The sequence below is a fragment of the Dermacentor albipictus genome, chromosome 4 (genome assembly GCF_038994185.2).
Source record: "Dermacentor albipictus isolate Rhodes 1998 colony chromosome 4, USDA_Dalb.pri_finalv2, whole genome shotgun sequence".
Classification (NCBI taxonomy): Eukaryota; Metazoa; Arthropoda; class Arachnida; order Ixodida; family Ixodidae; genus Dermacentor; species Dermacentor albipictus.
Genome location: NC_091824.1, coordinates 59,929,768 through 60,001,856, shown reverse-complemented (window position 1 = coordinate 60,001,856; position 72,089 = coordinate 59,929,768). Strand labels below are relative to the sequence as shown.

General features: G+C 46.8%; 1 non-coding gene across 1 annotated transcript; it reads left to right on the top strand.

Annotated features, from left to right (window-relative positions):
• Nucleotides 1-44,745: 44,745 nt before the first annotated feature.
• Nucleotides 44,746-44,818, top strand: TRNAT-CGU (transfer RNA threonine (anticodon CGU)). The gene has a single exon. It is a non-coding gene; the product is annotated as a tRNA-Thr (tRNA).
• The last annotated feature ends 27,271 nt before the right edge of the window (nt 44,819-72,089 follow it).

The window sequence follows — 72,089 nt, the reverse complement described above, 5'->3', positions numbered from 1 at the left end:
TAAGTGGACGTGAGTGCCAGTGAGCGTGAGCGGAGGTGAGTGCGATCGAGGGCAGGTGCAGGCGAGTGTGATTGAGTGCCAGTGAACGTGAGTGGAGGTGTGTGCGAGTGGGAGTGAGTGGCAGTGAGTTGAGGGGAGCTGAGTTCGAGTGCGAGTGAGTACCAATGAGTGTGTGTGGAGGAGAGTCCGAGTGCGAGTGAGTGCCAGTGAGTGTGAGTGGAGGTGAGTGCGAGTGCGAGTGAGTGCCACTGAGTGTGAGTGGAGGTGAGTGAGAGTGCGAGTGGGGGCCAGCGAGTTTGAGTGTAGGTGAGTGCGAGTGCGTGCCAGCGAGTGTGAACGGATGTTAGTACGAGTGCGAGTGAGTGCCAGTGAGTCCGAGTGGAGGTGAGTGCGAACGTGAGTGAGTGCTAGTGAGTGTGAGTGGAGGTGAGCGTGAATGAGAATGAGTGCAGAGCCCAGAAAAATTATGGTGAGTGAGTGTCAATGAGTATTCTCCCACACTTCGACCGGTTTCCTGTACCTTGGTGTCTGTGTATGCATGTCTTCTTTACGGAATCACACGTCAACTACACTGAACGATAAGTTTTAGCAAAGATGTTTTCTGTCAATAGCTCATGATGACGTGAGCGCATTTGATAGCGCGAACCGGCTGCATGTAGCGTAGGTGACTCGGGCGTAGTGTTGGTTTGTCGTTTACATAATTTGATAACGTGCTCTTGTTCTCGCTTCTACTATATGGATTGTTGATTACGTTCATAGTGAGCAGCCACTACGCGGATTATGTTTGTTGAGTAGCCAGTGTCGGTAGATCTCATTTCGTGGCGCTCGGTCGGGCTGCCATGAACACTTCGCCGCATGTGTAGTGAAATTCTCGTGACCCGCTTTACGTATATACCTTGAATTTGTGTTATGGTGAAGAATTTCAGAGTCGTATAATTGAATAAATGCTACCGTGCTCGGATGAACGGTCATGTTTGCGGGGCATGCATCAGCAGTGAGTGCGCTGCCGTTTTCGCATACAGTAAAAGTAATAGTATGTGTAGGCTTTCTGGCAACCAATCTAAATATATGCAGCCGCAAAAGCTTTCGAACCCCGAAACCTGCGATAAGCTCAGTCACTTGCAGCTTCGCAATTTAGACGAAACAATTATAACAATTAGAACAATAGATTAGTCACTCGGGGAAGCACCTTTACACGTTTCAAACTGAAGGCATTGGGTTTGACGATATTTGGAAGATTTCCTTTATTTTTCGGGTCCCTTTTGTGAATAGTTTAGCAGCAGGAGTTATTTCCGGGCTATTTGAAAGGCGTTAAGCGTCTTTCGATACTTCGGCGTTATGCAGTTTACGTGCTATTATTCTAGGCAGCTCCTAGCACAGATTCACACTTTAACGATCGTGCATGGTATGAAGCCCTTGTTGTGTGTAATAAGTGTTCCGGTTTTCTTTACTGTTGCATTTAGCGTCGTCATCTCGGACAGACTGTATACTACATGCGCTGTAAAAAAGAAAAAAAAAGCCAGATTATCTATTTGGTCTTCTTTTCCTAGTAGATAACGCATATACTATTCTAATAGTTTAGTGGGCTTTGCACTTATTCTACCTATATCAACACACCTAAGAGGTCGTAAAATGTTTTAGCTGATCATCATCATCATCATCAGCCTAGTTACGCCCACTGCAGGGCAAAGGCCTCTCCCATACTTCTCCAACTACCCCGGTCATGTACTAATTGTGGCCATGTTGTCCCTGCAAACGTCTTAATGTCATCCGCCCACCTAACTTTCTGCCGCCCCCTGCTACGCTTCCCTTCCCTTGGAATCCAGTCCGTAACCCTTAATGACCATCGGTTATCTTCCCTCCTCATTACATGTCCGGCCCATGCCCATTTCTTTTTCTTGATTTCAACTAAGATGTCATTTACCCGTGTTTGTTGCCTCACCCAATCTGCTCTTTTCTTATCCCTTAACGTTACACCGATCATTCTTCTTTCCATAGCTCGTTGCGTCGTCCTCAATTTGAGCAGAACCCTTTTCGTAAGCCTCCAGGTTTCTGTCCCATATGTGAGTACTGGTAACACACAGCTGTTATACACTTTCCTTTTGAGGGATAGTGGCAACCTGCTGTTCATGATTTGAGAATGCCTGCCAAACGCACCCCATCCCATTCTTATTCTTCTGGTTATTTCAGTCTCATGATCCGGATCCGTGGTCACTACCTGCCCTAAGTAGATGTATTCCCTTACCACTTCCAGTGCCTCGCTACCTATCGTAAACTGCTGTTCTCTTCCGAGACTGTTAAACATTAGTTTCCTGCAGATTAATTTTCAGACCCACCCTTCTGCTTTGCCTCTCCAGGTCAGTGAGCATGCATTGCAATTGGTCTCCTGAGTTACTAAGCAAGGCAATATCATCAGCGAATCGCAAGTTGCTAAGGTATTCTCCATCAACTTTCATCCCCCATTCTTCCCACTCCAGGTCTCTGAATACCTCCTGTAAACATGCGGTGAATAGCATTGGAGAGATCGTATCTCCCTGTCTGACGCCTGTCTTTATTGGGATTTTGTTGCTTTCTTTGTGGAGGACTACGGTGGCTGTCGAGCCGCTATATATATCTTCCAGTATTTTTACATATGGCTCATCTACACCCTGATTCCGTAATGCCTCCATGACTGCTGAGGTTTCGACTGAATCAAACGCTTTCTCGTAATCAATGAAAGCTATATATAAGGGTTGGTTATATTCTGCACATTTTTCTATCACCTGATTGATAGTGTGAATATGGTCTATTGTTGAGTAGCCTTTACGGAATCCTGCCTGGTCCTTTGGTTGACAGAAGTCTAAGACAGATTCTATTTGCGATTACCTTAGTAAATACTTTGTAGGCAACGGACAGTAAGCTGATCGGTCTATAATTTTTCAACTCTTTGGCGTTCCCTTTCTTATGGATTAGGATTACGTTAGCGTTCTTCCAAGATTCCGGTACGCTCAATGTTATGAGGCATTGCGTATACAGGGTGGCCAGTTTCTCTAGAACAATCTGACCACCATCCTTCAACAAATCTGCTGTTACCTGATCCTCCCCAGCTGCCTTCCCCCTTTGCATAGCTCCTAAGGCTTTCTTTACCTCTTCTGGCGTTACCTGCGGGATTTCGAATTCCTCTAGGCTATTCTCTCTTCCACAATCATCGTGGGTGCCACTGGTACTATATAAATCTCTGTAGAACTCCTCAGCCACTTGAACTATCTCATCCATATTAGTAACGATATTGCCGGCTTTGTCTCTCAACGCACACATCTGATTCTTGCCTATTCCTAGTTTCTTCTTCACTGTTTTTAGGCCTCCTCCGTTCTTGAGAGCCTGTTCAATTCTATCCATATTATAGTTCCTGATGTCCACTGTCTTGCGCTTGTTGATTAACTTAGAAAGTTCTGCCAGTTCTATTCTAGCTGTAGGGTTAGAGGCTTTCATACATTGGCGTTTCTTGATCAGATCTTTTGTCTCCTGCGATAGCTTACTGGTTTCCTGTCTAACGGCGTTACCACCGACTTCTATTGCGCACTCCTTAATGATGCCCATGAGATTGTCGTTCATTGCTTCAACACTAAGGTCCTCCTCTTGAGTTAAAGCCGAATACCTGTTCTGTAGCTTGATCCGGAATTCCTCTAGTTTCCCTCTTACCGCTAACTCATTTATTGACTTCTTGTGTACCAGTTTCTTCCGTTCCCTCCTCAAGTCTAGGCTAATTCAAGTTCTTACCATCCTATGGTCACTGCAGCGTACCTTGCCGAGCACGTCTACATCTTGTATGATGCCAGGGTTCGCGCAGAGTATGAAGTCGATTTCATTTCTGGTCTCACCATTCGGGCTCCTCCACGTCCACTTTCGACTAACCCGCTTGCGGAAAAAGGTATTCATTATCCGCATATTATTCTGTTCTGCAAACTCTACTAATAACTCTCCTCTGCTATTCCTAGAGCCTATGCCATAATCCCCCACTGACTTGTCTCCAGCCTGCTTCTTGCCTACCCTGGCATTGAAGTCGCCCATCAGTATAGTGTATTTTGTTTTGACTTTACCCATCGCCGATTCCACGTCTTCATAAAAGCTTTCGACTTCCTGGTCATCATGACTGCATGTAGGGGCATAGACTTGTACCACCTTCAATTTGTACCTCTTATTAAGTTTCACAACAAGACCTGCCACCCTCTCGTTAATGCTATAGAATTCCTGTATGTTACCAGCTATTTCCTTATTAATCAGGAATCCGACTCCTAGTTCTCGTCTCTCCGCTAAGCCCCGGTAACACAATACATGCCCGCTTTTTAGCACTGTATATGCTTCTTTTGTCCTCCTAACCTCACTGAGCCCTATTATATCCCATTTACTACCCTCTAATTCCTCCAATAACACTGCTAGACTCGCCTCACTAGATAACGTTCTAACGATAAACGTTGCCAGGTTCAGATTCTAATGACGGCCTGTCCGGAGCCAGGTATTCTTAGAACCCTCTGCAGCATCACAGATCTGACCGCCGCCGTGGTCAGCTGCTTCGCGGCTGCTGGGGACTGAGGGCCGGGGTTTGATTGTTGTATTCATATGGGAGGTTGTGGCCAAGTACTGCACCAGGGTGGCCAATCCTGCGCTGGTTAGAGAGTGCGTTACCGGTTCTGGTCGCCGGGATCAGGCCGCACTCCAGGCCTGTTTGTGCCATTTTCTCAACACATGGTTTTTTTTTTGTATTTTCCGGTGGAGAATTGCGCGGCACCGGGATTTGAACCATGGTCCTCTTGCACGGGAGACGTATACTCTACCGTCCCCTCAGTAGTTAAATTAAAAAATTAAATTATGGGGTTTTACGTGACAAAACCACTTTCTGATTATGAGGCACGCCTTAGTGGGGGACTCCGGAAATTTCGACCACCTGGGGTTCTTTAACGTGCACCTAATTCTAAGTACACGGGTGTTTTGGCATTTCGCCCCCATCGAAATGCGGCCGCCGTGGCCGGGATCCGATCCCGCGCCCTCGTGCTCAGCAGTCTAACACCATAGCCACTGAGCAACCACGGCGGGTCCCGCAGGAGTTGTACGCCTCATTTAACCTACAGTGGTGCCCTATTTGATCAGTCAAGGTTGACCAATCTGAGCTCGGTTATACCGCACGGATGGCACTCGGCTAGAGAACCTGGTATTTATGACTTGCACATGTTTCGCCATACCTAATTGAGGATGTATATACATTTTTGTTCTTTAGGAGGGTTCCCGTACTGTCATAAAGTAAAGTAAACGACATTAAAAAGAAAGAAAAAAAAGAAAAAAAGGGGGAAAAAAAACGAACATGACAGGTGGTTTGAACTCATGACCCTTGGATGTTGCCCGGAAAGATAGCTCAGTCGGTTGGTTCGTCAGGCCCCAGGTTACTTTCAAGCGCCATAGCTCCTGCTCCGAGCCTCATACTTACGTGGAAAGGGACTGCTGTTGTCCGCGACAGTAGCCTTTAATACACCCCGTTAATGTGCGTTGTATGGAAAGTGGGGCCAATAATGTATTCATCTTGGAGTATGAGAAAAGAGACATTGCAGACTGTTCTAAGCTGAAATAAATTGCTATTCTTACGTGATTGTTCAAAACTGCAGTCACTATTGTGAGCATGTTTGTATGGCACACGCATATCGTATTAACATCCGAAAAATGTGCACAGTCCAGCCGGTTATCTTTATTTCAGCAATTATTATTATAGGAAACATTTGGAATTCTCGCATTTGTTTCTTATTTTGATAAGTACAATACGTGCCATATGAACTTGTCTTGAAACGTAACGTACCGTTGCTGTCACCAGCGACCATTGAGATTGTCTAACTGCTCATAATATTGCAACATGATGAAACATTATAATGGTTCTGATTCGTTTTGGTATCTAGTATTTAATCAGAGGTAAACCAAGTTAACTAGAGACATAAGTGATGATAGCAAATTATGTATAAAGCCGCTAATTAACCGTAGAAATAACTCATTGACTAGTATTCCCTCATATTGCATCTGCTTTACGTGTTTGACTCGGTGTACTTGTCTTACGTGCTGTGCTTGTGTTGCCATGAATTACGGACTTGCCCAAGCCCTTGTCAGCTTTATTAAAAAAGGAATTCAATTCAGTTCAATGTAATACTGCATGTCCATTGAGTGACATGTTATTCGTTTTATCTAAAAATTGTTGGCTGTCAGTACATGGCCAGCATTAAACCACAGTATTTTTTTTTATTGCCAGTGCCAGTGCCTATTGCCTATTTTTTTTATAGACTGCCAGTGAATTTTCGTGAAAACAGCCAGGGAAGACTTAGAAAAATATCGCGGAACTTGAAAATGTCAACACAGGTATGCTGTCTTGCTACACGCCACACGAAGTTTTCAGAGAATCTGTCTATTAAACATAATTTTAAAACGTTTGACCTCACAGAAATTTCAGACAAATTGGTTCCCTATATTGAAAAAAATAAGTGAAAGTGAAGCATACTGAGATGGCATTTGTTCTTAAATATTTTTTTCCGTTAACTAAAGGTCCTGAATTTCGAAACCCTAGAAAAAATACTCATGTTTCCGAGCACCTTAAATAATTTATTGTGATAGCATTCATTCGAACTATAGTTTCAGTTTTGTTTTCCAAGAGGTGCATATCTGTCGTGCCATGACACAGAAAGTGCTCGCGTGGTATTTCTGGCGATCATGGCGTAAGACCTGCATTTTAGGAAAATTAATATATCGAGCAATAAAAAGAGTTAATTCAATATCGGTGCACTTGTTCTCTTTTTTGCACTGCATTATTCAGCACTAGTGGAAATGCTTCAGTTTTTGTCTGTTTATGCAACATATAAGAGCGCAGCTGGTTCAGGAGCATTATTAAGCTATTGACATTAATGCATAAGTTCAAATGAGAAGCAACACCTGAACATACATAATAAACATTCAATTTTTTTTTTTGCCGCCATATGTAAGCAAAAATTTTAACAAACTCCTAGATAGCAGATAGCTCGCAGATTTCATTCAAACGGATCCATTGTATGCAGCTGTAATATTTCTTAAACGTGAACGTGCACGAATGCTCATGCAGTCTAACATAAAGATTCACCGGTGCATGCATTCAAGATTTTTCGACTGCTTCTATTCGCATGCATGCTTTTCTATGTGCAGTTCCTTAGGGACGTTCCCATATACGTGTTGAATGCAGTACCTTTGTATAGACATTTCCAATAGACTCCTTATTAACAACCCCAGCAGCAAGTATGTATATGTGATCGAAACATATTTGTCAAAATGTGGTATATATAGCTAGTATATAGGGTGGCGATACTGGCTATTTTAGCCAATGTGGTGAATGAAAATAGAACATCTAAAAAAACACGATACAAGATATATTATGATAAAAAAAAGCTACAGGTCATATCTCTAAAAGCTGAACACCACAGGTCCTAAATTGCGATCTTAGTGCACGATCTTGTTTTACATTATTCTTCGTTGAATAGCTTCAGTAAATTTAAGTTAGCTGGGACACCCTGTATCGACAATAGTCGACAAATAGTGTAAGGCTAAAGTATATGGATTAGCTATAGACTGGTTTGCAGGAATTGCCTATAGACAGTCTATGGACTTATGGTCTTACATTTTTTAGACTAGTCTATAAAATGTCTGAGTCTTTACACACTCTACAGACTGCCTAAAGATTAATGAAAATTATTGTTTGTGGACAAATGTCTGCAGAATGACTAGAGACAAAAATGTATAAGGTTATACAGTTCAATGCTGTTCTACTTTTGTAAACTGAAGTCTATAAAATGTCGATAAGCAAATGTCTATAGACCATCTATAGACATTTCTTTATAGACATCCCACACTATATTCCATTTCATTATATTCCACTATACACAGTCTATAAAAATAGAACTGTATAACCCAATGCACTTTTGTCTATGGACATTCAGCAGGCGTTTGTCCACAAACGCGCATTTTCATTAATCTATAGACAGTCTATGGAGTGTCGATAGACTCAGACATACTATAGATAGGTCTACGAAAAATGTAACGCCATAAGTCCATAGGCTGTCTATAGATTGGTCTGTAGGAATAGTCTGTAGACAGTCTATAGACACTTGTCTGTAGACATTCCATAGACCTCAGTCTACAAATGCAGAACGGTGTATATGCCTATACACTTTTGTCTATAGACATTCTGCAGACAATTGTCTAGAAACGTGAATTTTCATTAATCTATAGACAATCTATAGACTCTGACATATTAAAGACTGCTCTATAAAACGTGTAAGACCAGAAGTCTACAGACTGTCTAAACACTAGTCTAAAGAAATATCTATAGACAGTCTATCGACTTCATAGACACATGTGTATAGACTGTGTATAGACTTTCTATAAAAATTTTTGTAAGGGTTCGCACAAAGCATACTAGATTCGCTTTCCGTGACGATTGTCTTTGATACGGGCTGACACGAACTAATGACTAGAATGATACGAACTAATTGCGGAAAACCCGCTTCATACTTTTCAGCATTACCATGTTGGAATAACCTCCCGTTATATATTAAGTTCTCTGCATTGTTACGTGCTTTTAAACAAGTATTTTTTTTTTTCATTATGTAGCCGACTTCTGACATATGGTGCATTACATTGTACTTGTTTTACTAATATTCATGCTTATGAGCCATCCTCTCTGCTTTCAGAGGCAGGAGTGGGTGGTCGGATGTTTCAATGGATACGCAGCTATCTCTCCATAAGATCCTTTTTTGTAAGCACCAACGAAGGGCATACTTCTCTACATTATAGCTGCCGCGGCGTCCCCTAGAGCGGTGTACTCAGCCCTGTGTTATTTAATCTAACACTAATTGTTCTCCTTGAGCCCGTGCCAATCACAGTCATGCTATCAATGCACGCGGATGACATCTGCATATGGACGTCTGCAGTAACACGCCTACAGTTGCCAGCGAAAATTAGGAGAGCTGCCACCCAAACTGCTGTCTACGTCCGTTATCGAGGCCTGGAAATTTCCTCCGAGAAATGCGCACTAGTGCCATTTACGCGCAAACCCATGACAAACTACAGCGTAACGACGCATGCGTGCCTCATGCAGTAACTCGATCGATCGGTGCAGTGATGATGCAGGAATGGACTGCGCTCATGTTCAATGTATCGTGCACATATTCAATGTCTCGGCACGCGTGAACTCCTACCACTGCTAGCCATGCAACAGAAGTTGTTTCCATTCTTGGGCTGCAAACAAAAACGAAACACGAGAAACAAAACAGCACAAGGGCTGGTTCAACAACTGAGAAGGTATAACTGATAAGTTATAACTGTAACTGAAAAGTGATAAGGTATAAGCGGGCGCAACACGTTTTGCAAGCGCGTAAAATTTCATTTGCCTCCAAAAAAACAGACTCGCGAGTTGTGTATAATGTGGCACCACTAGTGTGTCGCTTTGGTCTCGTACAATGCATTCGGATGGGCTGTGTGACAACATCCCTCTTAATAGTTTGAGTCCGCGCAACCGTCCAGCTAGTTCCGTCTGCATGCGCTAACGCGTTCTTCAGTCAATGGTAAAAGCCCTGCGATATACACAGCGGCAGATTAAAACATCGCCGAAACTTCCGAATCAATCGTAGGGCGGCAAGCGCACTTCGAATGTTCACAGCGCTGCATGGTGTCGTGCTTTGACCAGAACGCCGGCTTGCCTCACTAAGCAAGAATCGCGTGACGACCCACTGGCAACAAGAAGTTATTATTATTATTTTTTGTAAATTGACCATGCGCGCCACACCAGTACAATAAGTTCAACATTCGCAGGCGGTTTGTGCAATTTACAGTGCAACAAGTATCCTGCATGAGACCCGTCGCTAAAGCTGAGCCTATCACTCGAACGTTATTTCACAGAGTCACTTTCGACGACAAAACTCCTTGCAGTATTTCGCACGAACTGCTGAAGTGTTTCCTTTAACCGATATTCTCGCCCCGAACACGAGCAAAGTCATTGTTCAGTCCATCAAGTTCAGGAAACCGCCACGGATCATGCAAAAGATTACGCACTTAGTTCTCACGCCTGCCCTGCGGTAATTGCGGCGCAGCTTGGAATGCTGCTGGGGTTAGGGTACGCGCATGTGCATAGGGGATTTGAAAAAAGGTCCATTGTAGCTACACCCGCTTCCAATGCCAATGACTACTCTAAGATTGTATTTCTTTCTTTGCTAGTTTTCAAATGTAGTTCACCGTTCTTTTGGGAACAGGAGAAAGAAAGATAGATAACATTTAATGGAAGAAAGGTGGGGAGGTCGGCCTGAGTGAAGTGCCTCTGGTCTGCTACTCCACGCTGCGGAAGGGGTTTGGGGAATAACAGAGGTACGATGTGAAGAGGAAGGAGGGTGGAGTTTACGAACAGGAAATCCCCATGCAGCTTTACGCTCTAGGACCCCTTCCTGCATATTACATTATTAATCCACACTAATTGAGCAGAATAAGTTGAAATTGAATGGAAAACCAGCTCTTACATTAGGAGGGCACACAAATCACTGAAATCAGTGGAAGCGGTCACGTGTTCGGGTTTCGTGCAGGTCTGCACCTGCTAGGTACGGGCGGAGGGGAGGAGGTGTACAGACTGTGAACCAACCAAGACGAGTTCAAGGGTACTGCCAGTGACTGCTTGACTTACTATTTTTCTCTCAAGGATCTGTTCAGCATGACATCAGTGTCAGCAGTGTAGTAGTAGTAGTAGTAGTAGTAGTAGTAGTAGTAGTAGTAGTAGTAGTAGTAGTAGTAGTAGTAGCAGCAGTAGTAGCAGTAGTAGTAGTAGTAGTAGTAGTAGTAGTAGTAGTAGTAGTAGTAGTAGTAGTAGTAGTAGTAGTAGTAGTAGTAGTAGTAGTAAAGCGGCGGCGGCCTTCTTTACCGTGGCACAAAAAGGAACGCTTGATGATCTAAGAATTAGTAGCAATTAAAACAGCTCGAGAAACTTCACGCGTAAGTCATAAAGCTGCGAAACGAATTACCGGTTCAACCGTGGTGCATGCAACATGTGAAGGACGTTTTCGTAGATACGTGACTACGACTACGCAAGATCTGAGAACTCTGCTCCTACATGAACAAAATACACGCTGCGATTGATTCCCTCCGGAGCGGCTTGGCTGAAGCTCAGTCCTTCTACTGAACTCGGAGCAGCGTTTGCGATGTAAAAATAATTGAAATTGAGGAAATTCAGAAGCCACATTAAAAATTTACTGGCGTCGTCTGTCGGCTGGGGGATCTATCTGGGGCGTCCGTAGCGGCTGACGACATTGAAGCATGTCACAGAGTACCTGGGAAAAGCAAGCCAAGCTGCATCATTGTGTAATTCACTAGCAAAAGAGAAATAAAATTCTTGATACTGCGAGAAGGTTAAGGGGTTGCGGCACGGAAGGACGGATTTTGGCAACTCCTCGTCATCCTCGGTTTTAATCAACGGGCATTTTTGCACTGTCCTGAAACGCATCCCTTGTAAGGCGATTGCTAAGAAACAAGAGCATGGATGGAAATACGTCGAAGTGGCAATGTATTTGCTTCAAAATCAGAAGAAACTTCGGTGGTCGCGTTCATGCTGGAGAGTGACCTTGACAAGATTGCCGGATGATATCATCGCGCTATTTAATACTATCTCCCTTCCTGTTCGCGACACCATCTCATCTCGCTTTGTGTCGCAGCCTGAAACTCGGTATGATATGTATTTCTTGCAAGCAAGGTTTAGGCACCATTCAGGTGAATTTAACTGAACTGCCACGCATAGAAATGTCCCAAGTTTTTTTTTCTATGCGCTTAGAAAATGCTATCCCTTCCCTCTCTACGGTCGTGAGAAGCGACTCAGACCCATTGCAACGTATGCCAGCATATTGCGTAAAGGCATTCGCAAGTCTGAAGGCGCATTGTGGGGCAGTATTTGCTCTTCTTTTAGAGCGCAGCTTGTAGGCGCCCTTTATTGAGGCGAGCTTCGGCTTGGCGGCGTAATCGAGCGAACGAGCACAGCGAAAGATGAAAGCGAACGCGGAGTGCAGCGGGGAATGAAAGACGCGATGAGGAATGCGGAGAGGAAGGTGCAGCAGAACCACGAGGCGGAAGGCGGAGGAAGGTGTCGCGAAAGCGTGAGATGGAAAGCGTAGTGTGGCTATAGTGTAAATGTAGTACACTATAGTGCGGCGACGATGGGCTACGAGATGTCACCGGAGTTGCGCGCGTCGTATGGGTGGTTTGTCGGCAGCGGCTGCTGTGAATCGCACCCACGTGTCACACACGCGCTCGATCTCGCGATCTCCAGATTAGCGAGGCATTCGCGTTGCACTTCACTTCATTTGCAAAGTGCCGCACGAGACAGATGCTCCGCGCCAGCCAATATACCGTGAAACGAAAACATTTATTGAGCTGCACTCAAATTTCGCATTAGGGAGTGTCGTATTCGTCTGTGTATGTTTGTTTTTTTCAATATGCGCTTTCTCTGAGGCGAAGCGATTGTCGTAATTGTGCTTCCTCCCTTCGCGCGTACAAGGATGTACCTCTGTATATACGTATTCTGACTTTTGTTAAATTATCGCCCAATTCCTTGCTTTCCAAAAGAACAACCGCTGCGTGCTCACTTGTTTCACATTTGTAATACGCGTGGCAATCGACCATTTCTCCCATTTTCCGTCCACTACGTGAATTATGAACTCTCGCAATCACCAGCATATTGACCTATCTATACTGCCCGAACATATTGGTTGCAGACAGCACTGGAAATCTCCATTCACTTGAACCTCAGGTGAAGCCCAAACACGTATGACGACCTTGAGTGATTCTTCCATCGTGCGAATGTACACTTCGATGTCATTCCCGAAATGACCGTACAATGTTCGTAATATCTGTGTTGGAAGTAATTCCGCATTCCCAAGATTGAACAATATTGAATCTCAATTTTTAGCAACCGAAGTTGTTTTTCTGTCATATCACGGAGTCACGATGCTGGTAAATCTGAGGATAAAATTTTTTTCTTCGCAGACAATTGAAGGCAATTTTTCTTCGTCATTATGCAGATCCTATTGCTAAATCTCTTGTGATTTTATTTCGATGTTCACTATGAACTGCAAAGCTACCTAGTGAATGGAAGACAGCTCAAGTTATGTCCATCAATATGGAAGGCGGCCGGTTGTTCTTAGAAAATTACCGCCCAATATCCTTAACGACTTCTTGTTGTAAATTATTGTAGCATGTTATAGGCAAACGCATCATAGAATTTATTGAAGAAAATTCTATACTATCAAACTTTCAACACGGATTTAGAAGTTTTCCTACAGCGACACAATTGCTGCAGCACACAATTGCTATAGAGACATAAATTGCTCAGGCTAGTTCATTCATTCGCAGCATGCATTGATAATAACGGACAAATTGACGGAATATTTTTAAGCTTTAGCAAAGCCGTTGACGGAGTCATTCATTAAAAATTGGTCTATAATCTAATGTTCACCTTTCTGATATTTTAGTCTCTTGGGTTTCAGATTACCTACATAAACGAACGCAGTTTGTTTCAATTGATGGTTGTGATCCCTGCAACCCCTGTGACATCAGATGTGCCTCAAAGAAGTCTTATGCAACCCCTGCTGTTTGTTTTACATATAAAGGACATTGTCGCTGTAATTACGCCTTGAAATCAAGTTAGGTTATTTGCGGATGATGATGTTTTATTTCGGGAAATCGGAGGTGTACCTGATCGGATTGAGGTGAATTCTAATCTTGGTAATGTATCCGACTGGCGCGCAGACTTTGGCGTGACTCTTAACACCTTATCAAACTGTTTATATTTGTGTAACGATTAAGAAAACTCCACCACACATCTGCGGCGTCTTCCCACGCGGCTCGCATGCAGTGTGCCAAAGTCATCGAAATACGCAAAAAAAAAGGTGATCAGAATAGTTTCTCCAACTATCGATTAATATCCATCTTACCCCTATCACCGAATGATTTTACAAAGTCATTCTCACACGTCTAATTTTTTCGCCGACCACTGCAATATCATAAACGCCGCGCAATTCGGCTTCCGCAAAAAGGCATTTACTGAGCTCACGCTTCTTGCGCAAAGGCAGTTCTCAAATTAGTACTTTGCGCAGTGGAATGGGTGATTCCCCCATATATGTGACTACTGGCAATATAACGAGGCCATCGAGCAAGTCGTCTGCCACTGTACCCACTTCGGTGTCAAACGTCGGAGTACGGAGTACTCTGACGTTTCGGAGTACGCTCGGAGTACGCTTGGAGTACGCTCAGTCTACTTCTCAGTACGCTCAGCCTACTGGATGGTCTATCCTTTACAGAGGCGAAAGTCATCGGGTCCTGGCATCACCCATCTCTATAGTCGGATACAACTTTAGAAAAAAGGGGAGGCCCCGCCCAGATGACCGAAGCGGCGAAGTCACCGGCCGTCCGGCGCATGACGTCGGTCCAGAATGCGCGCCCATTGGTGCACCCGCCTCGGAGGAGTAAACGCCCCCTTTTTTCTAAAGTTGTATCCGACTATAGGTCACACATGTGCAGACTACTGGCGAGCAGGCAGCGCGAAAAACTACACATACACTACACAGGGTCTTCAAAGCTATACTAACAGCGATTCTAATAAAAACGCGATGCTATAGCCATGCGAAATCTCCTTGTACGGCAATTTGTGCGCTTTGGCGGGCGCAATTTTCGAGAGAAACTACAGCCACCAAATACGTAATTATTAAAGGAATATTAGTTAATTATATTGCCATCACGATTGTGGTATATGTATATATTTAAAACTTTAAGACTAGTATTTGAAGACATCTTCATTTCGTTTGATTTTCCTGGAGGGCATCCGTTCCGAAATATTCTTGATCGAGTTTGAGACACATTCTGCTGATTTCACATTCAAGGTCAGGGGCTGGCGTCGATGGTTCGTGGCACCGCGTTTCCTGGTGTAACAAGGTTCCATTATCGGCCCACCACGTAACGAAGCTACGCCGGTGCTGCACGCAATTTCAAGTGGTCGCACTAAAAGGGTCCCTCACCAGGATCTGACCATTTTGAGCGCTCACGAACGCATTGGCTACAGTGCGCGCTGACGATCGTGTCTGCAATGTATTCACCGCTGCGTGCTGCAAAAAAAAAAATAAATAACGCTGAGATGTCAAACCAAACGCGGTGCGCCCTTCTCTAGGGGGCCGCACCCCCGGCTGGAGAGTCGAGGTCAGACGCACTAGTGCGCCTCCGCAATTCGCATTGCTGAGACGTCGCTCACTGTGACACATTACTTCGAAAACTATTCAAGGCTACAGCAGTTATTTATTTGATCTGTTGCTTCACTACCCCGCAGGGGCGTCTGCGCAAGCAGGCGTTTGGTGTGTTGCGACACCACGGACCCGAGCACACGAGGGTTGGACCCTCCCGCGTGTAGCCGTGCGCGGCTTCCGTGTCCGGGGAAAAGGGGATCCTGGGGGTTGAGCCAATGCCGGGTGTTTGGACCTTTACGGCCCCTCGGCGGCGGCAACACACCCCTTTGGCCTCGGCTTCACGTAGACGGCACCCCCGGACTGACCCACCCGGGGGAAATCGGCAGTCGCCTTTTCCTGTCCTCCTCTGCAATCTTCGTCTTTCTCTCTCGTCTTTTTCATCTTTCCTGTCTTCTCATTACTTCTCCTCACTTCCTAATTTCCCGGCGGCAAGGGTTAACCTTGTGTAGCTAGCCAGCCTTGGTTATGCTGTATTTGGTTATAGCAGCGATGTACGGCTGGCGTTGGCAGGGTTTCTCTAGCAGGAACTCCTGTCACGTCTCCCTGTTGGGCTCCATGGTGGGTGGTCGGCATCGCGGCCGAAAACCCTACTGTACTCATGGAAAACGCTTTTCCTAAACTCCCTGATCGCCCTCACAAACGAGGGCGCACCGAAGATCTCTTTCAGTTTTTCGGACGACAAGTCCAGAACTTTCCTAGATATCATGTGATCCACTCAGAAAACCCAGACAAACTAGTGCGTAACATCTCACCGTTCCTTGTTTCGAAGTCTTTAACTGAAGTTTTTGGAACAGGATATAAGGCGTCGAGAATGACAAGTGGTGATCTTCTCTTGGAGCTCCACGATAAGAAGCAGTACGAGAAACTGCCGAAACTCGTCTCATTTGGCGAAACCCAGATAACAGTAACTCCGCACCGTACCATGAGCACCACCCGCGGCGTTGTCTCGGACGATGACATGCTAGAGCTCACTGAAGCTGAACTCTTGGAGGGCTTCAGTGAACAGAATGTAATAAATGTTAAGCGAATTAAGATCAGGCGAGACGGTAAAGAGATCAACACGAAACACCTGATACTCACGTTCGGTTCAAGTGTCCTCCCCGAGTCCATCGAGGCCGGTTATATCAAACTTCGTGTTACGCCATACGTGCCAAATCCTCTCAGGTGCTTTAAGTGCCAAAGGTTCGGCCACAGTTCACAGAACTGTCGAGGCCGGCTGACATGTGCCAAGTGTAGTGACACTGAACATTCCTCCGAAACATGCCAGGAGACTCCACATTGTGTCAACTGTGATGGCGAGCACGCCGCATACTCGCGCGCCTGCCCGTCCTGGAAAAGAGAAAAAGAGATTGTGACAATCAAAGTCAAAGAAAATATATCTTTCAAGGAGGCACGTAGGCGGGTGTCATTCCTGTCTAAGAGCAGCTTTGCCGATGTGGCGCGTAAAGGGGCAGCGTCGCAACGGGCTCCGGCGGCTGTCAGACCCACAGGCAGTGAGTCGGCAGTTACGCCATCTGCCCCCGCGGCGGTTGCAGCTAGCGCTGCTCCGTCAACCGAGGAGAAGGGACCATCCACCCCAAAGGTGGGTGCAGCCGAGGCTGCCCCAACCTCCGAGGCCCCTTCCAGCGCTGGCAACGTCCAGCGCAGCCAAATCCCTCAGGGAACCCCATCGACCTCCGGGCTGGTGGGCGCAGGGGTCTTGCCCTCCAAGGCGGGACTCCCTCTGAAAACCTCTCGCTCGCAAGAGCGCTTGTCCGGCGCCTCACACGAGGCAATGGACACTACACCTGACCCCAAGGCGCACCAAACGCCTAAGGAGCGTCGAGAATCGCTCGAACGCTTCAGAAAGAACAAAACACCTATTACAGGGCCTCGAAAGGGCTCTGTAATATAAGGCATCCACTCCGTCTCCGTAAACACAGCACCAATTCACCTTAAACATGGATACACAAATCATCCAATGGAACATCAGAGGTCTCCTTAGAAACCTTGATGATTTGCAAGAACTCATCCACAAGCATAATCCAAAAGTGCTGTGTTTACAGGAAACTCACTTAAAATCTAAACACACAAACTTTCTCCGTACGTATCTTACGTTTCGCAAAGATCGCGAGGATGCCGTCGCATCATCGGGTGGTGTTGCGATTCTTACTCATAGAAGTATTGCATGTCAACCTTTACAGCTACAAACGCCCCTTGAAGCAGTGGCGGTTCGAGTTGTCCTACTAAACAAACTCATCACCATTTGCTCCCTTTACATACCCCCGCATTACCAACTGAACAAACATGAATTTCACTCCTTGATCGATCAATTGCCAGAACCTTATGCTGTTCTTGGCGATTTCAATGCGCACAGCTCCCTGTGGGGCGACTCTCGTATAGATGCGCGAGGTCGCCTTGTTGAACAGTTCCTTTTCTCTTCTGGAGCGTGCCTTCTCAATAAAAAAGAGCCCACATATTACTCTCTTGCAAACCGATCCTTTTCGTCAATAGATCTCAGTATAGTCTCCCCGTCTGTACTGCCTGAACTTGAATGGGAAGTTACCGACAACCCTTACGGTAGCGACCACTTCCCTATACTGCTAAGATCATATAAAGAAAACGAATATCCACCATACGCTCCTAGGTGGAAGATTGAGACAGCTGATTGGGAGAAATTTCGATCTCTAACTAGTATCTCATGGGCTGACCTGTCTTCATTAGAAATTGACGCTGCAGTCGAGTTTTTTACAGCATTCATAATAGATGTCGCATATAAATGCATATCAGAAGTAAAAGGCTTGGCCTGCAAACGGCGTGTCCCATGGTAGAACGACGATTGTAGGATCGCTCGTAAAAAACAGAACAGGGCGTGGGGGTTGCTACGCGCTTCTCCCACTGCAGAAAATCTAGTCAACTTTAAAAAAGTAAAATCCGAAGGGAGGCGAACCCGCCGACAGGCCAGACGAGAAAGTTGGCAGAAGTTTCTATCAAGTATTAACTCGTTCAGAGATGAGGCGAAAGCCTGGAACAGGGTCAATAGGATAAGAGGGCGACAAGCACATGCACTCCCTTTGGTAAACACAGAAGGCGATACCCTACAAAATCAGGCGGACTCACTTGGGGAGCACTTTGAGAGCGTGTCAAGTGCCAACCATTACTCGCAATCCTTTCTGAAATATAAACAAATAGAAGAATGTAAGCCACTCATGAGAAAATGTCAACAGAATGAACCATACAATTGTCCTTTTAGCATTGCCGAGTTGAGAGCTGCCTTGAGCGCATGCAAGAGCTCTGCCCCGGGATCTGACAGAATCATGTATGAAATGATCAAAAACTTACCTAAAGACACCCAACTTACACTACTCACACTTTTCAACACCATCTGGGATGCAGGGTACCTTCCAACCGCGTGGAAGGAAGCCATTGTAGTCCCTGTTTTGAAACAAGGCAAAGACCCTTCCTCAGTGGCAAGTTACCGCCCGATAGCCCTCACAAGTTGCCTTTGTAAGGTGTTCGAAAAAATGATAAATCGGCGACTCATCTTTTTCCTTGAACAGAGCAAAATTCTTGATCCTTATCAGTGCGGCTTCCGAGAAGGACGCTCCACAACTGACCACCTTGTACGTGTAGAAGCAAATATCCGGGACGCATTTGTACACAAACAATTCTTCTTATCCATATTCCTCGATATGGAGAAGGCGTACGATACGACGTGGCGTTACGGAATCTTAAGAGACTTGTCAGAAATGGGCATCCACGGTAATATGTTTAATATAATAAAAAGCTATCTGTCAAATCCTACCTTCCGGGTAAAAGTCGGCAATGCACTCTCACGTCCTTTTACGCAAGAAACGGGTGTACCCCAAGGAGGCGTGCTCAGCTGCACGCTATTTATCGTGAAGATGAATACGCTTCGTGCTTCACTACCACCCGCCATCTTTTACTCTGTCTACGTGGACGACATTCAAATAGCTTTCAAATCTTGTAACCTCGCAGTCTGCGAGAGACAGGTACAGCATGGCCTGAACAAAGTGTCAATGTGGGCAGACAAGAATGGGTTTAAGATCAATCCTAACAAAAGCTCTTGTGTTCTTTTTACAAGAAAGAGAGGACTTATCCCAGATCCTTGCATAGAACTGCATGGACAACAGATACCTGTAAACAAAGAACACAAATTTCTAGGTGTCATACTTGACTACAGACTCACTTTCGTCCCCCACATTAAACATCTTAAAGAAAAATGTTTGAAAACAATGAACATAATGAAACTTCTATCCCAGACTACGTGGGGTAGTGACAGGAAGTGTTTAATGAATCTATATAAAAGCCTCATTCGATTGCGACTAGACTATGGTGCCGTCATTTATCACTCTGCCGCCACGAGCGCACTAAAGATGCTAGACCCTGTTCACCATCTGGGTATCCGTTTAGCCACAGGAGCTTTCAGAACGAGTCCCGTACAAAGTTTATATGCAGAATCGAATGAGTGGTCACTTTATATCCAGAGAACATACATCAGCCAAAGATATTTTTTGAAAGTCCACTCTAATCCCGAACATCTCTGTTTTAACACCATTAATGATATGACAAATGCTACCCTATTTCGTAATCGTCCTTCCGTAAGACAGCCTTTCTCGCTGCGTGTGAGGGAGCTTAGTCATGAAATGCATGTTCCACTCCTCGAACTTCGTCTAATGCATCCAGCCAAGCTGCTACCTCCTTGGGAGTGGCAGTTGATACAATGCGATACATCTTTCATGGAAGTTACAAAAAACGCTCCAGAGATTGAAATCCAGATGCATTTCCGGGAACTCCAGCTCAAACACTCCTGCACGGAGTTCTACACAGACGCATCGAAGTCACACGACGGGGTGTCCTACGCAGCCGTCGGGCCATCCTTCTCGGAAACCGATGTACTGCATGCGGAAACCAGTATCTTTACGGCTGAGGCCTACGCTCTACTGTCGGCTGTGAAGCATATCAGGAAATCAAAACTCCAGAAAGCAGTCATATATACGGATTCCCTTAGTGTTGTGAAGGCGTTGATGGCATTCTCTAACCACAAAAATCCGGTAATTAACGAACTTTATTCTGCTCTGTGTAAAGTGTATATAGGTAATCAGCATGTTATCATATGCTGGGTGCCAGGTCATAGGAGCATCGAAGGTAACGTTCTTGCGGACCAGATGGCCACGTCAGTTGCATCGCATTCTGCTAATACTACCGCTGCAGTTCCTGTCACAGACCTGAAGCCCTTCTTACGGAGGAAACTACGGAACCAGTGGCAACGGCTATGGGACGCGGAAACAAACAATAAGCTCCACGTGATAAAGCCACAGTTAGGACACTGGCCTTCCGTAACAAAATCACGCCGGACAGATGTCCTATTCTGTCGTCTAAGAATAGGACACACATTTGGCACACATAACTTTTTACTCACCGGAAACGAGCCTCCAACCTGCGGCAGATGCGGGGAGAGGCTGACCGTCCTCCACGTCCTTCTGGAGTGTCGGAAAGCCGAATCTGAAAGAAAGAAACATTTTCCGTTAGCATACCGGCAGCATATTCCCCTTCATCCTGTAATGTTACTCGGCCCAGAACCGCTCTTCGACACTAACGCAGTCCTAAGTTATCTGAAAGATGTTGTGTTGCATGTTGTTAGCCCAACATGTTTGTAGCGTCTCCTCTCTTCAGAGGATGGCGCTGCGATAGAGCTTTCGTGTAGCACGTGCCTCTAGGCCCTTGTGTTTCAAGGGCTCTGGCGAGGCAACAGTGCTCCAGGCATTTTTACCATCTCATATATTTTCTATTCTGCATCATTCTTTTGTGATGGATTTTAATGTTCGTAGTACTCGTCATCTGTCATCGCCATAATTTTATAACAAGTTAATTTTACGCACTTTACAGCGAATATTTTTAGGCCACTTTACAGCCAAGTTACATCTTCCATAATACATCGTCAACATTACCACTTGTCATGGCGCTCTTTGGCCATACCTGGCCCTTGCGCCACAAAAAACCACACATCATCATCATCAACTGTTGCTTCACTAGAGGATACTAAAGTTTAGGGAAATCATAAAACTTACAAACCGAATCTCTGCGCGTTTTTGATTTGACTTCGTGCCGAAGCAAGAAGGCTGTCCTACCGCTTCGTGAGCGCGTCTCCACGTCGCGAATTGGCGCGTGCAGAAAACGAAACTATGGGTCATTTTTTCTACGCGACTTTGATCAGCTCGCGTATGCCTCAGTGCTCGTGCGGCACTGACTTATCATGCCGCTAGTCTGGTGTTTGTAACGATGTCGCTCCATCCTCCGTTCGTGCTAAATCGGGCACATATCGAAATAAGAGAAATGCAACAGCCCTCCGGGTTGCGCGCGAGATCATCGCCGGAAGGGCGTCGCACAGCAAAAACGCGAGAAAAACAAGGCAGGCCCCGTGACGTATACAGGACACAATCTTCCGGCTCCGGTATGAGAGGACACAGTGAAGGAATTTCGTTTGCGGAGGCTGGGCGGGGCAAGACGCGAGAGCCTCTATGTTGACAGTGAAGCTCACTTCCTCAAATCACCGGTTCGCGACACTTCAGATATTTATATATCTGCTATTAATGAACCAATTGCAATTTTTTCCTTGAACACTCCCTAGATGACACGCAACAAGTTCGAGCGTATAACCGAAATTTGCTATGGGGCCTGGAGGGGGGGGGGGGGGGGTGGCAGACCCTTTCAAAGACGATAGCGCTATAATTTGTTGCGCGTTGAAGGATTTCTGGAATGACACCTTGATGACAGATTCGGCAGATACCTAATAAAGCATAAAAAAGTGAGTGCAACAGCGATATCTTATTTACAAGAAAGGTAGAGAGGTCGATCTCAACTGCATGGTGCGCTCTAGACTTCTGGTCTGCACTGGGGAAGAAGGAAAGGAAGTGAAAGTATTGGATGAATGATGATCAGCAGAAGAGAAGGAGGGAATACTTGTAAACATTAGACAACGGCACCACTACAGCCGTCCGTCTCGTTTCATGTCATGCAGCAAATTCAAAGCGGTTTCCTTGTCCACCTCGCAGTTGTATAGAATCAGTCCATGTGCCGATAACAGCGTCCTTCGACAGTGGTTGCCTGCCAGCGCTAGCTAGGAGATTATTCAACGTCCATCGCTCCAGCACACATGTTGCGCGATCGCACAAAATGTGTTCCTGCGTTTCAGGCGCCCGACAGCGTTCACAATCACGGCTATGCGACCAGACGATGAACTGTACGCAGCGGAGGGCGAAAGTATAGTGCCCAGCCGTATCCTGCGTAGCAGTGGTGCTTTGCTCTGTGTAACCTTCGGTATTACAGCGAAGGCGCCAAATAAAATAACGGACGAAGGAAGCCGACACGGGGCAACAACGTAGGCGCCTTCCTTCGTCCGTTGTTTTATTTCGCGCCTTCGTTGTAACCATGTATAACCAACTCGCCCACCAGCACGTGCTCAGTAATCTTCGGGGACAAGCGTAATATGCCAGCTGGGTCTATCACTTGTAGGCGTCTGTAGATGTTGCCAGTGTAAGCTCTGTATGTCGTTGTAGGGTGCTGCGTGGGCGCCTTGATTAGGTTTCCCTCAGTCGTCCTTTAAGTGGCAAAGAAGAACGTCTGGGTCACTATACGAAATAGCGTCCCCGCGATCTCGAAGTAGCGTCGTCGAGTAGCTTAACGTGCCGAAATGCGGAAACTCCACTTGGATATTTTCTACTTTATTGCTTTATTTTGTACGGACGGGTCACCGCTTTCTAATCGTCCTTTACCTAAATATCTGCTCTGTCTACAAATGAAGGCCGAATGAACGGAAGTAGTATAGAAAGAATAGTTGACCAGTCAGAACTAACTTAGCGTGCTGTTCATTTCTTTTTCAACTCACCTGTCTCTTCCCCGTCGTTTCGCAAGAGTTCTGACAGACGCGAAATCAAAGCTTATCAACGCGAGAAGTTCACTCGCATAAACAAGCATCACAAGCAACGCGAGAAAGAAGGCAAAGCTCTTCCAGCCGCATGAGAAAGGGGGGGGGGGGGGGTGAGGGAAGCTTCAAACTGGTTGTACGCTCGCGGATCAGTGAGCTCGAGGACAGGGCTTTTTCTGAACAAACAAACAAAAAGTTGCCCGATAGAGGAGTATGAGTCTCTTCGCGCAGCATCACCGACGCGAGATCCCGGGCCCTGCAGCGCGCGCGAGACTCCTCACCCACACGCAGGAGGCGACAGCGTCTCTACTATCAGTTCGACGCAAGGATGGCACTGAGATAGGGCGGCCAAAATAAGAAAAAAAAAGAGTTGCTCAGGGGAGCTGGAAAAGCGTGCCGAAGAACCTACAGCAGGAGGAACGCGACTCAACGCGCGCGTATATAGAAAGCGGGCGGAGGGGGTTGCGAAGACAGAGGAACACGGTGAGGCAAGCAAGCGCGGGGCGGATATTTGCTTATTTAGATTTTCACGAGACTGAACCCGCCTATTCGCGCGCGCTCTAGTTCGTCAAGTTTCCGCTCTCGCGCGCGGCCCTCCCTTTCCTCCCGTTTTTACTTCAGATCGCTTCTCCTACGGCGATTCTTGCTTTCTTTTTCGTTTTCCCTCTTTTTCATTTATTTTCTTTATCGCTCTGCTTTCCTTTTCGCAGAGGTAGGGAGGATTTCTCTCCCTACTGATTTCTCCCCTTTTCTTCTTTGTTTCTCCCTAAAGGGGAACCGCTTTCCCCCTTTTTCTCTCCGGCAGTCTCGCCGTCTCTCGCTGCGGCGCTCGCTCCGTTTTCCTTCGCGCTTCAGCACCGCTTCCTTTTGTCCCGACAGTGACGCGCCGTTTTGATTTTAAAGGAAATCAATGTCGGAATTTACGCTCCAGGAGAAGCGGGAAGCGCGAAGGGCGGTGTGTATAGTCGCGGGCGCAGATCCCGGAGCCCCGGGCGCGAAGTCGGGAGAGCGCCGCCGACGTTGCGCCGCAGGAACCCGAAACGCGTTCGGCTGTGCGCCGCGCCTCTCCCTATACGCTTTCGTTATCTTGCGCTTTCCTCCCGTTGGTGCCCTTAGTCCCTACAGCTTCCCTGTCATTGCCTTTTCCTTTTTCTCTTTTCCTGCTCACTGTCTGTATCTTCATCTCTGTTTCCCCACATTTCCTTTCTTTACTTGCCGTTATTACGATTATATGTTGCGCTCGGCTTTTCGTTTCACCTCCGGCGGTGTCTTGAGCGCGCGTTCCTCTTTCGCATTTTTCATCCCGATTTCGAATGTGCCGAGTTTTTTGCGAATCCTTCGTCGCCCCCAACCCCACCGCTATTGCAGCGAGCTGTACATGCGAGCAACGGTGGCGGCGAGATGTGGGCGTTTGTCGACGGTGTTGCGCCGTTAATTAGAGTTTTGCGGGGACGAGTTCGTACGCGAGAAATGCTGGAGGCCCCCCGCATTTTTTTTTCCTTTTTCTTTCTCTCTCTTCACTTAGACTCGTCGCGATATCTCACCGTCTATGGGGTGCGCTTTTGACTCGACACCGGTCGTGTTTCAGGTAGCTTATTTTTAACGCATTCTACAAGGGGAAGTAAATGGTCCTTGCGTCATCACTCTTGTCAGACTGTCGAAACTGACTTGCTGTCCCCACTTCTGTTCATATTTTTCCATTGTTTATTTTTTCTTTTTCGCAGTTCGCATTCATGATTAACAGTTTCAACACCTTTTTATGTTTGGTCATATCGATGTTGCTCACTTAGTTGCGACATTTGTTTCGCCATAAAGCGTGTGTCGTCACAGTAATAATATAGCTGCGCAATTTGTAACTTAATACATTCATCTTAAGGAATCTTTATGTTTATGGTGATCTTTCCATGGAACAGAGAACGGTACGAAAACTCTGTTACTGGTGTCATGGTGAACGTTTAACATCGCGAACAAACGAAACTGCGAGTAGGGGTACGCACAAGGCTGTTGAAGTTCGAACAATTTCATTTCCACATGTTTACGAAATATGTATCGTGAACTGGACTCACTAAAATAAATAGATAAATAAATAAGAAACAACAATCATGCGCACATGGTCGCCGCTTCATCAGACCTGCTCCTTCCTCTTAACACAAACACTGCGACATTACTTCTCTTTTTTTGCCGCTGACAACCTGCTGAGTCATGGCGCGGAACACAGTCAACCAACGTCATTCTTCGGAAAGGCGAGCCCTCCTGGCTACTAGCACAAGGAGGTGACACAGGGGCTTTAGCAGCTTAACAACCATAGCCATGGTCTTCAGCTTAGTCACACTCCAGACAGGCCGTGGTCAGGCGTACCAGAAAACAAGTTTACTAGCTCAAGGAACCCGACACCCCTCCTCCCTCTAGCTCCCGTCCGCCATTGCACTTGCCTTCCCTTGCCACCCATTCTGATGTTGTAACAGACCCCGGCTGCATCAAATTATGAAGACAATAAAATGAAAGACACACCAGCATCCGAGAAAAGAGGATAATCATGTTGCAACATAATGAGCTAAAGTGCTAAGTATACAATAAAGGGCACAGTGCTTCACGTAAGAGCAGATGGGATGACACGTTGCAGGAAGGCAGCACCACTTTTTATCCAACGCTCCCCGTAGCTACGAGCAGTAATAGAAATTGGCGGCGTAAAAACTCGTAGCAATGCAGTACAAATACTTTCTCACAAAAACAGATCGTAGTTGGCGGGAGTTAAGACGCACGTAAGGATGCATTTAGCTTACGCTATCACATGCACTCACATGTTAACAGAGGGGCCCGATATTTATTAACCATAGCATAAGAAGCCGACAAACATAGACACCAAGGACAACACAGGGCAAATTACTTGTACTTACTAACTCAATTAAAGAAATGATATATTAATGGAAATGCAAGTGTATGAAGAAACTATTTGCCACGGGGGGGGGGGGGGGGGAGGGGGACGATTTTACGTCTTCGCATTACGCGTGCGATGCTCTACCAATTGAGTTACCGCGGCGCTGTTCTCCCATCAATTTTCCGGGGCATTTATGTGCAACTACTATACTAACCCTGGGAGTGTTAGCCAACGCCACCACTTTCATCCACTTTAATTTCCATAACTTTTCATTTCTTTAAATCTATTAGTAAGTACAAGAAATTTCCCCTGTGTTGTCCTTGGTGGCTTTGTGTGTTGGCGTCCTGTGCTATTATATATATATATATATATATATACACGCACCAAACACCAGCGAAAAACTTGGTCTGACACTCTAAAAGCAAGCTAAGAAGTAAACAAACAAGCTAACTGAAATGGAAAAAAAAGCGAATCGGAAGATCCCATGCTCCCATGTATAAGTGGGAATCGGTTATTAGTGATGAAGTCTTTGAGCTCGCTTCTTCAATTCTATGTATCTCAATGCTGCTCGTTCAGTGCGCGCTCTATTCCCGTTATGTTCACGTCTTCCTTAACACTCGGGCTGCTTTTCGATGCCGATTTCTTCCATTTTTCTATAGCCGACTACTTAATTTCTTGACTCTTCGTTCTGTCGATTCTGGCACCTACATTGTGGCACGTGCCCATCCTGGGGTATCGTTGACCAAGGACGTTCACATACCGAGTGTCGCATGCCAGATTGCACTCACGCAGTTGTCTAAGTTTGGGCTACTTTGGGCTGCGGATACTTGGATACCTTGGGCTGCGCACTAACGACACGGAAGGCCTATAAATTATCTACTTGGACATACACGCAGTTGCAAGCATGCGTACGCCCAGTTGCACATATCTAGCGATCCAAGTCGTTGTATAATCGTCCAGCTCATGCAGAGTTTGGGCAAGCGGAAAATAAAGCTCCGCTTTAAAAAGGAATAAGGCAGACAAGCGTCAGGTGTCTCTCGCAACAGAAAGCGAAAGCCGTGTAGGCAAAGCAACTCCTCCCTGTTCTGTTGACGCCTTGTTCACCAGGAACAACGTCGCAAACGCTTGCACATGCGGAAGCAACCCCTTTCGTTTTCCGCACCTCAGCGGAATGATCTATCTGTCGAAGTCGTACGCCCGCTGATTCTATACTTTCATTCATTCTCGTTTCGCCGAACCATGCTGCTAAAGGCGTGCCAGAAGACGGCGTCTTTCTTTTTTTTTTTTTTTGAACAACCTAAAAGCCACACTGAAGAAAGCCGCGCTGGTTAACTTCTAAGGGGAAACGAGAGAAGAAAGAAATAAGAGAAATGCTGGGTTCGGGCCTACGGAACCACGCATCCGCCGCAACTTTGTGCAGTGCGCGAGCTCGGCGACGACTGATTGATCACGCGAGCCTCCGGGGGTCGAGCCACTGAGTCAAGGGTGAAGAAAAGAAGCCCGCTGGCGACGGTGCCTCCGCCGAGGCGATCCGGCAGGAGATGCATTCTGCTGGACGCGCGTCGGCGCGATCCATCAGACAACGTCGTTTTCTTTCTCTTTCTATTCTTTTTGTGCAGAAGACCCTACACGAACGAATGCGAGGTACGAACGGTATACTGCGAGGACTTACAAAACCGGGAGAGGCGAAAGCGACGGCTGCCGCAGATATCGGCGCTCCCGTTTACTTCTGCACGATATACGCGGCGTAGTGCATATATAGGTGTGCCGGCGGCGCAGACGCGCTCAGTCGAAGTCCGGCATGATTGAGACCTGACAGCAGTTACATTCAAAGGATCGGACGGGGAATGCCACGCATAGGGGCTGGACAAATCTGTCCAGCGGGAGCCGGTGTGACTCTCTCTCGTTCACGTTCCCCGCGCGGCTCCCTGTCGCAGGAGGAACGTATCTGTCGGGCCGATCTTCCGTGCTGTCTTCCGCCAAAGCGCTGCCGACGACTCGCGGTTGCTTCCTGTTTTGGCGAAGTTGCCAGCGTATTGTCCAAGTGGCGTCGGCTCCCGTCCGACGTCCTACGGGACGGGACCGTTTCATCAGTCGTCCTCGGACAAAGACGTCACCCGGCACGGAAGGTACACAGAAAACGAAGCCTGGAAAAAGTTAAAAAAGAAAAGAGTGCGGGCGTGCAATCAAGGACGGAAAGTGGCACGCAGCTGGGTTAAATGATCGATTAGCGACGATCGATGACTGGCGATAAAAAAAAAATTAGAAAAAGTAAAGGTTGAAAGGCGCTGTTGGGGAGTGCCTGAGGGTGCGTCATAAGCGCGATATAGTTGGTAATAGCTGCGGAGCTTGAGGTGTCACTGGCTGCGACAAAGGTAATGCTAATACTATAGGAGTGAATATTTAGGCGAGTTATGATTACGGTGGATACATACGTGTCACTGGACACAAGTCAACAGCGCGAAATAAAGTTTTCTTGTCTTTAGCCAAGTATGACAAAGCCACTCATCAGCGTGCTGACCGGAAATGAAGTCAATAGTATAAGAAAAACTATAAATGATAGATGTTTCAGTAGTTCGCGGTGTTGTCACTAAATGGCATCTGAAACAGCTCATATAAGGGCGCTGCTTTGAAGCATTAATTTTGGTGGGGGGGGAGGGGGGAGTGGCTAGATAGAGACAACAATAATAACAGTAATAATAACAACAACAACAGCAATAATAATAAGAATAATAATAATTAAAGAGGCCGTAAAAGGGTAAGGAAAAGAAAATTATGAAGTATATTGTTAAAACAGAGACATATACAAGTAACTGAATTTTATATTGCTTGTTAATTTCTTGTTTGTTTGAGGCAGTTCAACATTGATATGGGCTGCTTGACTAAGCGAGAAGAAGTAGCTGGCATCTTGCATATTACCAGGACGTTTCTATACCCCACTTATAATGAAATATGAGGAAAGAAGAACGCATATAAATTAGGAAAGACGCAATAGAATAAGGAAGATGGTGATAAAATAAAGAAATAAAAAACGCGTACATAGCTGTACAAACACATTTCAACACCAAGTTGCAAACTTCTTTTTCGCGTGCGCCTCGTCAGAAATTTGTGGTCAGCTAAACCGCTTTCCCACGGGAAATGTCCGCGCGGTTGAAGCAGGCTAATCCCGCCTGCTTCAACATCACCACCACCACCACCACCACCTCCGCGCGGTTTCTCACGAGTTCGCTAGGGTGGTGACCTGTCTTCCTAGGAAACTAGGCGCCCGCTCGTCGGCGGGACAGCGGGGCCACTTTTGGCATGCCGCCTCAAACGAGACTTTTCGCGAAGCGTGGCCGATATGGTATTGCACCGCAAATGTGTCTGCGGCATGAGCTCTTTGGCTGCTTCGGGCCGACGTTTCTTTCGGGCCGACATCTCTTTCCCACTGGTCCTCCAGAAGCCTCATCTCTTGAACAATGTCGCCCGCCTCGTAAGCGCCCCCCCCCTCCCCCTTCCTTTTTGCAAAGGTCAAGCCAAGCGGCACCCGCACCGCCCAGAGGAGACGGAAAAGCACAAAGCGGCGTCTTGAGGGTCCACCCCGGCTTCTCACGCTAACTAAGCAAAGGGTGCCCCCTACATGTTGTACCGTGGTTCCGCGTGTTTGCGGGAGATGCGGCGGCTACCGCTGGCGAGAACCCGCTGGGGCAACCAGGAGTACATGTAAGCTCAGGGACGCGGCACCTCCGGGTGCCAATGTCGTCTTCCCATATGACAACGGCACTAAACTGCAGTGACCGCGACAATGCGCGCGACTCCTTAAGTTTCCTCGAGTCGTGCGGGGCGCCAATGGTTCCACTGCCTGGGCGGAGATGAGAGTTACGCGAGGATTGCGCGGAAGCCGCGACTTCCGAACGGAAGTGTGGAGACTGCGCGCGGGACGCAGCTGTCTGTCATCCTTCGTCGTCCCGCTGTTCTCGTAAGAACGGGCATCAAAGCTGCGGGAGAAAAGAGAGCGTGCTGGCCTCGGGTTAAAAAAAAAAAGAAAGACGAAGCCCGGTTGTTATCGCTGTGTCGTTTCTATCTTCCTTTCTTCGTTTCGTTCTTTCGTTCTTTTTGTTGTCTTCTGCTTGGCTCATATGAGGCAAGCATTACCAACTAGCCTTCCGATGCATGCGATTTCGTTCGCTTCCAAATATGGATTATCCGTGCGCCTTGCACGCGTACAAGAAATACGAAAGAAACCTATGTTGTAGGATATCAAAGTGCAGCTAAACGTTTTCTCTTTCCAGAACTTGTAGGGTAACTAAAGAAAGGGTCAAAAATAGCATAAAAAGGTTTAGAAATAAGTATACTATTGCATGCCCCAACACACGGCCCTTTCCTCGACCATCTCAAGGTCGGTTCACAAATAAAATTAAATAAAAAGAGAAAGGGTGGAGGATGGGGGGGGGGGGGCTTCATAGAGTCGTGTTAACTGATTTCCCAAAATATTTCAGCAAAAAAAAGAAGTATTAGTGGTGACATTACTATGAAACTGCTACCTTTCTATGAAATCATTGTGCGCAGCTGGACTATGTCCGACAAATTTCCATAAAATAGGCAACTTCCCCAAGGTCGCCACTTAATTAAAACCCTTTCAGGCTCATTTGTAATTATGCATAGAAAAAAAAATTTTGCATAAACATTTTTTTGGGACTTAAAAAAGACGAAACCATTGAATTCTTGAAAGTTATCATGAGACTTCATTATTTGCAGCATCGTACACAATTGTGTACACAGCGCCTCGGTGGTCACAAAATTCACTTGCGGAAGGCGAAGAAGCCATTTCGCTCTTTCGTCAGGTACAGTGGCACGGCGCATTTCATGCAAAATATCCGGGTCCTTCCTGTGCACTTCTCGAGCTTGCACCTCGACGGCTACTTTGGTCGCGGGCTTTGGGCCAATGGTCAAAGGAGTCGTAGTGCGCGTTGGTGCAAGGAAGCGATATTCTTGCTTGTTTCTTTTTGCCCTATCCTTGGTTGTGGTGCTTGGATCTCTGCAAGAGAAGGCCTTCCACGCGTTTTCTCGGGCAGTACCGACTTAATTAGTGCTTCGGCAACTTGCAAGCGAAAATTCAACAAATCTAGGAGTTTAGCTCTAGGCAGCGTTTGATTGTCGCGGAGGTATCCCAGCCAAGATTTGCAGATAGCCACGTCCACAAAGTGAAAAAGCACACTCAGCGTCCATTTCTTCAGCTTGCGTTTTCCTGCAGCAGCATCTTCATCTTCTGCGAGGTTGGTGAACGCAGCTTCCACGCAGGCATCGGTCGCTTCACACGTGGCGTCTTCTTCGTCACTTTCCCCGACGCCTGAAGCGTATCCATCAGCTATGAGTTCTAAAAGCGTTTCAGCTGACACATGTTTTCTCAAGCTTTTTCGCATTGTAGAAAGAAGAACAAGGATTGGGGGCCAAAAAAACTGCAAAGAAAATCAAAGCAACTCTCAGCGTTCTTCATTTCTGCAGCGACCACGGCGCTTTGCACACAATCGTGTACACATGCGCGTGCGAGAGTTAGCGTTCGGTCATCTCCTCAGAAATTATGAAATTATCACTCCTCGGTACTTTATATAATGAACAAGCGCGTCTAATTTTTCTTTTGCTTGCTACAATGTAAATAAGCGGCTCTAAAAAATAAGAACTTAACTTGACTCACTGCTCTTTGCTGCTCCGGTATCCGCCATTTCTTGTTTTGATATGGACATCTTCATCGAAATGTGACAGATGGCGCCCAAAATTCACGTGGTTGTGAGTTTAAAGTTTGCGAGTGCGCTAAAAACAACCTAATAGAGAGTTGTGTGTCCTACATGCGAAAAACACACCAGACGTGCAATGTACAGGCGCTCCCAGAATAATTCGGAACGCAACACACGCGGCCGCTCGCCGGCGGAGCGCGCCCGCGGGAAAAGTAGTACCACGGTTTGCGCGTGCGCGGTCTCCCTAGCGAGCAAGGTTTGCTCCCTGATGCATCTAGTTTGTGTTGCGTGTCTGCAAAATGGTAGCCCTAGGTGCCCCTTAACGTTTTGTCAAGGAGGGCTGGGCCGGTGGTGTCTGAGACAACCTGTGTCTGCGCATGCACTCGCGTTGGAGCATAAGCGCTCGTGTCTGCATGTTCGGGTGCTTGGGCACCTTTTTTTTTTCATTTTTAGTGCGGGCCATATTTATCATTTGCTCAAAATATTTATGGTAGGTGACCGTGACTACCTCTGGCAAAGGGCGGCCTTTTTGGTCTGATGCAACCGTGAAGATATCGGCGGCTAGATTGATAAAGAGATACGAACACATTGAAACAATGACAGTTACGCGAATTTCGCCCTATTCCTATCGACGCAACGTGCCGAAAAGAGTGCCGATGAATGTGCGGAGAAATAGAATTAAGCTCAGTTCACAAGGTATACCTCAACGTGAGATAGGCCGCCGCACAGGAAAGTCTATAAGTGCGGTCAGCCGCTTAATCCAAGCGTACAGGGATGAAGATGGCCGACTCAAAGATGCAGCATGATCGGGACGCCACCGATGCACGTCGGAAGAGTCCGACTTCTCATTGTTGCTGCAGCCATTGCTAATCCTTTTCAGAGCGCCCGCCAGATCAAGACAGCCATCAACGTGCAAGTCGGTGAGGAAACAATTAGAAGGCGCGTGCGAGCGCCTGGTCTTCGTGGATTTGTCGCGGCACAAAAGCCACACCTTACGGAGTGCCAAAAACTCCGGCGCCATGAGTTTGGCCGGGCATACGAGCGCTGGACGACTGAAGAATGGAAGGAAGTCATATTCTCAGATGAATCGACATTTTCATCCAGATGGGCTCAAGAGCGCCGCGTATGGAGACCATATAACTGCAGGCTTTTAATTTTCTTTCTGATCTTTTAAGCACAAATTCTTCGGACGCGCAAAAGGTATTTCATCTGAAAAGATCATTATCTATTCCCTTCTTTTCGTGTAGATACGAGCCTGGTATGTTTACGAGATCTACAGCAGCGGCCGCTGTACTATCAACATTTGGGGAGCAATTAGCAAAAAGGGCCTCGGTCCGCTAATCCGACTGTCCCCATCGTTCACAGCTAAAGCTTACTGCGAAATTCTGGACTACCACCTAAGCCATACGCTCTGGAAGGGCCATTTAAATATGGTTGCTACTTGTTCCAGCAAGACCTGAGCCCGGTGCACACCGCCAGAGCTGTGGAAAAACTTCTTCAAGAACGTGGGGTTCGCGTTCTTGACTGGCATCCGAAAGGTGCAGACTTCAATGTTATGTAGAACGTGTGGGGCATGATGAAGGAAAGTTTATGCAAGCTGAATCTGGGAGGGGCCAGTGCCGACGAGCGCGCTGGTGAGAGAAGGGACTTCGTAGATGCGCTCTACGAGCCAATTCCACGCCGTGTATAAGCTGCGCTTCACGTGGACGGCGCATTCGCGAGATATCGATAGCGGAACATGCCAACAGCTTTAGACGAAACAGTTACGTTTCGATTCTTTTTGTTTACTGTGGAAAAAATAAACCCAGTGTTCTTCCTGTCATTTAAATTTACTATGTTCTCCTTAGTATTTTTTTTTTGCATTTAGCTCACACAGCCTACCCATAATTATCATTGTATATTTCCTCTGAGCAAAATAAAATGAGCATGAAAATGAGTATCTTCGCCAACAAACGCCGACACGCGATCAATACGTAAGGATACTCGCTACCAATGGTCCAGATTCCGTGATTGATTGGCGCACAATATATGCGAACCACGTAACGGGGTGCGCCAATAAATGACTAGAGTCGTGAAGAGTTCACTAGAGTGCCTTTTGCATGAAGTGAGTTCTTGTGCGTGAAATTGGCCTTGATGAACGTGCCACGTTATTTCATATTGTAAACTTTTTTATTGCCACTATCGCAGACACACCCGTTAAGAGGGGTCATGTAATAGTGGTAATTGTCCTCGTTTTACGAAGCTAGTAGTAACACCGATAGGGAGCTATTTTACTAAGAGCTAATACTTCGCAGGACAGGATAACACGGTGGAAAAATAAGGCAGCAATGCCGTTGTAGCCAAGCCGCCTCACTAGCATGTAATCACGCAAAGCATTGCTATCTCCCAGACGGTATGTAGGCCATGGCGAGAATACGCTGCAAGGAATCCACAAGCCTTTATTTATAGATTACGGTGCATGCATGCTGTGCTAGACATTCATTCGCCCAGAGCACCTAGCGCTACCTTCTTGGAGCAAGGCAACGCCAATCTAGATGCACTAGGGAGCGAAACTTGCTAGCTAGGGAGACCGCGCATGCGCAAATCTTGCCTGTATTTATCCGCCGGCGCGCTCCGCCGACGAGCAGCTGCGTGTCCGGCGTTCCGAATTATTCTGGGAGCGCCTGTACACATTTGTGTACAAGGCGCCTTAAAGGGTGCGAATGACTTATCCTGACAAGAATAAAAAAGGTTTATTTCATTCATTGTTCCAGCTTCCGACCGTACAAGTTCGATAAATATATTTCCTACAAGAAAGAAAGGAGACCAAAATTCTGCAGGGTATTTTTTCTAGACGCGGGGCGGGGGGGGGGGGGGAGGAGAGGAAGGAAAGGGGGGGGCAGGCGCGTAGATTAACCGCTTAGCTGATGCCTAGCCACACAACCTCGCTTGCCGGCGTTCCAGTTACTGTAGAGCAGCAAGCAAGAGTGTCCGGTCAGGCATGGCGGAGTGACAAGCGGTCAGGATTGGGGAGAGAACAGTAGCTATTTTACAACTATGTTTCCAAAAGCTGCCGAGGTAATGCGGCTGGCGCCGCTGCCTGCAGTACAAACCGACTTATCATTGGTTCATTCTACAAGCGCGACAAGGAGCGAGACTGCAACTTCACTGTTGGCATGTTGAGTTGTTAGTCTGCGCTCGTGTTGTGTTCTTCCTTTCGTCCTTGTCCGGGTTGCGCTGCCCACCCACAGGAATATGTTCAACCACCAACTCGCCCAACTCGCCGTCTTAAATGTTGAGGGAGTTGCGCTGCGCTTGGTGCCTCTGTATGTAAGTGGGTCTTCGAATCGGCAGTGACTTGCATTTCTGCTGGCATCGCTTGCTACTGAGCACCGCAATACCGTCGCTGTCAGTCACGTGGTCTAAATCCTTCGCAGTATTTGACTACCCCAATGTTGTAGACAACACAAGAGTTGAAGGCCTTCTTTTTTTTGTGCTATTTGAGTGGCTCGGGTAGGCGTTCTTCTTTCGTGTCGCTTCTTCGAATGTCACTCTACCTCTATGTGACAAAAGAGGGTGGCGACGAAAGCGTCCTTCTAACAAAGCACATTCACGAGTCTGTCCTTGACCCACTCACAAATGTCAGGAGGGCAAGACTCATCGTCGCCTTTCACTCAGCGGAGTTCAAAGCACTTGTCCTTTTGTTGTCTAGGCGACGCGATGTCTGGCGGATAGAATAGCGCATTGTAGTATTACAGTTACAGCCTGCCTCCGGTTGTAGATACCATTACTGCTTGCCTCCAACATTACGCATTCGCAGTTGAGTAGAAGTGACAACCGTAACCGCGTGGAATGCTAAGACTGGTAAGCAAACTGGGCCTGTATACTGAAAATGAAAAGAAAGACAAAGGAAACAACTACCGCTGGAACCGTTTAAGCGCAGAGACGCCAGGTTAGTCGTGACGTCGGACAAATAGTTAGCGAAGGCGGCCGGCCAGTCGCAAACACTTACGACAACACTTACGACAACACTTACGTTTTGTGAATTCGGCCCCTGGTGTAACGGTAAGCGTTCTTCTTTAGGTACAACGCATTTCTTGTTCCGCTCAGCCGTCCATGCTTCGTTAGTAGAGAGGATTTTTCGTTCGCTGTTGACTAGGGATGCTACGGCCGATGCCTTGCGGCCACCGGAAAGTTTGAATCAAAAAGGGGGAAAAGAATAAAATTTGGAAAATAGGCTAAAGACAACCCTAATGTTTCTCCTTGTAAGCGAGGCCTTTTTAGTTTTGTAGAAGGGTGCATAGATACACGTGTACAATGTACAGGTCTCGTTATTTAGAGATTACAAAATGTCCGTGATTTCGGGCCGTTACCTTACTTCTTTTTCTGCAGCTGTATGGATATTCAGAGAGGGGTGCGGCACCACAACTAACTGAGAGAAAGGATTCTCTGCAGTCTCTTCTATGCACGCCTTATGAGGTTGATTTCAGCTGCCTCTTTCTGATTGGTGAATAGTTCGGAGTTCTCTGCCCCACTAGTTGGCGAAACTCGGCTACCCTTGCCATACTGCCGAAAGCCGCTGTGCTGGTGATTTCTGCCCCTTTAATTTCCTTGCTGCTTTTGCGCACATATGTCATCAATCACTTGAATGAACTAAGAACGTATCTAGCTCCGAAGTTCTGTCAAGCACAACAGTTATTCGCGATAGTTAAGCGGGCGGAAAAGTGCAGGATGCGCGGTCCGAACCAGGCACGATATGAGCCGATGCAAGACTATATGACATCATTGTGCACCTGCACAGTCAGTAGAGATTACAAAAAGAAACGGACGCCATAGTGAGGCCCCCGCCTTGGCTGACGAAAAATGATGACATAATATTCTCGCCACTCCTCTCAAGCGGAATATTGAAAGGGAAAACATAATCGACCTGACTCTAGCACGAAGCTACAAAGCACAGTATACAGGGTGTTTTTTTTTCTTTTTCTAGACAATACAGATACTTTATCAAAATGGTAGGCGACCCTAATTTTTGGCTTATGTGTCTCACAGTGACATTCGCACCTCGGCGTTGGTGTTCGTTAAGTTAACGTTAGGCGAACGCGACGCACGAACCGAACTCGGAGGCAACTGTTTTCTGTTAATTAGCCGGTTAAATATCACGCCACCTTCTTATGCGTGACGTAATTAGTGACGCCATTACTTCTGCTTTCTGCCTCCGGGTTTCCACGAATTTCGCCTAGGTTGTGCTTACGTTGCGGGTATCTAAAGTCTATGATGCTGCGCTTCGATGTGCGGTAATCAGTGATTTCTAATTAATTATAATTATTCCAGACACTCACGTAACTCAACTTGTAACTAAACTTATGCTGTAATATCATAGCTATAATGAAACCCATGAATTTTGTACTGTACTATTTTTTTCCTAGTTTTCTGATTTATGTTCAATTTTGTCCCTGGTCATTTTAGTGCTTTCTAAATAATTCAAAATATTCCAGATACCTTAGTACTTAAATGTGTAACTAAACATACGGTCTAATATTACATCTGTAATGAAACCCATGAATTTTTGTGCTGTACTCTATTTCTCTATCTTTTTCTGATTTATTTTGAATTTGGTCCATGGTCGTCTTAGTGATTTCTAAATAATTCTAATTATTCCAGACACTTCGGTAAATCAACTTGTAACCAAAATTATGGTCTGATATCATATATATAAGTACACCCATAAATTTTGTACTGCACTTTTTCTGTATTTTTTTCTTGATTTATCCTGAATTTCGTCCCCAGTCGTCTCAGGAAGTGAACCGGAAGCGCTGCGCAAGAAACAAGAGCCTCTCTCGGTGCTCATGCCACTAATAAAATGTGTATCACGGTGAGAAACCTGTCGTCTTCGCGTACGAGCTCTACGGCGAGGCGGAAATACTTTGCTTCGTCTTAAGTTACTCCGAAAATATTCATTAACAAAAATCATTATCAGTTTCTGTATTCCTAAGTTAAGGGCAGTTGTTTATAGGGAAAAAAAACTTGTGGGGCATCGCAATTTATGGCACAGCAATTTTTTTAATGCAAAAGATCGCACGTGATTTGCAGACGTTCGTCATCGAAATTCAAGACCAAATCCAGGCAATATCGAGACTAAACGCCTCGCAAACCGCTTTGACTCGACACACAGCGGCACATGTTTGCTGCAGGCAAAGCGTGCCGTGCCAGTATAGCTTTCGCGCCTGGCCAAGGCGTTCAGTTTCCAACTTTCTCGCGCTTGACGCGTCAGGGGGCGTTGCGGTCTGATATGATATGATCTAAAATTATCTGATCTGATCTGATCTGATATTACATGATCTGGTATATGACTGATCTGATCTGATCTGATATCTGATCTGATCTGATACGATTTGATATGATATCTGATCTGATATGACATGATCTGATATGACTGATCTGATAAGATATGATATCTGATCTTATATGATATCATTTGATATGATATCTGATCTGATATGATATGACATGATCTGGTATGATATGACTGATCTGATCTGATATGATATGATATCATTTGATATGATATATGAAACCGCGCGCCGGCGGCGCTCGGTTTCGATATTGCTTGGATTTACCGTTGAAGTTCGATGACAAATATCTCGAATTAGGTGTGGTTTTCAAGATCATTAAAAAAATTGGATCGCAATAATATGTGAATACTTTCGAATTCGCCATTCAGACAACTGCCTCTGAAGTACAAACAAAAAGGTTCATTAATGAATAGTAAATTATTCATCCGCAGCTCACGTTATTAGGGCCAAGCAGGTCCCTCGTCTGGGAACTCGTCTGTGAGAACGCCGGGGTTGCTGCGCTTAAAAAAAGCGTCCTGTCCATATATATATATATATATATATATATGTGTGTGTGTGTGTGTGTGTGTGTGTGTGTGTGTGTGTGTGTGTGTGTGTGTTGTGAGAAATGTGTTGAGGAAGACTCTTAACACATCTGCGAACAGCAACATCATCTTGATATTTATCCACTGTGCTCCCTCTCTCTCTCTCCACAATACTGAGGACGTATTGAAGCATCAATCGTCTCGCGTACATGCGCGCGCATTCCCTTCGTGTTTTCTTTCAACGCTGCCTTGCCTTCTTGGCCTATCTGCCGGAGTGGGGCTACCACTGTGTCAGAACGTACTAGCCGAACTTGATAGCAGCAAAACGTGAATGACAAGTTCACTTGGGCTTTTGCGCAGCCCGCCAAGCATCTTTCGTCGCCAGTCCTAGGTGCTTGCAGCTGTGCCTTCAGAATATGCTGAAACACCAAGGTGTTATAATTATGATTGTAATACTGATATCATCAAAAAAGAAAAAAATATTGGCAGCATGTTACACTTCTGTAACACGTGAAGGCTATAGATAGCCTTCTGCACACTTGGTGTCACGGTGCGGCTTTCTGATTATGAGGCACGCCGTAGTGGAGGACTTTTCGTCCTCCTGGGGTTCTTTAACGTGCACCTTAATCTAAGTACACGGGTGTTTTCGCGTTTCGCCCCCATCGAAATGCGGCCGACGAGGCCGGGATTCTATCCCGCGACCTCGTGCTCAGCAGCCTGACACCATAGCCACTGAGCAACCACGGCGGGTAGAGTCATAGTAATAGGAACCGACGAGCAAGACGATTATTGTCGGCCACTCGGACAAGCTGCTTAAAAGGGTACTAAGCAGGTTTAGGAACCATTGTGTTTTTGTCGTCGGCGCCATCGTGACGCTCCGACAGCTTTTTGTAGGAATCCCTGTGTATTATCTGCCCCGGGCGTGCATTGAGACACTTACAAAGAAGGCGAACGGGGGACAAGCCGTGACACTTGGAGGGGTCACATCGGAGATGTCATATGTTGAATTCCAATGGCGGAGTCAGAGCAAGTTTTTCTGCTCGTTTCGGAGCAAGTTTGTTCCAATGGCAGAGGGAGGGCGGGAGTAAGGTGTTCCAATGAGAGAGTCGGAGGGGATTCAGAGCGGGAGTCACTCCGTGGAGCAGAAAAAGATGCTCCGCCAAAATCGGCGGAGTGGTCCGGAACTCTGCGTGACGTATTTCCTTTACCACGTTTGTCTGCTGGGAGGCGCCACCGGTCATGACTCGCGAGGAAGCAAAAGCTGCTGCACGCTTGGCGAGATATCCATTCCGCACTTTTAAAGAAACAGGTGAACGGCGTTGAAGAGACAAGTAACCGGTGCGGCGGTGCTGGGAGCAAACAGCGGCAGGAAATGACAACACGCAAGGTATCCTGGGTAACTCTGTGATAGAACTTCCGGGTAACTCTGTGATAGAACTTGCTCCGGCGGTGCAGGTTGTGTTCCACTCGCGGATCTGGAGGCGTTGCTTTGCGCCAGAGTCGAGTGCTCGCTCGCGGAGTCCGTCGGCTGCTCCGACTCCGCCATTGGAATTCAACAATACTTGTTTTTTTGCAATACATAACTAGCAGCAGTGTGAAGTACACTTGTGACGCTTTATGTCGGCCACCTCAACGACACGAGCAAGCACTTAATGCACTACATAAAGGTGCAGCATGCTCGGAACCGCCGTGGTTGCTTAGTGGCTGTGGTGTTGGGCTGCTAAGCACGAGGTCACGGGAGCGAATCCCGGCCTCGGGGGCCGCAATCCGATGTAAGCGAAATGCGAAAACACCCGTGTACTTAGATTTAGGCGCACGTTAAAGAACACCAGGTCGTTCATGTTTCCGGAGTCCCCCACAACAGAGCGCCTCATAATCGGATCGTGGTTTTGGAACCTAAAACCCGACAATTTTTTTTCCCTCTCAGGGGGGGAAAGCAGCGCCAGCGGTCAGACGCCTTGCTCGAGCCCCTTCGCACGTCGCAGCTCGTTTCTCTCTTGGCAAGCATCCGAGGCCGTAGCGTACTTCCGAGGCCTACTGCGCAATTCGTTAGACCCCATACTGCGTGTGGCTGCCACCGTCAGCAATGGGGCTGCATATGTATCATACATCGTGCCGTCGCGCCGGTCTTCCTCGCGCTAAAGAGGCATCCAAGTGCTTCACTTTCAATCCCGTTGTATTGCGTGGTTCTCCTTTGGGGATGTGTCACCTGATATTTTGAACATACCCGCCAAGTATCCCGAATATTTTTGTTAACATTACAAATTTTGGCTCGTTCTGTGATGTTACGAATGTAGCGTCAAGTTTTACGAAAGCTTGATTTCGTTGGCGAAAAAACAAAGAGAGAGAGAGAGAGAGATGGAAGGGGAAAGGCAGGGAGGTTTGCTACCGTACGCTGGGGAGACAGGGGAGGGGGAGGGGAAGTGATAACGAAGTAGAGATAAAGAAAAAAAATTAAAGGTGTTGAGTGATGTGGCGGCGCAGGAATAAAAAAAAGGAGAAAAAAGCGTACAAAAGAGATTCAGAAAAGTTCCTGAAGCAGACGAAACTGGCAACAGCAAAGTTGCTGAAAAAGTCAGTGATTTCCAAACAATGTGTTTCTTGTCAGTCTGCTGATCTGAGTTTGCTATTACGTAGTGGAATGCCAGCAAGCTAGAAGGAAACCAGAAAAAAAAAAGAGAGAGACAGACAAAGTAACAGGCCGAGTTTGCTGCTGCCCATGTGCTGGGTCTAAAGTTAATTTGAATAATACAGTGCGTACGTATTTCACAAAACCTGTGTTTATGGCAAATTAAAAAAAGAACAGGGCCTGCTACCGAACACCCCCGTTTCTATATGTCGTGTCGGCGGGATGTTTACAAATCTTTAAGGTTCACTTGCTGCCGGGTATGTGCTAAACGTGCTCGTTGTTAAATTGGTGAATCCTTTGTTGCACCACTGATTGATTGATCGCGAAGACCTGTACGTTAGCAGAAAAGAAAAAAAAACAACAAAATAGAGGACATAAAGACGTTTAAGTGCGTCGACGACTTGATATCATCGGACGGACATTGTTTCAGCGGTTGAAAAAATCCCGAGAAACATTGTCGTTGCTGTGGGAAAGTAAAACCTCAAGTTCCAGCGTTCAGGCGCTGCAAGGCAAATCCCTGCTATACCATCCTCTCGCACCGGCGTCAAGCTTAGCGGGCAGCAACAGGCCGTTTGAGCGACGTAAATTGGAGAATGATGCCAACCTGCGCGAGAGCTCACTCGGACGTGTTTAACGCCATCGGCCACCTTTAGCCTCCCCTCGCTGAGGAGGTTGACAAATGACAAACGCCACAGTGACACCGCCGCGCACCTCGGTAGCGCGAAACTGGGCGATCAAAGCTTGCGGAGACTATAGGGGGAGCGCACTCATCAACGCGTGCTGCCTTGATTGGCGGCATCGTTTAGCGATCAGAGAGCGAGCGAGAGAGGAAGACCACGTGGTGCACCGATACCGGGATGCCCGATACTCTTTCGGCGTTTGAAACTGCTTCGGCGAAAGTTTGTGTTATCTGGGCCGGGATTGAAGATTCGGGGAAAGGCGGGGACCGATCCTTGGTTCCGGGCTACCTTTAAAAGGGGGGACTTTTTTGAGCAAGCTCTCGGTGTCTCGTGCGGTTTAGGAAGCGCTGCGATGCCGGCTAAAATGCTCGTGTAAAAAACCGTTTCACCAAATTAGTCAACTAAGGGAGGTTTGCGAGTGCTCGTGTATAAAAGTGCAACGATTAAAACTCTATCTTGAGAATCGTGCTCGCTACATTAAACCTACAAACCTATTTTATTTTCTTATATTATTCGTTTTTACTACTTACATTAATGAAGGGAGCTTTGTCTCCTGTAACATTGTTCAAATAAATAAATAAATAAATAAATAAATAAATAAATAAATAAATAAATATTGAATGCCCGAATAAATGGAAAACGAAACAAATATGTTACATTCTACAACGTAAAAGATTTATTATCTTCCCGGAAGGTAACTAAGCCCATTTCCAGGCTCCTTTTTTAACCACGTTTCCGTGAATGCTACAACGCCGCATCGCATCGCATTTCTGGCGCGTCGCATCCTTGTTAATGGTGGGGTTTGCGCGGTATAGGAAGTCAGACCGGATTATGCGCCAGAAGGGAATGGAGGGAGGGGGAGTTTACTGAGACAGATAAGTCGTCTCATGCACACAATTCATGTAAACGCTGGCGTATCGAATAAATAAATAAATGAATAAATAAATAAATAAATAAATAAATAAATAAATAAAAAATAAACGTTTCGGCCGTAGCCCGGCCGAAATGTAGAAATCACGTATTTTCGCTTTTCTACGTGCACCTGCACGTGTTTCAATTTATTAAACGGCGGACGTATAATGTCGTGCTTGCGGGAAAGCAGGGGCAAGGAATGCAAACACATGCAGACAACTTCGCTTGCAGATAGCACGCATGCGTTACAAGCACGAAGTACAAACACTAAATTAGAGATGAGCTCGAGTGCGATTAATCGAACGTCAGCGATGGTTTCTTTTTTTCTCTCTTTTTTTTTTTTGAACGTGGACCTTGCAACATCCAATGCATAGTGCGGACGGACATAGGACAGACGGAGTTCGGTTCAACAATTATCGTTCACACATGCAGTCACACCCCGGCTTTCCCCTTTCTAAAAATATTGCGTCAGAAGCTCACAGCTTGCATGGTATGTATGTTACAATATCGGAAAGCGATGTTGCACTACCAGAGAACACAAACAGCGCGGATCTTAGTTCAACTACAAGTTTATTACAATGAATGAAAAAAGGAAATAAATGAACGCACCGGTGCCCTCTCGGCATTAAGATTTTCAGAAGGCGAATATATCTTTATCTAGATGTTTCCCACCCCCTCCATTTTAGGAAAGACACCCTAACCTACGAATATGTTTCTCTTCTATTTTCTCTCTCTCGCTCTCTCCTTTTTTTTTTGGTTATGGCCTTCTGCCTAACCTTGCAGCTTTTGCATCAATAATTGCTTTAAGCATGCACGCCACGCTTTGGGACTCGGCCGGTTGTCCGCACTCTGCCTAGTGTGCCCCGCAATCCCGCACAGGCGAAGGCTTCCGGTGATCATAATATGCTGACTTCCTGCTTGCCCAGTTCTTTTATTATTGTTAACCCTATTTTTATTTTGTACACCTTTTTCTTCTTCCGTATGGCCTTATTTCCTATCTTTTCTCTCTTTTTATTTTCTTATTTATTTCTGATTTCTTTATTCTTTAGCGTGCAGGCCCATTGGAGGAACTTGCCCTTGCAGGCTGCTCGCGCGCGCGCTTTGAACATCGACATTACCTACGTCAGCGAGTCACTCCTTACCTTCACCGCTCCTTAACAACCCTTTCCCTGGTTCCGGGAGCGGATCCATCAGGATTAGGATCCCATGCAAGGAGCCCGTCGGGCGGCGTAAGCAGGAGCCGGCTACGCTGCAGGGGTAGCCGGTCAACCACCGCAACCAACAAAGGGGCCGCGTGCGCTGACCCTGGTCACGGTTTTACCTGAAACCGCCATTTGTGCTACGTCGGCCCGCTTGACTGAACTGTTTACCCCCGTAGACTAAAAAGCCTGCTCCTTCAATGTAACCCTTCTCCACTTGCTTGGGTACTTACGTTTCCTCTATACTAGAACCCTCGGAGTGTCAGCCAGCGCCACCACTTGCAAACCTTGGCGGGGATGCGGAACATTCTACCTGCCGCAGGCGTCACGAGTACGTGATCTCTTTCTTTTTTTTTTTGGTGGACGCTACTCGTCAATAAACTCACACATGCTACCTGAAGGCATCGATGTTGCAGGATTCGAGACCCTCGTCATGTAATAAATGACAAGAAAGGGGATTAACCGAGGGGCCCCATTTTTATTAGTCATACCATAAAAAGCCAGCAAACACTGATACCAAGGACAACATAGGAGAAATTACTTGTACTTGCTAAATGAATTGAAGAAATGAATAAAAGAAATGAATTGAAGAATGAATTGAAAAATGAGAGAATGAAATTAAAGAAACGAATGAGTGAACGGGAAAACGGCGCCGCGTTAGCTCAATTGGTAGAGCATCGCACGCGTAATGCGGAGGTTGTGGGATCGTTCCCCACATGCGGCAAGTTTTTCTTTCCTGCACTTTCATTTCCATTAATTTATCATTTCATTAATTGATTTAGTAAGTACAGCTAAGTTCCCCTATGTTGTCCTTGGTTTCAATGTTTGTTGACTTCTTATGATATGGTTAATAAAAGTCGCGCCCCTCGGTTAACACCCTTTCTTCTCATATATATATTACACGTGGAAAGTGGTATAAAAAAATTAGAAGCTTTCAAGGTTAAGCCCAGTGGATGCTTCGCATCCACTGGGCTTAACCTTAGCGTATCCTTAGCGTTTGGAGGCATCTTGACCGCATACACGCCCGGCGCAAAGACGCTGGCGCGGTTGCGGGCACAGAGACTGACGCGACGGCGGGCGTGCGCCGCTTCATCCCTGGCGTGACGTCACATATCACGTGATGCAGCGATGGTGGCGCCGCCGCCGCGTCGCGCGTGACGGCGCGAACCGAAGCGTGGAGGCCTCCGCCGGGCGACGTCCGACGGCGCGATATGAGGCCCCATCTGCAGCCGGCGTGACGTCGTCACGTGACGTCATGTCACGTGACCCCACTTCAGGGTCAATGGTGGCCACCGCCGGGCGTCGCGCGAAGGCCCGAAACCTACGTTAATATGCTTCGCATAAAAATGTGAGGAGACCTCAGCACTTATGAGTTGGGAATGGGAAATCATTAATGTCCACTTGAACGCCCCTGAGCGGTCCTTGGAGTTATGAGCTCCTCGCGGGCAGGCGAGCGCTTTGAGACGCTTGGCCAACGCCTCCTAGATAGCACAAGGCCGTTGTACTTCGATCCGTTCCGTCGTGCTACCTTGCCCGACTGCCACAGAATCTAATGTGGGAGCTCCCTAGTAAGCCACCGTGGTGTTGACGTCACCGCTTTCCTAACTCTGGGCTTGGCGATGGGAATTTCTGTCCATGTAGCATGATGTCATAAAGCAGAGTGCAAAGGCCTGCTATCTGGAAGGCGCTGGTTTAGCCTACTGGCTAAGCCACTCGGCTTCTGAGCGCGGGGTCGTAGTTTCGAAACTACCGCCAACATTTTTCCTTTAGAATTTATTCAGGTTTTTTTACACTATAATTTCTTTATAGAGATTACCGAGGCGAAGTGAGAACAAAGGGGAGAGCTTGCGCAGACAAGGGATGCGCGGATAACGCAGGCTTGACAGAGCGAAAGTGACGTGGCGTCGTGGCCACGCCCTCTCCCTTCAAGCAAAGGCTGACTACGCCAGCTCGGCAGCAGGTGTAACCTTTCGCCCGCTCTACTCCGTCTAGGCGGGCACTTGACGCGATGCCCCAGCCAATGCGAACTAAGGTGCCGTTTCGCTACTACAGACGCCGGTTGTTTAGCTCAATGGACCATTTGATGCTTTCGTATCAAAACACTCTGTACATTTCCAACTGTTTATCATTTCTTTGTTTCAATTAAGAACTGCAGTAAATTGATCCTATGTTGTTCTTGGTGTTATTTACCACTGGCTTCTCATAATATGATATGATATATATATATATATATATATATATATATATATATATATATATATATATATATATATATATATATATATATATATATATATATATATATGTGTGTGTATATTATTGGGGGGGTCTTTCTGCTAGAAGGTCTGAGACCACCGGGCTACCCTGCACTGGGGGAGGGTAAAGGAGAGGAAAAGGCTAAGAGAAGGATGGGGAAAGCCGAATGTTCCTATCGCCGAAGTAGCGCACGGTTGCCGGCATGGGATCTCCTCCGCTCGCCGGCGAAACACACCTGTGCACTTACGCGACAAGTGGCGCATCGCATCTTTTTTTCCAGCGCATCGCATTCATGTCCACGGCGCTAATGTGCGAGCAAGGCAAATCGCATTGATGCGACAGGAGAGTACCGGTAGTCTGAGACGGAGTAAATCGTCTCGCGTGCAGCTGAAATTTCTTTGTTAGTGTGGAACCTGTTCAGCGCCCTGTCTCCCCTCCTCAAACCCCCCCGGCCGAAATCAAGTACGTGACACCCCCCTCCCCTTACACAGGAATATTTCTGCCTACGTCACTGAACGTTACACGAGGCTAACCTTTTAACCAGAGTGTACTAGATCTAACTCTAGCATGCCATCATCGCCATTGAAAATGCGTTCCCCGTCGCAAGCATTTCAATGCTGTGGCGCCATCTCGTAGGTGGAAATCAAGGCACCTTCGCGGCTCTCGGGTGCGTATCTGGCCCAACAACAACGTGAAAAAACAAACAGCTGATCTCAATAAGAACGGCAGAACATCCGCAACACTGTGTCTTCGCCGTGCGAGATGATACTAAGCGAAGGCAGAACTTACCATTCATTTATTGCTGTCACAACAGAGAGAAAGTGAGAAGGGCGAATTGAGATCGAAGAGGGTGGTGTGGTTGCTAACATGTTGATGCGCAATCAGGAAAACAGGTGGTAGCTAAAGCCCCTGCGGTAGCTGCTGAGAAGACCTCCTGGTGAAAAGCGAAAGTTCTTCGGCTAGCCAAAATCTACGACGGAACAAGCGAAAACAATGGATCACGCATCGCAACGGCCAAACCTAATTTGTCTCTTGTCGCTCAAAAACCGCGCGCGTCTGGTTGAGACTTTAGATATGACGGCACGTGCAATCTGCCCGTTTGTTGCGCATGCGTATTAGAAACGAACGATGCAAAACACTCGTACCACGGCCGTGATTATATAATGAAACTGTGGCTTTAGTGCCAAAACCACGCCCTTGTTATGATGCATGGACGGTATAGTGGGAGGTTTGGGATTAATTCTTACCTCCTGAGGTTTCGCACCCGGGTCATCGTCGCGGGTGCGAATCAGCTGCGCTTGGCTTATGGAACCTATTATAACCGAGGCCGCTAACACAGAGCAACGCGACGTATACCGTCGCTGTCCGTCATTACTCCACAGAATAATATTGGGCGGCGACACCCACTGCCCAATTTCAATACGCGTAATACGTCGCAGATCAGCGCAGAACATCACTTCGTTGGAGCGTGAAGACAAGAAAATCATGCCGAATCGGCAATCGTTTTTGTATATAAGCTCAGATACCTGGCCATTTATATAGCCACCTTTACCATCTTCGAATTCGCAAGCTTCATTATAGGGGAGTATCGACCTTTAAAAAAAAACACTTATAGTTTAATTACTCCAACTGCATGAATTCATGCTCGCCCTTTCCTAAGATGTAATAGTGAAGAAATTATATTCTTTGTCCGGAGTGTAAAAATAGCTTGAGTGCGTAAGTTTTTTTCTTCACACGAAGTCAAATATTTATTAGTTTGTTTATTCAATTGCCGAAATCTTTACACACACGCGTTCTTTATGAACCTTCATTTCGCAATAAATTCGCTGCGGCTAGAATTTGTATGTGTGACCTCGTGCTCAGGCCGTAGACGGTCATTGCCCAGTCGCTACCACGCCACACACGCGAACGATTTCTTGTTTCTTTCTTTTTTTTTTTAGTGCGTGCGCGCGCGCGTGCGTGCGATCGCACACGCGCGGTCTAGAGAGAATCGCAGAGTATATATGCTGCATCTGTATACGCGTCCCATGCTTGTTCCTTTCGGTGTGTCGTGCGGCAATGTTCGCCTCATTAGACTTATGCGGGAGACACATGGTGCGATTTTGGGTGCGATCGGTCGTACGACCATTCGCACCGGCAGCCGCACTCAACAGGTTCTCAACCAAATCCCTCGCACGCGGCGCCGAATCGCACGCCGCGCATGCGACCAACTTGCTGAATATTCTCGTGCGACCGCCGCATCGGTCGGGCGACCGCAGCCAATGACAGCGCAGGTAGCGCGAACGTCACGGCCACGTCATAGACCCGACGGGGCGGAGCCGGCGAGCGAGCGCCTCGCCGCTCCGATCATGTCTGTTTTTTTTCTCCCTGGTCGAAACGAGGGCCTCTTTCGCCGCTGACGGCGGCACATAAATAAGCAGCAATTTGTTTCTGACACGATATAACTTATAGAATAAAGTGGCCTCAAAAGAGTGCATGTTATGAAACGTCGTGCGATATAGTAAACGGACGCCGTCAGCGCAGATGCGCCAGCAATCGTCTATACGAAGCGGCTCGCCTGAGTGGCGTGTTTACTCATCGCTACTAACGGCACCGAGAAAACTAACCGTATTTTCACTTAAGAAAAACATAAATGTTCAAGCATTGATTGTGCTGATGAATTTAGGCGCTTAATTACGAGCAGCGGACGCATCGGCATGGGCCCTCGGCCTCGGATAGACGGCCGGCGAGCTAGGCCTACACGGTCTCCCAGCGATCGCAAGCTCGCCTGGCATGCTCGTTCGCTTCTGTCGGCGCCAATGAAATCAAATGTGCTGCAATATAAGCGTAGGATAACTGCGTACACGTTGTGCCGACTAACATAGACGCTTCGTTTTACGAGCTGCAAGCGATCGGCGATCGTGTCACAAGCGCCACCGGTGTCGGATTCGGTGGCCGAGCGAGCTGTGCCTGCCGGCACAGCCATCGGCGGCTGTCAAAGGAGCCGTTACTGCTAACGCGGCCTTGTGGAAACACGTCTACAGTGCTTCCATGGGCGTGTTTATATTGTCATCGTTTGTTCCAAACAAGAGAGCTGTGCAAATACGTTTGCTTTCACTTTCTGTTCGAAGTTATGCAGCATTCCAAACTTCCACGCAGGGGCGCCGGTTCTGGGCGGAGCTAGCCGCCGCTCGGTCATTCGTACCATGTGTCCCGAATCGCCGCATGCGGCAAGTCGCACACGACGCGCCGTACGACTGATCGCACGGAAAATCGCACCATGTGTCTCCCGCATTAGGCTGACGCGTAGCTGTTTCTTTCCAGAATCATATAAACAAGAAACTAGTATTCTGATTTAAAACTCTTTCAACACCACTGAAGGTTTGTTACACTTTTCTGCTCGTTTCAAGAAGCCAGTATTTCCCAACCTACCAAGAACTGGCAAAATGGGCCCGCAAAACCATGCGTTGTAGCTCTTTTAGTCGCTCGTCTTCGCTGTTTCTTTGTTCTGTGGTGAGACTTCTACTGTTTTTTTGTGTTTTTTTTATACGCGCTCGTTCGGGTAACAAGTTTCATCAGCTAAATGGGGCTTTGGTCGAAGCTTTTAGCGGGGGTCGAAAAGCTTGAATAGATTGCGGTTAAAACGGATGACTTAATTCTCTTGAAGGAACTCTGGGATTGTATTTGCCAGAGAATGAAAAGGAAGCACGTGCCAACAAACCAGGCGTGTCCCTTTTGGCAAGCTTAAGCCATGACTGGCTGCAAATTTCTGTGCGAGAGAGATCTAGGAAGTTCCTGAGATTTTCCACGCCTTTACTTTCGCTTAATTTCTTTTTAAAAATTAGTCAATAAAGGAGGACACCAGCGGCATTTTGTGTCTTTTATACGAGTCTACGATTTGACATCTTTCTTTCTTTCTTTCTTTCTTTCTTTCTTTCTTTCTTTCTTTCTTTCTTTCTTTCTTTCTTTCTTTCTTTCTTTCCTTCTTTCTATCTTTCTTTCTTTCTTTCTTTCTTTCTTTCTTTCTTTCTTTCTTTCTTTCTTTCTTTCTTTCTTTCTTTCTTGAAACCAACCGTTCTCAGTGAGCGACCATACCGTTTACGTCCATTCTGTGATCGTGTTTCAGTTTTAATATTTTTCTTTATGCAGCGACTGAATTATAGGATAATCAAAATCGTGTTCTTTACCAGTTGGGGAAAATTCCTTTGCAATTAGCAGGGACTATAAAAAAAAAGTAAGCAAGAAAAAACGAGCCAGAAGGACGTAATTGTAGCAGATGTAGTATACCAATTTAATATAATTGCTGATCTTGCCTCTATACTATTAGTGCATCGGTCATTTTAAACGAAAATGTAGGCGAAGATATTCATTCGCTATTTTCTCATTTAACGCTCCTTCAAGACGCCTTATTTACAAAGGTTGTACTTGACGTACACACCGCGAGGTGGCGCCAACATCTCAAACAGGCCCTGAAATCGAACCCACTTTGCAATTAGCAAAAAAATAAGTTCAGTGAAGCGTTATGGCTTACTGCTTGGAACTCACGTGTTGCTGGTAAGAATACCTAGGATATTAGTGTTAGAAAACAAAAGCACCAATGGAACAACATGTTTAGCCAGTACTACGTGAAGCAGTCTTGGCGCCAGGGTTCCTTACGCATGCAAAACATATCCTCCCACCTTATCATTCGTCTTCGCGTTTCGCATTTCTTGAATGTGCGTTTGTTTCTTTTACCGTGTCCTCACGAAAGCCATTTCAGCAACAAATGCCGCTCTCCGAGCTGCAAACTACGCGCTTTGTTTCCCGGACCGCCCCTGTACCCAAACTTTTTCGCATTGCTTACAAGGTTGCAGGAGAAGCACGCTTGCAGTGGGATCTGGGGACGTCATTTGCATTCTGAATAAGTTGCGCTCTTTCGGACATTTCTGCGGACTTTTGCTCGCTTTGAACGGTAAATTGCAACTTTTTTTATATATGCATTATACGGGCATCGCAACTGCGCTGGCTGTACCAGTGCCACGCGAACAAGTAAACGAGCACCGAATCCTCCGAAAAAGCGGGGACCAAACAATGCTGATGTTGCGCGTGAGTTATCATCACTTTTTTTTCTTTTTTTTTCAGAATATGTCGCAGGTGATACACGCTCCCTATAACGCTGTTTGTTCAATGTTTCAGAAAGAGAATGACTGTGTTTGGATCTTAGAGGTCTGAAAGTGGTTTTAGTTTTTTTTTTTTCTATACTCATATACTCGCAAGTAATAAATCCGCAATGACCGCGTCTCAGAAACGCGCTTTGAATGAAGAAAAAGACCATCAAAATATGACATCGCGCTTTAAGACAGCAAGACTCTTGCGTTGTTCATTCGAAAACCAAGATATTAGTAAACGAAGTCATTACGGTCGCTCTTTATTTATTAATGTGAAGCATTCTTTGGCTCATCCCAGGTACATTGCGGTAGGTGGGTTCCCGTCACGCTTCGTCCAATAAATAAATAAATAAATAAATAAATAAATAAATAAATAAATAAATAAATAAATAAACATTCATGCGTCTGTAGATGGAATCGAATCCACCACTCTAAACACAGCAGCCCGTTGATCTAACGGTTAGACTGTTTGAGATAACTGACGCGTGCGTCACGTGACATCACGCGAGCCATTAGAGCCCGCGTGGATGCGTCATTTTCAATTCCTCCACAGACAATTACTGCTGTCTGCTCCTTTCGTCGCGAGTGGGAGTTAAGGTTCCAGTTTCTACCATTCTTTTTTGGTGGCAGCTACCGCTTCGAGACGTTGTATTAATCTGCGACCACTTGGGTATCGGCCCACATTGAAAGCCCTGATCCTTTCTAGTCGCTAAGTTATGAAGACGCTGCGCGGCGTTGTACCGCCTCTGTGATTTGTGCAGGTCGTAAAGGAAGAGGGTGTATTGTTTCGTTTCATGAGGTAAAAAAAAAAAAGAATAATATCGTGATTTCCGTCGCCGTCATAGTATCGTCGTCGTGTTGCTTCTGTCGTCACCTGGTGTTTGTCTGCTTGCTTCGCACAAACACGTTGGTCCATCTGACAACTGTTTGAAGAACCGAAATTAACAGTCAGCTATTGGTAATATTTCGGTATTCAAAACAATTGCAGTGTTCCATAAGGTTTCTTCGATTCAATATGCTTCGCGTAACGCTGATTTCCACAGTGCGCGGCATATATATATATATATATATATATATATATATATCGAAAGATTGTAGAATCTTGCAGGCATTTTCTACGTTTTTGTGAATGGCTATGGCCCTATTTTGCCGTTCGGTCATTAGCAGATGCTCTCTTGCGAGCCGAATTACACGTCGAGGGTAACTGGCGACTTGTTTATTTTTGCTGAGAATGATTACAACCGCTTTGTTTTGAGTTTGGGCATCAACCGTCAATCAGATTATACTTCAATCCTATAATTACGTATTTTTTGCAGGTTACCCGGTGCTCCTTGGTTCGCGCCTACGACAACTAGTGACGTAAGGTGAGCCTTTTAGACTAAAATGAGAAGCGGATCAGGGGAAGCCTATAATAACTGTGGGTGCTTGTTTTGCTTATGTTATTTTTATTTGAGCGCACATAATCCAATTGAAGCTACTACCTATTCAAGCTATATTAGGCTGAGAAAGAATAGGAGGGAGGCGCTTGTTCGTTCGCTACTCGCCTTCGCATTTCCATGCCGCGGCCGGGAAGAAAAATGCTGACCGAAGCGCACTTTGAAGAGAGGAAGTATAAGCGCGCAAGAGGGACCTGCAGACGTCGCTATGCATTCACTCTAAAAACTTGGAAGATGTCTCAGCCAGTAGTTGCAGATGATGAAACGTTGTCGTTCCAGCACGGCTTTCACGATAAATTTTGCGATTCATGCAAAGTGTTGTCACCCCCCAAGTCGCCAAGGAGACATTGTCTTTCATCGACTTCCACTAGACGTTGAATTGGCATCCAGTCTTTCTTCTGCTGTTTTGTAGCTCTGCTGTGTTAAAAAACTTCAGCCGACCATGTTCCAGATGGCACCACCTGCATTGTCGTCAATAGGACACGTTTATGTTCGGAAGTGAATCTCCTTGGCTCAAAAAACAAAGGCATGCGTCGCCGGAATGAGTGTGAGGCATGCGCTCCGTATGCGACATCTGCGCCCCAAGACAGGCTCATACGGGTCATATGACACGCTCCTTGAATAGTCATGCGCCTTAACAAATCGGTGTTCTTCCCCTACTAATGCCCGATGTGCCGTGCATTGATTGATTGATTGATTGATTGATTGATTGATTGATTGATTGATTGATTGATTGATTGATTGATTGATTGATTGATTGATTGATTGATTGATTGATTGCCCGAATGACGAATTACAGTCGCTGAGCCGCAACCACGATGGCTGTTGCATCAAGAAGTTGCGCCTGGTCAATAAATAAATGAAATAATTAATCAATAAACCGGTTAATAACATCCTAATTGATTGATTGATACAATCAATCGATTGATTAATCAATCAATTAATCGATTCATCGATCGATCGATCAATACCTATTTCAGATAACACGGCGAACCCGAAGCTATGGCATACTGCTTCTGATCCCGAGGTCGCAGTTTCGGTTTCCAGGTGCATTGTCATAGGGGCGAAATGCAATTTAGCTTCTATTAATATATGTATTGGGTGCACCTTAATGGTGCACCCAATACATATGCAATACAATACAAGGCTGCGAAAATTAATCAGGCACCCTCCACTACAGCATCTCTCAATGTTTTTGGATGCTAAATCAATGAATACTAAAGCAACGGGTCCTACGTGTGTCGTCGTAATGGAAGGCTCCTGTTTACTTTTGACCACTAATTTCTTCGTGTCATGCTACCTAAGAAGACAAGAGTTTTGACTCCGCTTCCTGCGGAATGTGGTGACCGCAGCGAGAAATCGAGCCCGTGACCTCGTGCTCAGGCGAACCCACGACATCGTCCTCATGACGTTGTCAGGAGCCAACGCTGTTACACTGATGAAATTGTTCCTTTACAAGATGAATATGCCATCTTGGCATCAGCATCAATCATGTGAGTTTGTTTGCGTGATTCCTACATCTAGTTTACTACCATGGGTGCTCATCGAATCTAATGGCACGTCACACATGTATTGCTTTTTATTCTGTAAAGTTCATTTTCTGTCGATATGTTTTTTTTTCTTCATTGTTATGACTAGTTGCTCGAATGGAAACAATTATGTTTCGAACCTTTCATGAGATATAGTATAATTATCCCGGCATTTCGGGGCTAAGACGCTCAAATTAGTGCCTGCCAAACGCTAATTCATGTCGCCTCTATCATGGGCAAGCATATCAGAAAAGCCCGACAGGCTTGTGCTATGCAAAACAAGGAAGAACAAATAAAGTCACGGTCTACGCGAATGTCGACAGTTATGAAATGGTGGAGCTTTCCGTTTTAGCTAACTGTATATTTCACACCAATCGTACGCAGTTATGCTTAAAAAATCCGTGTTTTGCATACACGACGTCCTACGTAAGGTAGGCGCGTTTTATGTTTCGTTCATACACCGTGTACTACAGATTTGCACAGCATGGTAATTCTATCACTGGGTCAGTCGCGCGGCTCTTTCTTTTTTTTGTCTATTAATTTTTGTTTGCATCATGCACTCTAAACTAGGAAATTGAATCGTAGGATTGAACCGTCCCGAAACTGCACCATTGTTTATAGCGCCGATAGTTCAATACCCAAGATTAAGTTCTGACCAACCGGGGGGCTATAAACCTAGATACACAAGATACACTGAGGATTCTGGCACCCCGTCCCTATGGGAATGCGGCCGCCGTCGCCGGCATCGAACCTGCGACCTGATTGATGCTCCGCGGCAAAACGCCTTATCCACTGAGAAACCGCGTTAAGTACTAACTAATTAAGGTGTGCAGTCGAGGCACCCTAGTTATGTGCAGGCTACTGGCTCCATCTCAAAGCCGTCAACCGCATGATGCGTGGGCAACACGGGGAGAAATAAATTATATGTTCACGTGAAAGACGTCGCTCTAATTGCTCCCGTACTTTTGTGTGCATTGCCCCTCTCGGTCACTGGTAGCACATCCTCGCCCTGCCTCTGCGGACACACTCACGTATTATGCACTCTCAAAACGACTCCCCGCAAGCACACGCGAGCTCCTCTTGTGTACTTTTCACTGAGCGCATGTATGCTACAGCGGTCGGAGTTCCGCTTCTTGCGCGCGTGAAGAAGGAAAAGAGAGAGAGAGAGACTGTTCTGGCCCTCAGACACAAGTTCCGCCAGGCCGAGCGTCAGGCAGTGCCAACAGCGGCAGCCCCGGAAGGTCCGTAGACTGCGGCGAAGACTCGCGCCTGGCGCAAGAAGAAGGAAGGGCGCGCGCGGCGTTGATAAATAGTCTCCTCGTCGACATAGTAGTCAACTTCATATGTCTTTCTTTCCCCCTTCGCCTTTGTACAGCGGTCGCGCGCGCAAGCCCGGGCGAAACGGGAGCCACAGTATTCTTGTCTGTCGGCTTGCGACCCTGCTCGCCGTCTCCTTCTCGCCCTCGGCGAGCTATCTTGCTCGCCGCGGAGAGCTCGGCCCCGTCACTCGGTCCCGTCGACGAGACAGAAGATAGTTTCTTCTGCCGGGGCGCTTTTCTGTCCACGGCCCGGAGGGGGGAGGCGGACTCCCTCTGCCTGCGCCAGCCAAGCGCCCTTCATCCACCGCGCGGGCCGCCGCAGATGAGACAAATCGCGTTCTTGCGCGCGCCAAAGCAAAGCGGTACACGCGGACGGCGACAGTTGTTAAATGGGCTCCCGACTATTTGGTATGCGTCCCGCGCGCGCAATCCCGCACGCGGGCACGGGCGCTTGCGGCGCGTGGCATCTTGGATATGCTCCCCATCCTCGCCCACACACACACACGCACACCCCGTGCTCGTGAGTCGCTATATGTTTCGAGGGCGGACCTGCGCGGTTGGCGTACCTGAAGGGCCGCACTTTGTTCGGCCCCCTTTTTATTTCTTCCACTTCGCTCCGCGTCTGTCGTGGGAATATTCGTCCGTACGCGTCGCGACGCCAAGCCAACTATCTCCCCTTTCACGGGACTGCAGAACTGTGCTTTTCTCGCAGGAGACTATGCAGCAAAAGCCGACCAGCATCACGTATATAGTGCGAAACGTGTAGGTAGGTGCATACGTTGGAAGGGTGAGAGGTGCACACGCCAGGCGTCTCTCTCGTGATTGTTGTTCATCCCTCGGACAGCCTTTGGGACCTGTGAACTACACACCGCGCTACGCGCGTTCTGCGCTACATCAAAACGAACGTCATCCATGGACGCGGGTATGTGTCGGTGGCGTGGCGCCTAAGTTTTGCGAGGAAGACTTTCCTGGCTTTTTCGGAGGCAGGAGGTAGACATGCCAGAGCAAACATCACGCGGAATGCGAGTAGGCGTGTAGTGTGTTCGCTCATTTCTTTAGCTCTGTATATGACTGTGCATGGTCACGGAAATCGCGTGGGATCAACACCGAAATGGTTGCTATAGCGGCGGGATAGTTGGCCTGACGACATAATACCGCAGACGTGTCGTTCTAGCCCAATTCTTTGGCGCTTTGAGGAATTATTTTTAATCAACAGTTTCGCCTGTCGTGTTAGCGCTGAAAGGTTGCAATAATTAGGGCTAACTCGCTGTTAGGGTTTTCACTGACATGTTTGAATGTTTGACCCAGGAGACGTTCTGGCGGTTACTTTGTATTTCGGCTGCATCTATTCCATAAAGCTACTATAAAGACTCTCCTCCCCCCCCCCCCCCGTCTCTCCGCCGGAATGTATATAAAAAGTGACCTAGTTAAGCTACCAAAGTGACGCACTGCTTTCATGCTTTCATGCTATCGATCAGTTGTGCTCGAACTACGAACGCGTGCAATCTCATTCTGATTCCTTCTTCCTCTGTTTCTTTGTGCATAGATTTTGCATATTTGCGAATCTTTGTTCCCGCTATCGTCGAAATCGGCCCTTCAGCAGGACGGATGATAAAAAAAGAAAGAATGGAATCAGATGGAAAGAATAATTACACAATACGACCCCTGAAATTTGCACAGTGCCTCATACTGAAACGGCCAGTGCATCAGAATATTATTACATATGCAGCTGGGTCATTGTTCTTGCATTCAGTGCTTGTGTACTGCCCTTTAGATTAATCTCTGAGCACCTCGTGCTTTGCAATTAAATCGAGGTTTTCATGACCGATTGCTTCAAGGACGGCACCTACCCACCAAGTTCACTCCCAGTGTGCTGTTGCTGCGCCTGCCACTGTTATACGACCCATCAACGGTAGCACCACTTTCTTTCGTTGCTATACACTTCTTTCCCGAGCTCAGTGGTCTGCATAAATCAGTTTTCTTAAAAGAAGTAACTGGAATGCAAATGCATTTCGTCTGACACTCTCAAAATTATTATTTCGAAAGTGGTGAAGTCCTGAGAATTCTTTCCAAGTAGAAGTAGAGTAGACCGACGATAATTCGTAGATTTAGATGGGTGCCCTAAAATAATTCAATAAATAGTTAGCTTGGGTAATTATGTTTATTATTTTGAATTTTGAATTCTGTAACTAATGGCTGCCTCATCGAGTAATTTAGATCAATGGTTAGAATTGTGCAGTGTGCCACAGGCTATCATTAGACAATTTGGACCTCCTAAAGGATAAACACCCGGTATATCATAGTTGCATTCGTGTCAAGCAGGCTAAATAAGTTACTTATGGATACGCGTGCATACATGTAGTATACGCAATTCGGATGTGAAAACTACGTCGTTATCCCACGGCATAAGACGCCAAGGGATGATAAGGCCAAAATTGGTCAGTGAGTGCCGCTTTATTGGAGAAACCGCAAGCTGCATTCTCCATAAGTTCGAGAAGCAATATGCATTTCAACGTGATAAATTTAGTGTAGATAGCCCTAACACTATGTCATGCTCTCAGTTATCAGGCCAGAGCGACTGCGGACAGTTCGGTTCACCCTACCGAGTGCATGGCTGCGCTGTGCTCGCCGTCAGTCGTCTAATTCGGGCATCTACACAGGCGTTTATTTAGGCTTGGAGTCATCTATACTCTTAAATGTCCCCAGCGCTGCAGCAACAACACGCAGCTCCTGCAGCAAGCTTTCCGGCACGGGACATTTTGCGACCCGACAGCGAAAGGAACTTGAAGCGACTTTTCCAGTGCCCCGTGCGCACACATCACAGCTCTTCGGTCGGGCAACCGAACATCTGACTCCACTTGAAGAAGCGAGTGTCGTTGTCAGTGCTACTTAGATAAAGTTCGCAGTTAGGAACACTTTTCTTTTTCTCTCTTACGCTCTGTCGCTTATGTTATCGCACAGTCCTCGTACATTTTTATTGAGCGGCCTCGAGCTTTCTCTCGCGTGCCGTATATGCTACTCTCGCGTATATCGGGAGCCGACAAAGCCCGCTTTTGAATCGCGTCGGCGCTGCTGGCGCTCTTTAGCATATATCCCGGAGCGAGCCTCGTCACTATACACCCGCTCCGCCCATCTTCCTCCGCCACCACCGCCTTGGGCAACGTTATCCTTTGTTTCCTACTCGTGGCATATCCACGGGGTGGAAAAAAGAAAGAAAGAAAGAAGGCGTGTTCGTAAAGCCGCGCGTTCCTCTTTCTCGCTTGAGCCCGAAGAAAAAAAGAAACTGAAAAAAACAGCGCGCAGCTCAGAATCAGCACCCCTTGGTAGAGAAGAGCGCAAAACTCGCTTAAAAGGGCTTAAAAACCTACTACAGCTTCAGGGATCCTGCTGAGGATCACGAGAAACTTGCGCTCATGAGATGACACGGGCATGCGAGGGCCCGCGTTGGTTGGGGTGAGGCCTTCCGCTGCCGTCGCGAGCCCCAGTGCTATATAGCAGCAGTGTTCTACGCTGGTGCTGTGGGTGGAGAAGTAAAGGGAAAAAAAAAACAGAAAAATAGTAGAAGTTTTAGCCTTCTCCCTTCCTTCCCTTCAACCTTTTGTTATGTTCGCCCGCCTAGTCCTCCAGTCGGGTGGAAAAGACGAGAAATTCAAGCGAATAAACGAAAGAGACGAAAGAAGTGGGAGGAAGGAAGAAAAAAAAAACTCTGCCGATGTCTTCTCCGGGAGAAATTAAACAATGAAGCGCGTTGACGAAGAGGAACAGAGCGAGCAGGCTCGGCGCTCTCGCAGGAGCGGAGTTTACTTTTCTTTGAAGCAAGAAGGCTACATTAAAAACAGTTTGAAGAAGAAAAAAAAGATTGGTAGGGAAGGCGGGACGGAAGAGGAGCTGTATGCGGGAATGAGCTTGATGCGAGCGAAATTGAAAGGGAAGATGAGAGTGCCCAGATCGAAACAGAGCGCGGCTTCAAAGGGGAGACTGCGGGTTTCAGGGCAGAAGCATAACAGACACGTAGCGCAGGAGCGTACAAAAAAAGAAGGGGGGAGGGGGGAGGAGGGGGGTGTACAGAAGGAAAGAGGACGGTTAAATAAGAGGTGGTGAAGAGCTTGCGTGCGAGAATATAGGGATGGTACGAGGATGGAAGGACGCGCATGCCAGATCGGAAAGGAAGTCCCGGAGACACGCCGGAAAGAAGAGGGGAGGGAAGAAGAGGAAAGGCGCGCCAACGGGCGTACAGAGAATAAAAGAGATAGCATGGGCAGGCCGGATCAGGGCCATTCTTCTTGGTCTTGCGCTGCCGGAACCACGCACTGGAGGTTGTCCCCGACAAATGCGCTACGGATTGCAATGGCAAGCCTCGTGGCATGCACGGGCATACGTATAAACTATATATACGACGAGTGCAGTGACATTTGTTTTGTGACTCAGATGTACGTACACGTGTGCGCTTAGGTTCGGGACGCAGTATTAAGCGAGGCTTTCGAGCCATTCTTGTGGCAGCGAGTAGTGTTATGTGTACGCTCTGATTTTGAGGAGAATCGCCGCATCACAAGAAAGTTTGATGTTCATACGTCTGCCGGCAGTGGAAGGTGTGGGTTGTTTGTATACTTGGCACAGCCCCTGTTTGTTTTCGGTACACTTTTAGAAGACCTATGGGACGCATTCCTCTTTGCGAGGGAGTATATTAGCTTGGTGAAAGTTTGGCTCAAATGACCTCTCTCTGTTCGAGCCCGTGGCAGAAGAAAGTTTCGAAACAGGAAGCTCGGTTCGCAAGCCAGCTGTGACAGCGAGCATTGCCGAAGACAGTATATACGCATAGATGCGTATATACTGTCTCTTTATACGTATATAGCACTCCGCGCTATCCGCGTTCCTTTGCGATCACTGTCTTCTCGAGAAGTGCTTTTTGCTTACTTGTTTGTCCAGGCGAGTATTCTCCGCAGAGTGGTTTCCTGCGGACAACTCCCTGAATAGATGTCACATCACTGTGTAGGTGTAAGTATACGCCGCAATGTTGAAATCGGCGGATCTCACGCATATGTGGGAATCAGTGACAAGTAGAGCTTTCTTTGTAGTTTACTGAAATCACTTCTCTTTCTTCACTTCTATGTAGCTCAGCGCTCCTGGCTCAGTGCGTGTTCTGGTTCCACGTTGTTCACTTAACTTCCTTTGCCAGACTCGCCTGAATTGGTTGCTGACTTCTTCACTTCTGTGTACTTGCCATTTAAGGCGAAGGTTATTATTATGATTACTATTTTTTTGCCAGTTCGTCCGATTTTTTGGGTTCCGGCTGCCGACTACTGTTTCACACTATTGGCTGGCACCGGGCCTAGTGTGTGACAGTTGATGTAGTTAAACGCGAACGTAAGTTCTTACACCAACACATGCATCGTCGTCGTGCCACCATTGTCATTTTGTCGCCTTCATGCCATTGTGATCATTTCTTCGTGGTCCTGTCGTCGTTGTCATGCTCCCGCTGTTTTAACTCTGTCGTCGTCATTATGCAGTATCTCGTCATCACGCCGCCATTGTCGAGCATCCGTTGTGTCATACCGTTGTCATTATTCCGTCGTCGTCCACCATGTCATCGTCGTCATTGAGTCGACATCATACAGTAAGGTCATTGTGGTCACTCCATCAGCGTCATTCTGCCGTAGTGATCCAGCTGTTGTCATCCCATCATCATCAGACCGTCGTCGTTATTCCAGCTTCTTCACCCCATTGTCGCCACGCCATCACCGTCACACATCCGTGTTCATTCCAGCGTTGCCGCACCATCTGCGTCATTACGTTGTCATCACGCCGTCATTGTCAAACCATTGTCATCACTTTGTAATCATCTCATTCTCCTCACACCGTCTTCCCCTTGCCATCGTCGTCGTACCATAATCGCCATCATCATACCATCAGCGCCACTCTACCGCGTCGTCATCCTTTTTTCGTCATGCGTTCGTCGTCATACCGTCATCGTCATTTCGTCATTGTCATGCTGTTGTCGTCATCCTGTAATCGTCATGAGATGCCTTTGTCGTCATGCCATCATCATGATCATTCTATCATTGTCATGCAATTGTAGTCATTGCGTCATAATCTGTGCAGTCTTCGTCCTGACTCCATCGTCGTCGTTGCGTCGTCGTCTACACAGCATCGTCATGCCTTCGTGATCATTCCATTGTTGTCATTTTTTTTCGTAGTGATCCCACTGTCGTCATGCCATTGTCCCCTCATCATCATTTCATCGCAATATTGCGTCGTCATGCCGTCTTCGTCATGCCGTCTTCGTCATGCTGTCGTCATCACGTCGTCATCATGTCGTCGTGGTCATTCCAATGTCTTTATGTCATTATCGCCATACGTGGGACGCGCATGATCGAATGCCTCAAGTTAATGTTGAGCGAGGAAGTTGCGGGGGAAAATTCGTTCAGTTCGATAGTAGGCGCTATACTTCCAAATGGTCGCCAAAAAGTTAAGTACAGCGTCCTCCGCTAACGGCAATGAAAGCTTTGCCTAAACTTTATTTATTAGGTGTCAGTGCCTACACCGTAGGCGCCCGCAATTTGTCCTGCTGCATGGGTACTTATAGCTGCATCCGCGATAATTCTGTTGGAATAACAAATCCAGGCGTGAACAAAGCTACAACACAAGAAATAAGGATATGTGGGAAATTAAAACATTTCGAACAACATATGGGCTACAAACGTTAGAACACCGGCTTCCACAACTTCTTAATAACCTATTGAGACAGGATATAATACTTCAAAATGCCACATTTCGGACACTCTTGGCTTACTTTCTTTCCTAAACTTTTTCTTGTTATTTCTTTATGCAACGAAACCCGAATCGCTTTACAGAAGTATGGTGTTACTCGGTGTTATTCCTGTTTTTTTTTTTCTATTAAAGTGCCTTTGCCATGTCATTGCATTGTGTAAACCATTAAAAGCCTTCATTTCTTTATTTGCCATGTGAGCATGACTTAATTCTTTTTTTAAGTTATGTACCAGATGCAGCCTTTATGTAATATGTTTATATATTGCTATGTGGTGTAATGTGACCGCCGTGGGCAGTGTTTCTTTTTGTGTATCTTCTTTTTTATGACTTTGTATGCTACTGCCAAATAAGGGGGGCCGTTGCTCTGTCAAGCTGTTGAAAGACAGCTTTTACTTCGGTCCCCCTGCATCATCATGTATGACGTGATGGTCGAAAATAAACTTACTTACTTACTTACTTACTTACTTACCATAAGACATCAGGGTACTAGATTTTTCACGATGTTGCCGGTATAGGGCAACAATGTCAGCAACAGGTGTGGCTCTTTCAAATAGAGGCATTAAATAAATTCCAAACTGTGGGGCTGCATGCTCTAGCTACAAAGAATGAGGAGTAAATTAAGCTCTTGTCACACGCTCTGTGTTCAGCGTCGGCTTTCGTTAGTGGTTGGAGCACGTGAAATACAAGCGCAGATATATACTTAATTAACCCCAGCGCAATAATCATGGATGGAGAAAGACGCAACAACGACAGGAATGCGACGAAATTCGTCAGGTTGGAAGTCAGCGCCGTGTTCCTGGCGTACTTGCGCCTTTCTCAGCTGTCCCGGATTACTATGTAGTAGTTAAATCCGAACTAGTACCAACGATTGCAGTTACAACTATCATAAACGCAGCGATAGGCATGCACGTACGTGATTATAAACTGCTACGACTACAATGATTGGAAGGACAATTTCGAGGATAAGCGGCACGATAAATACAGATTGATTATACAACTTGTGCAGAAAAGTCAGGTGCGTATATATAAATATATAGTTTCGGAAGACCTTTCTCACGCAGACCTACCTCGGCGTTCAGGCTCTGTACAAATCTGCACTTAGTACGCGTCGTCACAGGAGGCAAGGAAGAAGCACGCATGGCAACAATGAATCGTCTATGCTTCGTTAGTGCTTGTCTACACGCTCAAGGTACCCGAGTCGCTCAAAATCGCACCTTCTACGCGTCACTTCCGCTTCTGCTGGTCACTGTTTCAACCGGATCGTGTGACCGACAGCACGCTGGCATCACTTTGGAAGCCTGCTTGGAAAACAATCATTGTCTCTGCGATCTTTATCTCAGCGTCCAGAGCCAGCGACAACACGAAGAGAGAATAAAGAACAAACAAATGGAAAGAAAAAAAAATGTTCGCTGACTCTCCATTTCGGGGGGGGGTCGCAGATGCATGTGTCGCGCAGCGGCCGAGCTCAGGGGAAGAGCTCGCTCTCCGGAGGGGAGGGGTGGAGGTGGTTGGGGGAGAGGGATTGCTCGTGTCCGCGCTCTGCCAAGTGCTGGGCGGGTTCGGACGCGGCGTCGGGTCTCGCGCGCGGTGTGCGCGCGCGAGGTCTTGTTGATAGGAGGGTGCAAGCGGCGTCGGCAGCTGAAGGGTCTCCCCCGCCAGAAGAGGAACATCGACTCCGCCCCCAGATCCTTCATTCCTCTGTCGGTCGCCCGGCGTTCGTGGAAAGGACGCCGGTGCCCGTCAGTTTGCCGGCTGCCTCGAGGGAAAGCCCCCCCTCCCTGCTCGGGTCTGTGTGCGCTCGTGGTCTTTCTCTGAAGCAGCGCGTTCGATCACACAGAGCTGCTTTACCCAATGCCAAATGTGCATTTCTGTATGTGTGTTTGCGTGTGTTTGGTTCTGTTAGTGCTAAGGTGTGCTTGTGTGAAGCCACGAAAGTGCAATAGACTGTGGCTCTACTCAGAAATGGGCGGCGCAACAAAAACTAAAATACACGTCTGCGTTTGTGCAACTGTACAGTCGTGCAAACATGGAGATGCTGTGACGGCTTGGCAATATATCTGATGCAAACATGCTCCTGTAATTTGGTCACTTGTTATGTACCAACAGAAAATTCGCTCAACAGTTGACTTCCTTTCAGTCAGAATTTCGACTGTCAGCACTGTATGTGCCAAAGTGAAGCTTCTGTTCTGTCTGTTGATCTCTATGTTAATCTGTTTATCTGAGACCTAATTATCCTTTGGCGTATTGTATCTGAGGACGATCGAAGGCTTAAACGCCCAAACGCACACAGACACCAACACGAGCGCGTACTCACTCGCAAGCACAAGCTGGTAGCTAGAGAACGCCACCAACTGTCGGTTCGGAATCTTACGAGTGGTTAAGGCCACCGGGTCAAAGCTGTTCAATTTGTTTCCTGCGTACAGTGGACAACCTCGGACTGTAATGATGATGGTGGTCGGATAATGTTAACGAACCACGAGCCCCGCTTGTCGCTAAGAATCAGGCTGTAATTACAGCGCATCATTAGCACAGAAGCGCGTACACAAATACTCCGGCCCGCGTAACTTACCGTCCACGGTGCGGGGGAGCCTCTTACGCTTTTTCCTCGCAGAGAGAGAAAAAAAAAATATTCGTTCCTTATTTTGTCTAACGAAATAAATGGGTCCAGCGGAAATTATGATGTCGTCCAAGACGTGGGCGGCGAGCGTGATGGGGCCCGGGTCCCGGGCCCGCAAGACCAAACGCGCTGCGTATTCCTATAGGCTAGGACTCGCGCCGAAACGTACAGACGCGCGCTAATTGAGAGAAGTGCGTGCCACGTGCTACGTAGTGACGAAAGAAACCACTTACGCCATCGAAGCATCCGTCGCTGTCTCGGGAAAGCGATTAATTTAGTCCTAATAAAACGGGGGCACGCTTGCTTTAATTAGGAACACGAACCATAATCGCCGGGAGGAATATTAATTTTCCTCCTCGCTTCGTAAGGTGCGCCTCTCGTTTCTTGCTATGTGCGTATATATACGATCGTAGTGATATACTGTGCCGGCTTGCATTATTCAGGTATCATTAAGTTGAGAGAATTACGTACGCTTGAAAGAAAGGGCGCGGGGACCGCGTTTGACGATGCCTCCGGAAAACACGTACAAGGTCGCGAATGGGGCCTGTCAGGACAGAGCATGTGTTGAGAACTACAAATTAAGATTAAATTCGCCTTGGAGGTAATGAATCACATGACGACGCCGTTCTGAATTGATTGTCCAATAGACGGGAGAAAATACTTTCTCTAAGTGTTCACGCTCTAAATTTTACTTTTGTTCTTCTGGGTGATTTGCCAACCTATCGCACAACATACAAATATTTCGAAATCAAGCTTCATTCAATCCCAAAGATTCAGATTCTTGTTCTCTTGTTCAGTGCGCATCAAATGAACTGTTCAGTTCTGTTACCTCTATGTAGCACTGTCAAACTGTTCAGCAAATGCTAGAACATGACTCATTCGTTCTGAACTGGTGGAGTGTAAAGTTTATGCTGCGAATTCTGCCAACCTCACTCATTTCTACCGCGACCACAATGTGTTCGATATTAGTGCCATGGCGTAACGCTTTCAACGAGCTTTAGTTCTGCTAACTGCTGAGACGAACTCTCGATGGCACCTCGCTGCTCGAACATTACTGCAAGTCGAAGTACGTACTAAAACATTCATTTTTTTCCTTTGTCCCAAGTGCTTATCAAGTGCAAAAAGGCTGTCATTACACGATCACTGTACCGATTTGTATTAAATGTGTTTCATTTAAGGGACAATAGCTGAGTTCTGCCTGCTGTTGAGGAAAACTTTTTGATTTATGACTGAAATATTTTGGAGAACATTTCGAAAATTAGTTTTAAAAGATCAAGTGCAAGAAGAAGGGAAGAATATTTAGTGAGAGTAAAAGCGGAGAGCTTGTACAGAGGAGCCTGCATGTATGGCTTGCTACTCCACACAGCTTGGTAGCCTATAGCAACACATACGGATATTTCAATTCCATAAATTGCATTTAATGTGTAATTTGAAGCAAACTAATATGAGGCATTATTTTACAGCTCGCAAGGGATGGTTATGTTGTTTCACTTCACTTTTACAAAAGCTATATTCACAAATTTGAGAACCTCAGCATGTTATCTAACATGAATCTTGTCGAATTTTAACGTCATAATTGGTGCAGTTGATGAGTGTCATGATATCTGCCTTTACGGCTGAGTGACAGAGTTGCAGAACTCCTTTGTTTTCTTTTTGTGCCTGAAACTTTCTGACTTGTTCAAACAAACAAACAAACAAACAAAAAACACGACGGAAAGAAAGCACTGAAGTCCTTAGTCGAAAAATTGCTTTCAAAAGACGGCAGATTCAAATTTGTTTTGTGTTGAATGCCGCAAACCCAATCAAAAGTTGGTTTTTAGGATGACTATATCCAAACAAGGATTTCTTCATTCCTGTTTTTACTCCTCTCTACATAAGTGCTACCTTGGCAAAGTTTTATCCGAACTTAAGATTGCACGAAGCCTATTGCAAGTCTCCGCTGCGCTAATGGCGTAATCGCAGAAAACTGTAGCGGGTCCTCGGTACGATTCACGTCGACATATTTTTTGTTCGCTCCAAGAAACTGTCGAGCATGGTGTTAAGTACAGCTATGGCTTGTCTATGCTGCTTGAAGCACTAACTTTAGACGAAATGTGTAACGATTAGGCTAATATTCAATGTCGACTGCACGGTGACCAATCTAAGACGTTCATTCCGAAACATGTGCTTCTGATGGTTTGACAATCAATATATATAAGCCCTTGAAGCCGCTCGGAAAAACTGCCGATATGAAGTTGCATAGGAGCGTTTACTCTACAAGAAGTGTCCCCACGGAAAGAGGAGAGGGTACATTAAGGAGCGTTGAAATTTGAAGCGCGTACTTGTGGGGTATTTTTAATAACGATCGATTGTTGCACCATATCTCAATGGCACTTCATTCCTATATACCTATGATCAAGATGCAAATGATCTCATTTCGTATTTAGGTTAATCCCAGATCACATTTTTTGAGAAAGTGGGACCATTAATAGTCACGCAGTGGTATGTGCGAATTTCTTGCTCTGCTCTATTTTGTTGGGAAAGCGTGCCTTTGGTCACGGGGTAGAAGACGCCGATTGATTGTTTCCTTCCCTTAAAATTCAGTTGGTTGTCCGCTTTATGGGATAGCGTCCCTTTCTTTATTCGAGAGTAGCATCTCAGGTGAGTTCTTGTACAGTAAGACTTGTAGCAGGTGTGAATATAATCATAGCGTAACGTGGCATCGTTTCGAAATGCTGAGTGAATCTAATATACTGACAACTTGCGTTCACATCAGTGGCAATTGCTTTTCATTACCCAAAGATAAAACTATCTCCTTCTTAATTCGATTGCCGTTTGGTGTTGCGGCGCAGAAGCCGCTGTGCGTTTTCTCAACAATGACATTAATAACGAAAGCTTCACTGCATTGCAGATGGTTATTCGCTCCACTTCACTGGAGCGCACGGGCCATACACCAATCCAAGACGGGTTTCGGTGACCCGTATACAAATACATATATACGCTTTTTCTCAAGCCCCGTTTATGCCAACAACGTACCGCCTGCCGTCAGGCAGTGCAGCGTTGTCGGCTGGCAAACAACCGGCGGTCCCCAGAAGCTCCCTGCTCCTTCTTTCTTCCTGTATACCAGACGCCGACACGCCAAGACCATGCCTTCCGTTCTCCCCCTTTCCGACAACGACACGAACCTTCGGCGGCGCAGATTCAAACGGGAGGCGAAAGATAGCCGCCGGCACATCGCTGCCCGACAGACATCAACAAACAAGCCAGCTATAACAACACGAGGCGCCCGATGCACGACCGACGCGCGACAGCGGCCGCGCCGGCTTGTGTCGCGAGCGTACACGTCGCGCGGTCGACCGCTCCGGCAGCATCGGCAGCCGCGACGGCCTGGACCGTGGGTCCGAGGAAGGGTCCTTTCCGGCCGAGGACCGTCCCCGGCGCTGCTCACACGGCGGCGGCGTCAAGCCGACCGCGACGAGGCTCTTCCACCTCCCAACCTTCCCCCCACCGGCGCGCAGACGCGAATGAAAGAAGGCGCCCGCGGGGTGGGGATGTGTCAGCGCTCACAATGGCTGCCAAGCACTGGGCACGTCGAGGAAGATTAATGAGCCCGGTGGCCCTCGCCGCCGACCACGCCGTCGCCCCACCACCGCGGCTGCTGTCGCGCGCGCGCGCGCCCAGGCACCGCGGGAAGCGGCAGCACGCGGTGGTAGGACCCCCGGACCCCGGCCCGCGAGGAAAAGCAAGCGGCTCGGGCGCCTGCCGGCGGACCCCCGCGCCGGATCCTCCTCCTCGCCCCACTTCGGACGGCATCGGCTGCTGCTGTGGTCTTTCCTTGGATAGAGAGAGAGAGAGCGCACGAGTGCGTTCCTGTGTGGGTGTTTGTGTGAGGCCGTGCGCGTGCATTCCTGCGCGAGCGGGAGCCCTTTTGTTTCGCTTTATCTCTGCGTTCTATATCCCGCTTACGTGATCGATCACGACGCATTGTGGTTTTCCTTCTTGTTTCTTCTTTTTTTTCCTTTGCCCCGCGGTTCACGCCACGGGCGGCGGCGACGGAGCCCGCACGCGCGGTTCGGCGCGGCAACCACCACCACCAGCAGCAGCAGCTCACGCGGTGCCGACGTTCGGAGAGGACGGCGGAGCTTTGACTTGCTCGTCCTTCGTCGCTGGCTGCTGGCGTCGCCGCGCCTCTCAGCGAGTGTCTTTGTGGCCGATATCTTGCTTTTCCTTCTCTCTCCCACCTCATATCGTGTGCTCAGATCTTGTTGTGCCTGTCTCGCGCGCAGGATCAGCAGCAGCAGCGGCAGTGGCGGCACATGCTTGCATGCAGGTGAAGATAGCGCCACCCTCTCCCCCTTTTATTTCCCTCTTTATTTGGAAAGGAAGAAGGGACACGAGTCGAGAATGCAGGCACGCGCAAGGATACCCACCAGAACAAGCGCGGAAAAAATAAAGAAATAAGCCAACGTCGACGAAGAAGAGGAGAGTTAGCGGAACGGAGGCAGGAAGAAGAGAGCACGTTCGAATTTGTTCGACAGAAGTGCAGCGGGTTCTGGTGAGAGGGAGAACGGGGGGAAGGAGGTTACGGCAAGCGGCGACCGACAAAAGCGGAACCACGGGCGCACCAGCTCTTCGATTCCCGACGCAAGCTTCTCGGCGGAGAGGGTGGTAAAGGGATGGCTCACTTTGTCACCGGTCCCCTTCAATACGCGGCGCTATCTGGAGCCCGTTCGGAACTGCAACCCCCTTCCTTATTAATCACCTCATCGGGTGACACATAGATTTCAGTTTTCTACTCGTGGCTTCTAAGTCCTTTGTCATTTGAGTTGGTTTTATGTCCTCTCTTTTTTTTTTTTCTTTATTGGGTGGGCTATATCTGGAGCATGCAGCCGCGATTTCTCGGGATCAGCTGAGGTATCTCTGGACGTATACAAAAGATGCGGCTGGCAAGGCTTGTGGGGTTTCGTTGAACGAGGCCCACGCCAAAGCACAAAAGGTGTGGTAGATGCATTGTCAACTTGTTAAGTTTTCTTTAATGATGCGTTCACGCGAAAGTGAAATATAGCGATCCTGTTTGTAGTGCTTTGTCCGTGCCCGCTCATGACAAAGTGAGGTTTTCATATTCTTTACAACGCCTGATTTTTCCCTCTGATTTGTCGACACGTCTCGAAAGTATAATGAAGAAAGAAAGAAAAGCGATTTTTCTCATTTCTGCTCTGGCATAATGATTGCTTTCCATGCAAAAAGGAGGCTTTGGCATGCGTCATGTCTGCTTTCCATTTCAGAATTCAAAAGTGGACAGCCATTACTAAAGAATGTGTCCAACGTTACCTAACGCAAGCGTATTGTATTACACAAGTGTAATAAAGTCCACTTCCTTTCTTTCGATCACTGTGGGACCGCAAGCTTTGATCGAATTACCTGAGAGGTTCAATTGACTTAAATCATTTAATTAAAACAAAATGAATTCAGATATGTTTTATTGCCCATTGCAGTCTGTAACGTATTTCTACTTCTTGCAGTCGAAGAGCAACTCGATCGTCATGCGACCACGAGAGCCGACATGTTTAAAGAATGACTCAGCGTTAGATTGAAAACAAAGCTAGAGTCCTGAAATTTCCGAAGCGGGAAGTTACAGTGGAGTAACACAGCTTCGCGTCTAGGAAAGCAGCCTGGAGAATGAACTTGGCTCTTCAGGCCTTTGTAACTGCTCCGAGCGCATGAGGCGATGCCGGTGCCGGTCGAATTAAACGAATCGGCGTGCTTTTGCGTTCGAACTGAAGAAGTTCTTCCTCCATAGAAAATGTATGTTTTCTCGCCGGGACTTTCCAGTGCGCTTGAGTTAAGCAAGAAGTCGAATTAAACGTAGTCGTATAAACGAGAGTAGACTGAGCATACTCCCATGCTCTCTCTGTTCTAATTTTGCTATAACATGAGTGTGTCAGTGGAGAGCTCCAATGTTTCACCATGGTACTTAGACTGCACAACCATTGCGGATATTCTTCAGCTTTGCCCGCTTTTCATAAGCGCGTGTCGCATTGATGTTGAACCATGTCAGTTAAAAGTTTTTATCGGTGGCTTTAAGTGTCCACGATGTTGACCGTTGTTCAGGCGTGTCGACGTCTGTTTACACTATAAACACAGCTTCATTTGTTATAGAGCTATAAATTTCTCGCTAAACACTTTGCCACACTAACGGCGGCGTAGGCTATATTTTTCCGGTTCTTTTATAAGCAGTTTGCGTGCTTTATGAGATGGCATAAGCAGCCGCGGCTTTTGCTACGAATCTTACGCCGCAAATTTTAGGACTTAGGTTCTTAAATTCGTGTCCTGCACGGTGTTTCTCTAATCTTTTTTTTTTTGTTATTTTTGTTGAACAGGTTGGTTAAGCTTAGCTGAGACACACTATATACACTTTTCCATTTTAGCATCCTTAGTTCGTATGTCGTATGTTTTCTCATTGTTTTCGGTGCCCGTACTCAACACTTGAATATGGATAAGAAGAAGAAGAATAACAAGAACAAGATAAGAGAAGAAGAACTGCATTCAGCAGGAGAAAAAAATGGCCTACACTTGCGTAGGTCATTGAAAATTACATATTTAACATTGTGTACGATTTTATATAACTGGAATTACAAGAAATGCATGAGTTCGTGAAGAAATGAATGCAGACATTGCGAGCCATAATATACATATTGCAATGTGATGTATGGCAGAAACTCTATATGAAATAGTTAAGAGTAGACTCATGATAGGATATATACAGAAATCTTTTTTCTTTCGAGATTGATGTGACCTGCGTGTTTGTTTTTTGGTTTGCTTCTTTCTGTTCCTGCGTGTCCACTTTGTCCCTAGTGATGCACTCTATTCATATTCACGTGTTTTGCGTTTGTGGTCTGTCATCTTTATTTCCCTTGTTCCTACCTTCTACCTCTGTTTATATCCCTTCCTTTCTAAAGAATAGA